This window comes from Poromitra crassiceps (assembly GCF_964638095.1).
Source record: "Poromitra crassiceps genome assembly, chromosome: 13".
Classification (NCBI taxonomy): Eukaryota; Metazoa; Chordata; class Actinopteri; order Beryciformes; family Melamphaidae; genus Poromitra; species Poromitra crassiceps.
The window spans coordinates 17818582-17889115 of NC_139644.1; the positions used below are offsets into that span (position 1 = coordinate 17818582).

At 44.4% G+C, this 70534-nt stretch overlaps 6 protein-coding genes across 7 annotated transcripts; 3 read left to right on the forward strand and 3 right to left on the reverse strand.

Annotated features, from left to right (window-relative positions):
- Positions 1-494: 494 nt before the first annotated feature.
- Positions 495-5044, reverse strand: eif3g (eukaryotic translation initiation factor 3, subunit G). The gene is made up of 10 exons (XM_083648694.1): positions 4977-5044; positions 4843-4889; positions 4042-4130; positions 3382-3441; positions 2527-2631; positions 2191-2386; positions 1936-2052; positions 1650-1786; positions 687-793; positions 495-598 (listed from the first exon to the last, which is right to left on the reverse strand). Exons 1-10 carry the CDS (start codon positions 4997-4999, stop codon positions 583-585), a joined length of 897 nt encoding a protein of 298 aa, XP_083504820.1. The 5' UTR covers positions 5000-5044; the 3' UTR covers positions 495-582.
- Positions 5045-6437: 1393 nt separating this feature from the next.
- On the reverse strand, positions 6438-8856 carry p2ry11 (purinergic receptor P2Y11). Its single transcript, XM_083649164.1, has 2 exons — positions 8803-8856; positions 6438-7562 (listed from the first exon to the last, which is right to left on the reverse strand). The coding sequence occupies exon 2, from the start codon at positions 7521-7523 to the stop codon at positions 6552-6554; it is 972 nt and encodes a 323-aa protein (XP_083505290.1). The 5' UTR covers positions 7524-7562; positions 8803-8856; the 3' UTR covers positions 6438-6551.
- A 2734-nt stretch (positions 8857-11590) lies between these two features.
- Positions 11591-16435, reverse strand: ppan (peter pan homolog). Its single transcript, XM_083648585.1, has 12 exons — positions 16269-16435; positions 15881-16051; positions 15529-15630; positions 15058-15108; positions 14423-14593; positions 14127-14203; positions 13823-13930; positions 13523-13646; positions 13356-13434; positions 13046-13175; positions 12792-12952; positions 11591-12702 (listed from the first exon to the last, which is right to left on the reverse strand). Exons 1-12 carry the CDS (start codon positions 16281-16283, stop codon positions 12128-12130), a joined length of 1764 nt encoding a protein of 587 aa, XP_083504711.1. The 5' UTR covers positions 16284-16435; the 3' UTR covers positions 11591-12127.
- A 2530-nt stretch (positions 16436-18965) lies between these two features.
- angptl6 (angiopoietin-like 6) lies at positions 18966-22506 on the forward strand (the record flags this gene model as incomplete). The annotated part of the gene is made up of 6 exons (XM_083649476.1): positions 18966-19436; positions 19570-19707; positions 19797-20004; positions 21289-21482; positions 21948-22218; positions 22322-22506. The coding sequence occupies 6 exons, from the start codon at positions 18966-18968 to the stop codon at positions 22504-22506; spliced, it is 1467 nt and encodes a 488-aa protein (XP_083505602.1).
- Positions 22507-23121: 615 nt separating this feature from the next.
- Positions 23122-32570, forward strand: LOC310787422 (hemicentin-1). Its single transcript, XM_083648834.1, has 15 exons — positions 23122-23330; positions 25907-26197; positions 26281-26595; positions 26772-27011; positions 27129-27446; positions 27618-27881; positions 28145-28468; positions 28556-28789; positions 28929-29246; positions 29419-29676; positions 29940-30263; positions 30380-30613; positions 30759-30989; positions 31146-31409; positions 31566-32570. Exons 1-15 carry the CDS (start codon positions 23294-23296, stop codon positions 31718-31720), a joined length of 3807 nt encoding a protein of 1268 aa, XP_083504960.1. The 5' UTR covers positions 23122-23293; the 3' UTR covers positions 31721-32570.
- Positions 32571-34217: 1647 nt separating this feature from the next.
- Positions 34218-59495, forward strand: trip10a (thyroid hormone receptor interactor 10a). Of its 2 annotated transcripts, none has more exons than XM_083649194.1 (15): positions 34218-34412; positions 45261-45376; positions 46306-46362; positions 46903-47050; positions 47552-47614; positions 48125-48229; positions 48337-48465; positions 49125-49271; positions 51881-52069; positions 54684-54851; positions 55978-56087; positions 56537-56669; positions 56934-57022; positions 57138-57271; positions 57896-59495. In XM_083649194.1, the coding sequence occupies exons 1-15, from the start codon at positions 34389-34391 to the stop codon at positions 58045-58047; spliced, it is 1764 nt and encodes a 587-aa protein (XP_083505320.1). In that variant the 5' UTR covers positions 34218-34388; the 3' UTR covers positions 58048-59495. The 2 variants fall into 2 exon arrangements, with proteins under 2 accessions (XP_083505320.1, XP_083505321.1); XM_083649195.1 differs by lacking the exon at positions 54684-54851 and adding an exon at positions 55180-55203.
- The last annotated feature ends 11039 nt before the right edge of the window (positions 59496-70534 follow it).

Genomic DNA, 70534 nt, shown 5'->3' on the forward strand with positions numbered 1-70534 from the left:
GAAACCATTATTCCATAGTGAAAGTACTCTGTAATAAGGGCAATGTAAACTAATAACAGGTCTAATAAAGATTGTATGTTAGCAGTTCTAAATTAAGAACTAATTACCTACTAAATGAGGTTGCATGAAAATGCAGTTTCTTTCAGGTTTAGTCTACATCAGTGGGCCTCAATGCGGGGTCCTTGAGTGGGTTCCCAGCAAATTCATGAATTGCTAAACTTCGCTATTGCAAGAAGTTAACAATTTGAGAATGTAGATTGATTGTAGAAGAATGACTATTTTGATCAAAGTTTCACTGTTATCTCTCTACCTGCAATATGTGTAATGGAATTCTGGACAAAATTATAACAATTAAAAAAATATATCAGATTTGGGTCAGAGAATTAGGGTTCTGTGGCCCTAATGTGGACTAAACTAGGGGTCCTTGATATGAAAATGGGTGAGAATCACTGGTCTACACAATAGTGACAAGCAACAATCAGGAACAATGACAATCTCGTTCTCATAACTTTATTTAGGTAACAGCCATATTTTACAACAATAAAACCTGGCATCCTTGTGGAATATTCTGGTCAACGTCCCTCAGTTGTTTGATGGTCTGCAAATAAAATGGATTTAAACAAGTAAGTTACAGCAAGGATAATTACCATGCAAACATGTCCTGTCTTACACAATGCACTACTTACTTGGCCCATTCAACATTGAGAATAAGATGATCATATCCAAATCCTGACACTCCTGCGATGGCTCTGGCTGCATCCTCCCGGCGGTGGAAACTGATGAAAGCAAAGCCCTGGAGGAAACAAAGTCGATTGGTTTTACTGTGATCACTTCGCATATGGGACAAATTGGCTGTGCCGTGGGAGTTTTTCGAGTTTAATTGTTTGACATTGACGTAGTTGTGAAACAAAGCACATTACTTTATAAACAACTGTCAGAAAATTCAGTTAAAGGAACACTCCGTCCATTTTCAACCAGCTTTGTATCATTAGAACATCAGTAGTACGGTATATCAGAAAACTGTAAACGGTTTTGAAGTCTGTCATTTAATTTGACAGTTATTGAGTGTTAAAGTGTGGACCAGTGACATCACTGGTCCACACTAACTCAAATTAATAACTCATTAACTCAAATCAACTCTCAATAACTGTCAAACTATTCATCATTCATCTAGTTTGACAGTTATTGAGAGTTGATTTGAGTTAATGAGTTATAATTTGAGTTAGTGTGGACCAGTGATGTCACTGGTCCACACTTTAACACTCAATAACTGTCAAATTAAATGACAGACTTCAAAAAAGTTTACAGTTTTCTGATATACTACTGATGTTCTAATGATACAAAGCTGGTTGAAAATGGGCAGAGTGTTCCTTTAAGGAAGCTAGGGGCTGAACAATTTTGAACAAATGTGTAATTGCAATTATTTTGACTGATTATTGCTATTACAATATGATTTGCAATATTTGAGGGAATGATCATTTTTACATTTAGCTCTCTGATTTATGTTTGCCATTTTCAAAACTCTACCAATCAGTGTGTAGGCTTCTCTGTTGTCCAATGTGGGATTCTTCTGAAGCTATTCAGCAGTAGAAACACTTACATCCCACACTTTACAATAACACATGAGCATTCTTGAGAGGAGCACTGACCTTCGACTGTCCGGTGTTCTTGTCCTTGGCCAGGTAGATCCTAGAGATGGAGCCAAAAGGCCTGAAGAGCTCCTGCAAGTCTGTCTCTCGGGTGTCCTCAGACAGATTGGTCACACGGATGGTGGCGTTGTCATCAGCTGGTTGGGGGGGCATACATACACTGTTACGTACATTATAAATATCTCAAAGCAACATCCATGCTGCTTAAGAAGACAATGAATAAAACAACAAAATGACTGAATGACTGAATGAATGAGTGCAAAAAAGAAAGGAATACTTTACTGACATGCACCTCTCCGGTTCGGCTGCATGGACTCTCCTCTCCGCGTGCTTCCGTCCCTCAGGCTGGGGGGCACATACTTCCCAGTCTTGCTCTGTGCTGGCTGAGCAGGCTCAGGCTCCGCTGGTGATGGAAAAGACAAGCAGAATCCACCTGTCAGTGTCACATCAACTTTCACAACAAAAACCATCACCAAGTGCAACAGCAGGTCATGAAAAAACAGTAACTCCATCCATGCTGTGAACCGTGTGCTGACGGTACCTGAGCCTGCAGGCTTGTCCTTGTCTCCGGTGGAGAGGCCGAGCTGTTCAGCCAGCTCCTTCTGCATGGGGCCCAGAGTGTCCTTGTAAGGGCAGCGGGTGGTCCAATGATCCCCTTTGCAAATACGACAAGACACAATCTTCTGTCCTTTCAGTTTGTTCATGGGATCTTCATCCTGGTCTTGGGCGTTCAGGTCCTGGAAGAGGATAAGAGGAGATACTGACAAATTAACAGCTTGAACTGAATTAACAACAGACCATCAACACAGTAAAAGCATATTTGCAGGTATTGTGTGTTGTGATCCTGCTGTTATACATGAGTATCCTGGATACTCACCTCTTTGCTGGAGATGAAGGTCATGAAGACATCATCGCTGACTGTGGTGGTGGTGGCATTAGGACCTTGTGCGTCATACTCCGAGGTACCAAACTTCTTCCAGTTCTGAAATGTGATGAAAAGCAGTGTGTTATAGCCATTGCAATCATCTGGCAGGCGCTCTGTCACTTGAGACAGAGAGAGAGGTATATTTCTCCTGGATGAAATTGCGAAAATAAATCAAATGTTTTCTCAATCTTATTACATTCACTGCTGTGCTGCAGTGCTTAGGAGTATTGTAAAACAATGGAGTCAGAGCCCAGTCTGCACTATACTGTATGTCAGTGGTTCTCAAATGGGGGTCCGGGGACCCCCAGGGGTCTGTGGCACTTTGCCAGGGGGTCCGGGAAAAGTTTTCCGGAAAATATAAATAACCCCTTTTTTAGCGAAAGCTTCATAGTTCAACGAATATAGATAGATAGATTTATTTGATGATCCATTTAAAAAAAATGCCATACATTAAATGTACATGCAATTCCAAAAAGGCATCAAGGATACCACAAAAAGTAGATAAAAACTTAATTCCGTTGTGGTCCTTGGTCTTAGACATACAGTACATTAAATATACAGACATTGCACCACACATACTGTAGTTTCATAATAAAATCTGGCTATCTAGTACTAAAACATTACAGCATAAATGTTGCACTTGTATTTGAGGCAGTCGCGCACATCCAAACAAACGTAAAGCAGGTGCAGGAACCAAAAAACAGTACAGTATGAAAAAAGGAAGGTCCGCACACTGAAGCTCCAAATCTTGCACTTGTCCATTTTCAAACTGAATGTGACGGTGACTAATTTTAACTTAAAGCTGACCTTTCTCCTGGCAACAGCTTTTGAAGCTTTTCTGGTCTCAATCTTGAAGGTCCGCACAATCTAGAACAGAAAAGGCAGTGTACGCAATCAAATAAGGTTTAATTTTACAGACACAAAAATGTTAACACTATTGTGGTATGGTTTAACATTTATAAATTACATTTCATTAGCACAACAGTCTGTGCAAGCCTCAATTGAGTGCTGTTGCTGCTGCATCCTCAGGCTGTTTTACCAGTAAAATGAACCAGTCAACGCACTGCAAGGGGGCAGAGCAAACGTATAATGTATAGATTAAAATAATGACTATATCCGTTCATGTTACTGGTATAAAAGCCAACAGCAGAGCTTTTGCACACCACATACCCACACACACACATGGTGTCTGTAGGTAGACAAAGAAAGAAAAGGCCCCAGCACACCTGCTGAACTTTGATTTTAGAGCATCTTCATTATCTTTGAAAGACAACCAGGAGAAGGTCTCAGTAGCGATACTTTGTTATTGATGTGCTAACAGCAGAGTTAGTTCAGTACAGTGTACAGGATCCTTGTGTGTCTTTACTGGTACAAAAGCGATCACAGCAGCTGGAGTCAATGAGCAGTGTACAAACATGGTAAAGAACCACTAAACCATAAAAAGAAGAGGAAGAAAAATCGAATTACCTTGAACTTCTTCCCATCTTCATCTATTTTATATTCTGTAATGGTTTTGATGTTTCCTTTGATAGTTTCTTTGGGAGATGGTAGTGTACCTGCAAAAGGAGGATTAGTTTTAGCCAGACAATTGAGAGATGTCAATGAGGAAAAGAGACTCTCCTACCTACTAACGTATGTCTTTAATTTGTTTTGGTCTGGATAAGACTGTTTCACAGACTGTTGCTAGGGAACAGTTTGAAACCTAGCGTTAGCTCATTTCCTGCCAGCAATTGTATTCACAAACACTGCAACAGAAAATGTTGGGTAAATGTTGAATGTTTACATGTTTGTCAAGATGAAACGGCCTCGTGGGAAATGAATGACAAAGATGGTAAAAGTGACTGACAGCACTTTCCAGTAAGGGCGGATTTTGTGTTTTTTAGTACCAAAGGCTATCATGCAAAGGAGTTAATTTGGCTAGCCATAAAAACAAAATGAACTATTGTGTGTGGGTGTGACCGTTATCTGTGACCAAAATCAGGCTTGCCAAATTACGTTAGCTAACAACGTTGCTAGTGAATGACGCCGCCTTGTCACTGTCGACAGCCCAAAGCATATGTCTGAGGGTTGCAGCTAGGAACGATATACCAATCACACGTAATGATTCATAATCATGGTTTGAGTTAGAGAGCGAAATGAGAACACAAAATATATTCATTGAAAAGCCTACAGCCACGTGGAAATGGATGCTGCCCAGCTGGCCTCCTCAACCGGGCACCAAACTAGAAGAGATGTGCTAACATTAGCTAGCTAACGTTAGCTCTTTACCTTCATCTCCTTCCTCCTCGACTTGGTCGGCCCAGCTGGGCTTGGAGCTGCAGGATAGATTGATAAGACATGTTAGATGGTTAAAAGGCCTACAGTATGAGCATTAACCATTAAATGTTTGTAGGAAGACTCACTCGTCGTATTCAATCGACGGCATCCTCTCGACTAGCTTAGCTCCAGGATTGCAAAAGAGCGCAGTAAGTGACGTGACGGCAACTGGAGCCAGGAGCGCAGGCGCCACCAAACACACTTCCGGCCGGACCGGGTAAATTATCTCTTCTGTCTCGTTTATCTTCAAAATAAAAGTCTCTTTCTGTATACTGTTTTTGTTGAATGAATGAATGAAAGAAAGAAAGAAAGAAAGAAAGAAAGAAAGAAAGAAAGAAAGAAAGAAAGACGTTAAGTATCAGGCGGTTCAGGGAGAGTCGAAGGGAGGAAGGCAGCCTTGCATGCATGACATTCCTCTGTCTTCCTTATGGTAGAGTTGAGAGAGTGAATGAATGAGCCTGCTAGGGAGCAGGGCTGAGGGCGGAGCAGGGCTGACCAGATGAGGCAGGAAACAGTGACCCTGGAGTCAGAACAGGCAGGACTTGCTGGTCCCTGCCCTGCCCTGACCCCCATCTTCTTCACCACAGTGAGAATGGCCTGATGTTAGTTGACCCTACGTAAGAATAGCCATGCCATGCCACACTGTGTGCCCCTCAGTGCAGACCTGAACCACATGGTGCTGCCTCCTCACACTGTGGGTACTCAGATACTCCCCTGCATGGCACTCCACGTCACCTTGCCCCTCCCCAGCCTCCACCCACACACCTGCCTGTCATTGAAAAAAGTAATAGAAAAAAGAATAAAATGAAAAAAATATCTGAAGATAGTCATTGAAAAACACTACATGCAAATAAATGTGTGTGTGTGTGTGTGTGTGTGTGTGTGTGTGTGTGTGTGTGTGTGTGTGTGTGTGTGTGTGTGTGTGTGTGTGTGTGTGTGTGTGTGTGTGTGTGCGTGCACGCACACACACACACACACACACACACACACACACACACACACACACACACACACACACACACACACACAAATGAAATAAAATATTTTGTAATGTCTGTTTTGTTTTTGAGTTAAACCTTTTTCAGTACCAACAGCTACTTGTTTCAGTGCCAATACAACTACAATACAAGTGTTTCAATGCAAATGTTTCCGGTTTCCTTTTTCAGGGTATGTTTTCAAAGCCAAATTTGACTTTTGATACCAAAACCTAATACTGCCCCCCTACTGGTGCAGGGGAGGGGGAATGAGCAGAGGCCAGGATCGGATGGGAGTGGAGGATAATTCCCATCTCAGCATATTGTGGTATTATCTGGATACACGGGGTTTCCCATCAATAACTCCCAAACTGGGGACCAGGGACTTCTATCATTTCAACTGCCTCTATAGACCTATAAAATAAAAAATAAGGTTGGCTACAATGTATGAATGAGGAGTCCTTTATTACAGATCTGTATAAGCGCAGGTGTTAATGGTACAGAACAATAATACAATGTAGAAAATAGATCACTTTTGGGAAATAAGACAACGTTCCTCAGCAGAATCAAACTACTTGAATTTTCACACCATCCTGCTAATGAGGCCTCATCACTCCATTTTCTCTCTTTATCTAGCAAAAATAAACGATGCACTTTAATCTACAGAAAAGCAGTCAAACAGGAGTCCTAATTCTTTAGTTCTCCACTTCTGTTGTCCTCGGGGCTCTTCCCACAGCAAGCTATCCGGATACTGTCAAACACAGCCATGTAGAGGAGTGGGTGCATGCACATGTTCAGAACTGCCAGACACTTGGACACTTGGTAAAAATTGGAGACCAAACAGACAGGCATATTATTAAGTCTCAGGTAGTAGTAATAGTTCTTAAAGACATGGTAAGGCCCAAAGGAAACTATATAAAGCACCAGAACTGATGCGACCATTAGGGCGACCTTGCGTTTCTCCAATGTGCTTATATTTGTATTCTTCCAAACCACCCAAATCACCACAAAATACGAAGTGAAAGTAACCAAGAACGGGACCAGACACCCAAACACGGCAAGGAACAAACTATAATGGAAGTGAGATTTTGCTTGGTTCTGTTCGCAATATGATACACAGTTAGTCTTTTTCATGTCGTCCTTGGCATTGCAAATGGAGGCAAATGTGAAGACAGGAGTGGAAATGACTATGACAAGGGTCCAGATGATGACGCTGACAGCCTTGGCGTGAACGGGCCGCACGTGGTTTCGAGAGAAGAAGGGCCAGGCGAGGGCCACGCAGCGGTTCACGCTGATCCCCATGATGAAGAAGATGCTGGCGTATAAGTTGCAATTGAAGAGAAACCTCTCTATTTTACACACCGCGTCACCAAATACCCAGTGTTTGTCCCATGCGTAGTAGACGATGAGCAGAGGCAGAGTCAGGACATACAGCAGGTCGCTGATAGCCAGGTTACAGGACAGGACCACACCGGTGTGCCAGTTCCTCCTCTCCCTGGCCACCAGCAGCCACAGGGCCAGCAGGTTACCGGCCAGAGCCACGCAGAACTCAAGCCCATATACCGAGGGCAGCAGGAATGTCTGGATCTTCATACAGTCAAGCTCAGCGGTGATGTTGTCCATCATCAAGTGTGGTGTTATCAGCTGGAGGAGCTGCATTCACACAGCGTACAAAATCCAAAAATAGTTTGACATTATCTGTAAAAGGAAGTAAAATATAAAATAATTTCAATCAGGTATTTGTGAAGTCACATTACAATATCATTATGTTACAACAGAGTTAGGCTACAGACAGGGATCAAAAATGGATATCTGAAAAGGACTTTCAATCAGCCAAATTAGAATAGGCCTAATTATATTACATTTGGAGTTAATGCAGGACAAAGTAAATGGAAATGGGTAGCCTGATTATGGCTAAACAATTACATCTTTAAAAAAGCAATGCAGCATTTGTATCTAATCAGGAAATTGGATACATACAGTACATAATAAGCAAAGCTATTCTGGAGACGGTCTACATGAGTCTTATTGAAAGTATTTTGACCTTTGACATGTGCACATGGTATGAGAATCTAGGAGTTAAGAACAGAAATAGACTGTCCCGAATTACAAACATGGCGAGTAAAGTTATTGGGAAAGAGCAGGAATAACTGGGATGTATCTATAAAACACGGGTGGCACGAAAAGCCAGACAAATTGCGTCTGACCCTATAGATCCTCTTTTTACAGAGTTCACAAAAACTGCCCTCGGGAAGACAGCAGACGCTACAGAGTTCCTGCAGCAACCAAGAACATCTACAAAAAATCGTTCATACCAAACGCAATAAATCTGCTAAATTCATAAACGTCATCCACATCAGAACCATGTCCGTTATCGCTGCCTGTATTGTGCATCTTGTTCTATGTTGTATTATGTATCCTGTCATTTCCTGTGCTATGTGCTGTGTATTCTGGTGGTTGTATCATGTATCCTGTCGTTTCCTGTGCTGTGTAGGCTACTGTATTTTCTGGTGTTTGTTACATAACTGTGCCTTTCAGGTGGGCAAGCAAACCTATGAAGCCAAAGACACATTTTTCCACATTGTAGACAATAAACTGAATTGAATTGAATTGAAACAATTTATCCACAGATGCAGATTTACTAATGCCAGACCACTGTTCTTAATCTTCTTCATGAATGTGTTAATATTTCAATTTTTAATTTAATTTATATTTTGTTTTTCCTTTTTTGACTGTTTTGTTATATTTTACTGGTCAAAACGTTGACCAGTAAAACCAGTTGGCCAACTTCCTGGCTGCTTTTGATTCAAAATTTTCTAGTAAAGTTACAATATACTGTTAATGTATCAAATCTTTTTAGACAGAGAAACTAAGGATTCATTGCTGTAAAGGAGTTACAAAATGAAAACATCTGTATTGAAAACCAAGATTGACTTACTCAGAAGGCAGATTTGCTGTGCACTGAAGTTTACTAGCTGACCGCCTGTGTAAGTGTAGGCTACCACATTTCCTGAATGAAGCGTAGCTTAACAGCTCCTTTACCAGAGAATCAGTTGAGAATCTGCACAAACATCCGATAACCGTCATCAGAGCTCATACTTCCTCACATCAACTTTGTAGTTTGAGGAAGTTTAATTCTCCATGACCTGAATGTTTGCAACAGCCAATATACGCTTGTTATTAGTCATCGTGGAATTGATGAGCATGTCATCATTTAGAAAGTCAAGTACTAAAGGTTACTAAAGGGGGGGGGGGGGGTGCGGGGGGGTAGATTTGGAAAAATAAATGAATAAAGGCTAGTATACCGGTATATACACACATATATATATATAATTATTATTTTCAGAAGCTCACACAGTAAGTTTTATATTTTGATTACAGGGTTTTTGATCTATATATCAAGTTTAAGAATTTAGTCAGGGGCAAAGGCAAAAACACCCCAAGGGGCAGAAATTGCCCCCAAGATTTCCATTCAATTAATTTCCATCTCTGACTTGCACTCAGCACCTGTAAGCTAGCCTGGGTAAACCCAGCCCCCAGTGACCTGCTCTCAGGCTCACCCTGCTTACAGTCACAAGCTAGTGACTGGGAACTGAGAGAGCAGGTCACGTGGGGGCTGGGTTTACCTAGGCTACCTGTAAGCTGGTTGCCACAAGACGAAGAACAGCATTGTTGTTCACACTATATACGTTTTAGCAACTTTATGCAGTAAGTACTATATTTTAAATGCCCCAATTTATTAGACAGTGGGGGGGGGGGTTCACCCGAAAATATTTTTTAAATGTCCTATACTGATAGCCTATATAATGAACATGACATGCATGTGTCAACAGCCTCAGCTAATGTCCCATAACACTGCCAGATACTAAGATAATGTCAAGAATCCCATTTAAATGTCTGCAACGGCACCTTTTAACACATAGAGCACCCACAAAGTGGCCAAACCTAATTTATTGGGCAAAGGACATTTTAATTATTAATTATCAAATTAAATAAATTTTGTACTTTTGATGTTTTGTCCCTCTGCTGACTTTCATCAATAAACATGTCTTTCCACAAACGACCACCACTCAAGTCTTGGCCTCCATAGTGATGGATCAACACTGCCATCTGGTGTCCCATCATGGCAGTGCATTCAATGTCTTGGTCTAGAAAGAAGGGGCAAGTGCTCAGCCTTTGCCCTTCCTGTATGAAGCCTTGCTTTGCTCCGGCACCTGGACCCTTCTTTTTCATTTATATTTTGTTTTGACTGTTTTGTTATATTTTACTAGTACATTTAAAATCAAAAGCCTTCAGCAGCGTGTTGCACAACTTCCTGGCTGCTTTTTATTTAAACAATTTCTAGTAAAGAAGTTACAATATACATGTATCACATCTTTTTAGACAGAGAAACTAATGATTCATTGCTACTCAGAAGGCAGATTTGCTGTGCACTGTTTACTAGCTGACCGCCTGTGTAATTGTAGGCTACCACATTTCCTGACAGCTCCTTTACCAGGGAATCAGTTGAGAATCTGCACAAACATACGATGACCGTCATCAGAGCGCATACTTACTCACTTCAACTTCGCAGTTTGAGGAAGTTTAATTCCCCATGACCTGCATGTTTGCAACAGCAAATACACGCTTGTGAATACTCAGTGTAATTGAATGAGCATTTCATAACTTAGAAATTCAAGTAAAGGTTACTCCGGGAGGCTGTGGGTTAAATTTGGATAAATAAATAAAGGGTAGTATATTTATATATATCAAGTGTAGTAATTTAGCCAGGGGCAAGGGCAAAAACACCCCAAGTGGCAGAAACTGCCCCCAAGATTTCCATTCAATTTCAATCTCTGACTCGCACTCAGCACCTGCAAGCTGGTTGCCACAAGAAGAACACTCACACAACAGCACTGTTGTTCACACTATATACGTTTTAGCAACTTTATGCAGTAATTACGTAAGGGATAATGTATATTGAGGCGGTGATTAGGGGGAAATAATGACCAACAGGTGGATTGAGCCCGACGCGCCAGCGGAGGGCTTAATCGTTCACCTGAAGGTCATTATTTCCCAGTAATCACCGCCTCAATATACATTATCCCGCTTAGAACACGGCCTACAACTAAATCATTCAATAATCTGACAAAAATAATTATTCAAATAGATTTTTTAATAGCGTTTTCAACGACAAAGCGGTTTCATTCGTAATTGGCACACAAGACACCACAGCTGCAACTGGTTGGCCTAATTAGTAGTGTCTGCAGACAAAATGCTCTTATCAACTGATTAATCCAGGTGTGGCAGAGCAGCGGTCGGTTGTCGAGAAATAATGACCGGTGAATATTGTTGATTGACCAATCAGAATCGAGTATTCAAGAGAGCCGTGTTCTAAGTAAGGGATAATGTATATTGAGGCGGTGATTACGGGGGAAATAATGACCGACAGGTGGATTGAGCCCGACGCGTAGCGGAGGGCTTAATCGTTCACCTGAAGGTCATTATTTCCCAGTAATCACCGCCTCAATATACATTATCCCGCTTAGAACACGGCCTACAACTAAATCATTCAATAATCTGACAAAAATAATTATTCAAATATATTTTTTAATAGCGTTTTCAACGACAAAGCGGTTTCATTCGTAATTGGCACACAAGACACCACAGCTGCAACTGGTTGGCCTAATTAGTAGTGGCTTGCTGACAAAAGGCTCTTATCAACTGATTAATCCAGGTGTGGCAGAGCAGCGGTCGGTTGTCGAGAAATAATGACCGGTGAATATTGTTGATTGACCAATCAGAATAGAGTATTCAAGAGAGCCGTGTTCTAATATATTTTAAATGCCTCCATTTATTAGACAGTGGGAGGGGAGTTCACCCAAAAATATTTTAAAAATTTCCTATACTGATATATAATGAATAGGGCATGCGTCAAGAGGTCAAGAGCCTCAGCTAATGTCCCATAAGATAAGGCCAAGAATCCCATTTAAATGTCTGCAATGGCACATATTAACACACAGAACACCCACAAAATGGCCAAACCTATCTCTTAAAGCAATTTATTGGGCAAAGTACATTTTAATTATTCATTACAGTATATATAAAATAAATCTAGTACTTTTGATGTTTTGTCCCTCTGCAATAAACATGTCTTTCCACAAACCACCACCACTCAAGTCTTCACAGGCAGAGGCCTCCATGGTGATGGATCAACACTGCCATCTGGTGTCCCATCATGGCAGTGCATTCAATGTCTTGGTCCAGAAAGAAGGGGCAAGTGCTCAGCTTTTGCCCTTCCTCGGTTTGAAGCCTTGCTTTGCTCCAGCACCTGGACCCTTCTTCTTGAAGCCAGGCTTGCCTTTCTGACCCTTGGATTTGAATCCCCCCTGCATATTTTTATTCCCACTAAATGTGCCATTCCCCTCAAATGTCTTCTTTCCACCAAACCTCCTTTGCCCATCGCCAGATTTCTTAGCTCCAAATGACTTGCCTCCAGGCCCGGGTTTCCTTCCAAACGCTTTCTGCCCGTCCCCAAATCTATTCCCTCCTTTACTTTGTCGATCTCCTGGGGTTTTCCTTCCAAACGCTTTCTGACGATCCCCAAATTTATTCCCTCCTTTACTTTGACGATCTCCTGGGGTTTTCCTTCCAAATGCTTTCTGCCCGTCCCCAAATCTATTCCCTCCTTTTCTTTGTCGATCTCCTTTGTCTCTGTGCTGTCCTCCTGGGCCGTGTCTATTTGGTGACTTGGCATCTCTGTCTTTCCCTGATGATTTACCAGGGGACGGTTTCCTCTTCTTGAAGGGCCCTGAGGAATCTCCTGGGCCCCGCCTCCTCTTGGCAGCAGGGAACATGTCTGGGGGAGACGGGGGGAGACTTAATCGTCAACAGATCCCAAACGCAAGACCTGATATCTTACAGTTTGTATATACGAGTCATAATTACCTTCATCTGGCTCCTGCCCTACAGCCTGTCTGTAGTATTCCACCTCATCGTCAGATTCAACAGCAGCTGGCCGATCATCCTGCATCCCAGGATCCTCCACTTCACTGTCCTCCTCTTCAGCCTCCTGGTGCTTCCTCTTGATGCCTGCCAGGCTCTTTTTCCTGATAGGGCGCAAACACACACACACAGCGTTAAAACTAAACCAAAAGAAAGGCTACAGCAAGAGAGTCAAATTATCCTGAGGGCAGACTTACTTGTTCTCCTCTTGTTTGTCTTTCTTCTGGGCAACATTCTGCTCCTGCTTTTTCCGGCGCTGCGCTTTCTCCTTCAGCTGGGCCTCTTTTCTGTTCAGGATCTCCTGAAGCTCTTCTTCCGTCTTGGCGACTGCAAACATAGTGTATAGGAAATCAAATTTAAAGACGGACTATCAAATCATCCACATGAACCCAAGTACAGTAGCCTCTCAATGTAAGACGACTTTGGAGGAATCATGGAATTCATACTCATCTTTTCATCATGTACATCTGAAGGGCACGCAAATTAGAAAAATAAATAAGCACTCACTGACGGCATGATAGAGGACACTCCCATCTCCCATGCCTTCATGTATCTTAATGAGCTGCAGTGTCATGCGAGGACCAATCTGAGGGCGGCACAGCAGCACATGTCAGCTGTCATCCCAACATCCCTGACATATGGATCCATATATTACACTCCTTAAGCATAATTACCTCAGTCAAGCGGACGGCACTCTGTTGGGACGCCATGTTGCCACGGCCAGAATAGACCTGCGGCAGTTCAGTTATGTTGTGCTCCCCGTCTTGCTCCGCTTCACTCTCTGAAAGGTTAGCTCCCCTGGAAGTAGTTAGGGAAGAGACCGGACTATTTAGATCGAGCCCGAGTTCTTCAAATGCTACACCAGATTATTCATTTTAGAGAGGTTACAAAAATTGCTACAAAGACTAGACTCGCTGTGATACTAAGCACCGGTTTTGCCTCCGCTCTGAATGACACCTTCACAAGAATCTTACTTCATCAGCAGCTCACTGATGTCCTCAAACTTGCTCATGTTGGGGAACCTCTCCTGCATCAGCTTCTTGACCCCTCGGCTCATGCCCACGGGGACCACCTTCAGGCTGCTGCAGGGTTGGGAACACGGCGGTGGAGGTGAGTGTGGTGCTCAGTCAATAGATAATGAAGGTTTGGTTGTTTGTGTGGAGGCCCATCAGTGCGTTTACTTTGAATATGCATCACTGAACAGTCAATTCACAATCTGTCATCATCCGAGCCCATTACGTCTGTGTAATATATTATTTGTGATAAATGTATACTTACTAATGTCGAAATTCAATTTCCTGGGACGCTGCGTCATAATTCAGGAGAACACACCTCTTAATATTATTGAGGCTCACCTACAAAAAAAAAAAAAATCTAATCAGACTTAATCAAAACTATATATAATTTTGTTTTCGAATGCTGGAAGAAATCAAGGATTCAGAGGTCAGATAGCGTTTACTTTTGAAGAATCGTCAGAGGTGATCTCAGAAGACTATACTTTCATCATGCCAGGTCCAGAACCCTCAATTCTCTCAAAGTGACTATAATGCTACAGTTTGATTGGCAAAACCTACCTTGTGCACATTGATGGAAGGAAACATGTTTTGAAACATGGTGGCCATCAGTTTGACGTGCATGCCGTCAGACCCAAAGTTATTGAGGACAAGTAACGGATGATGCGTGAACTGCTGCTCATGCATCCTGTGCCTCTTCAGAGACGAAATCACATCTTTGATAAGAGAGTACTGGGGGAGGAAAAAGTACTTATATAAATAAACAGCCCAAAGAGAAATGTCAAAATAGATTTAATGCAGCGGGGCAGGACTATGTTCATTTGAAACAATATAATAAATATTAATATTAACATATTTTATTAAACATTGTTATTTGCCGAATGTCTGTGGACCCGTTTCAGTTCAGCTCAGTGTTGGGGTATCTACTGCATTCTGCTAGTTTCTCTTCTCTGTGCTTCATGAATGGCAGACAAGACAGAGAAGTGAGCTGAAGGCAGCAACATGCATACTACATAGGTGGACACACATCCAATAGTTCTGTTGACCATCTCAGCATTTTAATTTCATCATTTCTTCTTGTGCCCCCCTTGCCATCAGCCCCCCATCCCAGCCGACCCCCCAAAGCAGCAAACCTAAGGCAAACACTGCATCTACTGTATATTATTCATGTTTGCTTGTATTCATATATTATGTACCTTGGTCACTCTGAAATGAAGCGTGGGACCTTTGGGAAGTCGGGCCAGCCTCTGAAAAGAGACAAAACATATCTGGTTGGATCTGACCTGACACAGGTTTGTTATGAGACTATCATAAAGCAATTTACTTAAAAACTTTGTGTTCATACATCAGTCATTTAACATTAGCTAGTACCGTAATCACTGTTGACATTCATGCCCTAACTGAAAACAGGCAAAAGCTGAAACATTTAACAGAGTAAAATCACGACATGCTGCATAGGGCATCAAACATGTGGTTGACTGTTTGTGGAACTGAGAAGAATGGAGGGGTCCGAAGTATAGGCAATTAAGAGATTTAATTTCCAGGCAATATCAAATTGACTTCAGCATTCATCTACATGGACGCTGATAGTGTATTCAGTCATCCATCAGCGGCTTAGGATCTCCTGGGAACTGTTTTCTAATGGTCTGATTTGCCAATGATCTCACCAAGTTGAGGCTGCTAGGTGTCTTGCTGAAGATCATGAAGTGTGTCACTCCCAGTGGCCCTGCTATTGTCACAAAATCTTTCAGCACATTCTTTTTCGTGATCTGTCAGGGAAAAACATACAGAATACTGTAACAAAATCCAAAAAGGCAACAAATATTACAAATAACTGAGATTTTGTTGAAAGGCTACAAATAAAATCCCACATCATGCAAAATCCATGCAATTGTAATATATTCTAGGACACTTTAATGACTTTCCAAAACTAACTTTTTCATAAAAAAAAAAAAATGCAATTTGGGCCACTTCCAACAGAGTCTACATGCCAACAGGTTATATAAAAAATAGACGGACCTTCAATGACTCTGCAGTGAAAGGCTCCATGACTCGCCGCATGTCCTGGACGAGCTGGCCCACGTTTTTTCCAATCTGACCCCGATGAAACACGAAAGAGTGGGGGACAGTCCCGTAGCCCTCCTCGGCCACATGGTTGGCACTAGCTCTGGATTTCTTCTGATTCTTGGTCTGAAAGCACAAGATCATTATCCAGCTGAGCTAACAACGTTATTTACATCTCACTCAAACTATCTCTGTGCTAACTGGATATTACATGTTATAAATTATAGATAGATACTACCGTGTGTGCATTTATTCCGATTTAGTTTATGTCACGTTTGCTCACATCAGCTAGTTATGAAATGGCTAACGTTAGCATAGGTAGGCGAACAAAGTCCTTGCTTACCTTCGATTTCCCCATTATTCATCAGCAAGATGTAAACCTGGTAAATTAATTCAATAAAGCACGACCAACTAAGTTATTCTATAGGCACTGCTATACATAATTATTAGCAATCATAATTTCCATTCCAGAACAGACTCAACTACGCAGCAAGCAGGAGCCACGCTACTCCGCATGGCACGCTTGTGAGTGTGTTACATCCTAATATGTCCGTGTTTGTTTCTCATATGTCATTAAAATAGTTCCTAGCCTAACCTCGCGTCACCAGGCTCTTCTCGGCGAGTATTCCTAGCCACGAAGGAGTCTTCATGCTCCTCGGTCATTATGGTAATTTGGCCAGGGGAATAAAAAATAATCAGTTGCTGGTGTTGCTGGGTGTGCCATTTGAATCTAAAAATTGTTTTAAGGACCAGAAAAAGAAGGATTGTTCGATCTTGTTTTATTCAGCTGAGAAATAGATAGGCTACAGTAGTTTCGTTTTATAAAAAATAGATGGCAGGCCACAGCTAATCGGCAAATAAATGCGAAGTTTATTTGTTCAATTTATTCACATGTGAAATGTGAATAAATACATGTACAGTTATTAGAAACAGTTAATTTCCATAATGGAACTAACTAAGTTGCAACTAAATTAGATTATTGTAACTAATTTTATTCCAGACTCAGTCGGCTGTAGATGGTAGGCTACAATGCTGTTAGCCTACAAGTTCCAGTTTTACGATTTAATATTTCATTGATAACTCCTTCTAACGCCAACTGGTCCCTCCCCTGCATGTGGTGGCTGGTACCGAGGTCCAGGTTGGTCACAAAGGAGGATGGCCTGGAGCCTAGCTCAGCATACATTGGGCAGAAGGCAGGGACACAACCTGTCCATCACAGGGCTAAGACAGATGGCAAAACTGGTAGACACCCACACAAACACAAAGAGAACATGCAAACTCCACGAGAGCTTCTTGTGAGGTTGAGCCACCATATGAATCCTCTCCTTATTATACTAGTGAGATAATATTTGATTGCAATAGCAATTTTCTAGATACTCAAAGTGCTTCACATAGCGGGGGCCGGGGGGGACTCAACTCACCCTCCACTGATGCGATGTGTAGCACCCACCTGGGCGATAGTGGACAATTGAGAACCGAATGTGCCATTTAAGTAACAGGGATGATTAGCTGGCCATGATAGAAGGAAGGCCTGTCTGGGAATTTAGCCAGGGCAGGTTACACCCCTACTGTTGCAAAGTGCTGATGGGATCTTTAATGACCACTGAGAAGTTTCATCCGAAGGACAGTGCTCACTCAGAGGACAGTGTCCTTGTCTCTGCCCTGGGGAATTGGGGGAGATTATGAGACCAGAGGGGAAGAGCGCATCCTAATCCTCCCAATTTCTCTTCTCTTCTTCTCTTCTCTTCTCTTCTCTTCTCTTCTCTTCTCTTCTCTTCTCTTCTCTTCTCTTCTCTTCTCTTCTATTCTATTCTCTTCTCTTCTCTTCTCCTCTCTTCTCTTCTCTTCTGAGCTGACCTTTTTGCCATATGGAGGGGAGTGTAGCCTATAGCAGGTTGGTGGCAGAGGGAGGAGACAGTGCAGGGTTCCTCCACTGAGATCCAAACTAGAGAATATGGCATTGGGAGGCGGTGTCATTGGCCTTTGTAATTATGTGTCTCCTTTAGAGAGCATGTGGCAGAGATCAAGTTAGGGGCGTGGTCTAGCTGCTGACAAAACGTGTGTGTCCGCATCATTTTGTGTCTGCTGGAGTTTTCTCTGTGGCCCGAGTCTCCTCGTGTTCTTCGGCCCTTAAGACTTTCAGGGGCCTGGTTCATACGGCTGTGTGCAACACCACAGAGGACCTTTCAGGACCTTTTTCAGAAGAAGCTCATTTTTGTGACCCTTAATGATCTTTGAACATGTGATTTCAAAATGTTTTAGTCACATCTTTACATCCTTGAGTCCAGGGATCGGCAGTTCCACGGGATCAGAGCACAGAGATCCAGAATTCTTCTCAGCTGCTACGGTGAGTTATGAGCCATGACTTGTCTCAAATTATGTGGGAAGAGACAGAATCCACTTTCAAGTATAGGCTAGACTGGAATGTATTGGCACCTAGATATCAGCAAACTCAAACTGGGTTTAGCATCCAAAGCTGCACATGCCTGGTTGAATTAGTGGTACAATTAGTTAACTCATATTATATTTTTTAAATAAACTGTCAGAACATCTCTGTCTATATCATACATGAACAGGATGATTCTTCGATGTATGGACAATGAGAAAATGATACAGCCGACTTCTGTGTGAGATGTCAATGTTGATGTTTTATGGTGTTGACTATGGCTGTTTTGGTGAGATGTGGAGCTAACTGTGAAAGGATTCTGTTGACCATGGGATGGAGGTGTGTTGATTCTGGCTGGTCTGTGTTGACTGTCGTCCCTTCAGTGTTGACCCGCTAATAAATTCCTGGGAGGGCGAAAGACTCGGATCTTGTGTACTTTCACCTGGCAAGGGAACATCTGGTGAACATTCAAGACCCAGAAGACTGTGTGGTCTTTTTCTTGAATAGGTGATTGTAGTTGAGGGACAGACATTTTGGTAAATGATTAGGTTTCACTCAAAGGTTATCAGGTGTTATGTGATGTTATTGCTTAGGAAAATCTAATCTTGTTCTCTCCTCCATTACCAGGGGTGTCTTTAGAAGTTTAACAGATACATGGAGAAGACACTGACAATATGTCTGACTCTTTTCCTAACACTCTGCCTGGGCATACCAGAAGCTGGGGGACGAAAGGAGGGTTCTCATGGGGAGGACACTCATAAACGCCCGTCACGTTCTTCAGAGACAAAAGCAGGTCGTTGCTCGTACACCTTCATTGTTCCACAGCAGAAACTGACGGGGGCGCTGTGTGTGAACACGGAGCCAGCTCCTGCCAACCAGTCTGAGGTGGCCGCGCTGCGGGCAGAGCTGAGACGGCAGCAGGAACAGATGGAGAAGCTGCAGGGTCAGCTGGAGCAGGAGGGGGCCCTTGCCATGGAGGTAAGGGCCCTCCGCAAGGAGAGCAACAGCATGAATACCCGCATTACCCAGCTCTACGCCCAGCTGCTACATGAAGTTATCCACAAAAAAGACCAGGCTGTGGAGCAGCGGAGGGTTGAGAATCTTCTACTAAATGCTACTACACAGGTGGGCAGTGTGAATGGGTCTTTGTGATAGTGGATTTCATGGTGTAGCAAAGCTACTTCAGAAACAACCTTCAGCATCTTACCATAATCATATGTTAACCTTCATGTCTGTTGTTGTTGGTGGAACATCTCAGGCACTGCAGGTGTCCACTAATTACAGGGAGCTGGAGAAGAAATATGGAGCCCTCACCTCCACGATGAGCTCCCAGAGCCAGTTTATTGCCCGTCTGGAGAAGCAGTGCCAGTGCAAGGACTCCACCCCACCTTTACTGGTATAGTATGGTCTGCATCTTACACATCTATAGTGGTTTGGTTACACGAACTGAGGATGATCTGGGTTTTTCTGTGTTGATCTTGACAGGTTACCACTGACCCACCAAGAACCCAGTCTAATGTGCAACCTAATTACAGCTCTGAGGCCAACGAAATGACCAATGACGTGCAGAGGGACCAGAGTGCTCCTCCACCACAACAGGAAAAAACAATGGGAGTAAAAGCCCTCCCCACCACCACAGCCAACACGCCTACAGACCCCCCTTTCATTAGTTTCCCTGTCACCACGGCGCCAGGTAGGCCTACATTCATTCCTGCAACACATAGTGGATCTGGAGGGACACAAGGCTGCGCATCTAAAACATCATGTGACACAGTCCCCAACCCCCTCCCCACACACACACACACACACACACACACACACACACACACACACACACACACACACACACACACACACACACACACACACACAGACACAGACACAGACACACACACACACACACACACACACCTACACACACACACACACACACACACACACACACACACACACACACACACACACAGCTCATACCATTATTGTGTGCATTGATTCTATTTCTTTTGCACTGCCTCACCAATGACAAGTAAATAATATATTCTTTGATTAGACTTCAACCTTGGTTTGATTTTTAGCAACAGGAGCAAGTGTACGAGTGTCTTGAGTGTTTTGTCAGAGTTATTCAACTGCCTCCTCTAGATAAGCAGCCGAAGCTGAAGGAGTCAGTGACCTGCTGGTAGGAGCACTATCTCTGTGGGAATGCCTAAACAATGTCAAATAACTGCTGCTAGCAGCCCTCAACAGAGCAGAGGAGGGCTTCTCATAATGAAGCACACGCACGCACACACACACGCACGCACACGCACACACACACACACACACACACACACACACACACACACACACACACACACACACACACACACACACACACACACACACACACACACACACACACACACACACACACAATAGTGTTTGTTGGAGTCTTAAATGAGTGGGCTATATACTTCTGCTGCACTTGCACAACCGGAATGTGTGAAATTACAAAGTGAGGCATTTTAATGGACATGCTCCTTCCAGCGAGACAGCACAGCAGAACCTTCCAGAGAGACAGCACAGCAGAACCAAAGTGACTCCAAATCCCTCACACAGCTTCCAGCTATGGGTGACTCACCCCATGGTCTGATGAAAGACCATGCATTGCTCCATCCACTCTGTGTGAGCATGATTGAACTGGGCCTTTGAGTTTGAATACTAATGCTTATCTGCCATTAGCGTTGGGTGCGGGAGACTTTCCTCTATGTATACATTTTCTCTGTCCAACGTCTTATCAGCGTGACATGAGACACTGAACATGCGTTGGGAAAGAATTCCCCGCTGCTAAACAGAGAAGCAGCTGCTGTGTATATGTGACCTTATTGACATTAAAGCAAACACGAGTCCACACAACACCCCTCACTTGGTACACTGTTCTCTCACACGCCTCCTACAGTAGCAGCCTTTGAAGACCTCTAATGTGTGTTTTGTAACTCAGGGCCATGGCGGGACTGCCAGCATGTGCTAGATTCAGGTGAGACCACCAGCGGGATCTACCTGCTCCGGCCGCAGAGCGCCAACCGACTCCTGCAGGCCTGGTGTGAGCAGAGCCGGGCCGAGGGAGGCTGGACGGTCATCCAGAGGAGACAGGATGGATCGGTCAACTTCTTCAGGACCTGGGAGCAGTACAAGGTGACCTACGACCAGATGTGTTGGAAATATGTGACATTTGTTTTCAATTCATCGTTCTTCAAAGCTGCTGTAACCTACAATATAGTTTTGTTAAAATAAGCATTAAATAGCTCTATGTTCTGACAGCAATCACTGATATATAGTGTTTAGTCAGTAAACATGGGTCTCCCATGCAGTCCCTCTGCTTGCCGGGTAGACAGAAGAAGATAAACTTTTCTGGTATGCCATCCAACTTTATCCAATCAGGAGAGAGAACTCCATAAAGGGGATTCTGGATCGAACTACCAACCCAACGCATCAGTATTTGACTACTTTGGAATGAGAACGATGTTGACTCAATCCTTCCTCCAGAAACACATACGCTGTCATTCCTTTAAAACTCACAGACAGAGCAGCTCATGCACAAAACAACACAAAACTATTACCTTTCACCCAGATCAAACCATTGTTGTTCCTCCATTGCAGCAAGGCTTTGGGAACCTAGATGGAGAGTACTGGCTTGGCCTGGAGCACCTCTACTGGCTGACCAAGCAGGCCCACTATAAGTTACGGGTAGCCCTGGAGGACTGGCAGGGCCGGCAGGTGTTTGCCGAGTATGCCAGTTTCCACCTGGAGCCAGAGAGCGACTGGTACCGTCTGCGGTTAGGGGAATACCATGGCAACGCTGGGGACTCCTTGTCATGGCACAACAACAAGGCCTTCACGACTCTGGATCGAGACAAGGACAGCTACTCAGGTGAACTCTCCCTCCGGGCCTCTATAAGTTAGCTCTCTGGTGCTACTGACACCGGTTCTGTTCTGTTCTGTTCATAAGCCTGTTATTCTCATTGCCTCATCAGGTAACTGCGCTCATTACCAGAAGGGAGGCTGGTGGTACCACATGTGTGCCCACTCCAACTTGAACGGTGTGTGGTATCGAGGTGGACACTACCGCAGCCGCTACCAAGATGGGGTGTACTGGGCGGAGTTCCACGGAGGGTCCTACTCTCTGAAGCGAGTGTCCATGATGATCAAGCCTACATAACATACTTGGACTGCGGATGTCAGTAGAATACTGATAAAAAACTGACATGGTTGATTTTCAGATGCTATAGGGCCTAAAATAATATGTTTTAATGTAATCCATGTACAGTCTTGAGCCATTGACTCAGCATTTAATACAAATTGAATAGATATCATAATTAGAGACCAGCCAATGGAAGGTGTCAAGAATGTCAGGATGTGTTATGATGACTGAGATGCTATGATTAATTGTTTTCTGGAGTCATTGCAACACAATTGGATGATGATCAATCATGTCTTATGAATTGTGTTTAATGGTGTGTTGTTGTTGTTGTTGTTTTTTACCAAGTTGGCAAGTCTCTCATTTCTGACATTTCCTGACAAGACTCTTGTCACAAGAGTGGATCTTTTCCAAACTGCAATGTTCTTTTCAATAAATAAAAAAGTCAAATCAAATGTGTGTGACACTTAACAAAGTAACAGAGATGCAGTGTATGATTATTACACAAGGTGTGGGAGGAGTCTATTATCCCCGCTCTCTGACAGAATTGTGGTTTTGATTACATATTTCCGTTGACAGTTTCCTGTGTGAACAAGGGCGTTGAATTTCCTCTTAGACTCTCTTTTGCACATTGATGCCATTGTGTTCTCTGCTTACGTTCCCCTAACTGGCGGCAGCAGGCCACCATCAGGACCAACACTGAGCCAGCTAGGATCCAACCCATCCAGAGCCAGAAGGAGAGACCTCCTCTGAAACATCCTCTCCTACCCCCCGCCTCCTATTGCATCCAGCATCAGGCCTCTTTAGGATGTTGGGCCTCCTCCTACTTTTGCTTTTCTATTATGGTGAGTGATGATGCTGCTCTACAGTGGCTGCATTTGTCTCAAATTTAATGTGTCCTGTTAAGATGACGGGGATGGGGATAATATTGCTATTAAGATTATGATGTAATTTCTTGCTCTCTTCTGATTACCAGTGATACTCAACCCGAGGCTCTCTAGAGCCACATGCGGCTCCTTTATGGGTAGCTCTTTTAAGTCCTACTTAAAATACATAAATAAATACAAATCTAAAAAAATATATATATAACAATAAAGGGAGTAAAGGGAATTTTTGGGGATTGTGGCTCTTTCAAAGATTTTTTGTGTGTGAATGTGGCTCCTGAGTAGGGCAAGGTTGCGTGCCACCTGTTGATGTGATGTCAATCAGAAAACTATGAAAGTATGAAAACATGCTATTGAATGAACCAGTTCACTTTCCAATGAAGGATTTGATCAAGTATTTAAATCCACTCTCTGAGATAGGGTCAACTATCAGCTATTCTCTGGAAAAGAAAAGAAAAGAAAAGAAAAGAAAAGAAAAGAAAAGAAAAGAAAAGAAAAGAAAAGAAAAGAAAAGAAAAGAAAAGAAAAGAAAAGAAAAGAAAATGTCTGCAGGGATATCCAGACTTAAAGAAATACAAAAGAGATTAAAAATGGCATCTTTCATGTAGCCCTAGCTATTTTACAATGATAAAATCTTTTAGTACACCAATCAAACTGGCAGTTGTGTTGTTTCAAATATACCATGTGGTTTTAAGCAGGAGGGGCAGGTGTTAAAAGTTCTGTGGTTTAAAAAAAAACATGTACGTTTCATGACACATAGGCAGAATGTACTGGCTGCATGCGGGATATTTTTGCAGTTGGTGGGTTGGCCCAGATTAACACAGTGTGGTGCCATCGGGTGATGTCATTGAAGTGCCCCTGTCCATCCATTTGCAAAAAAATAAAATAATAATTGACACGCACACTCACTCACTCACTCACTCACTCACTCATTTCCATTGTGCCAGTTGGCGCATAGGGCAGCAACAAAGTCCTTCCACTTCTTTCTGTCTAGGCCTTTTTACCACGTGCGCAGCGAGTGAGTGAGTCATTCAGTCAGTCATTCAGTTATAATGAGACCGAATAACTTCTGCTTCTTTCGGTGTCACTTTGTCAGATGCCCTCTCGTTTCCGGACGGGGTGGTGTTTGAATCGTGCTGCTTGACCTGCTATTACAGCCTATTAGAAATGATGGCTGTTATAAACATCGCAACCCGCACATCCAGTTTAAGAGGAAACCTTTCCACAAGCATCAACTCTTCCAGTGCATTTTTCACCCTTTTGTGAAAAACATCTCAGCCTTACAGTAACAGGGTGAGAGATCTTTAGCTGTGAAAAAGATCTCAAGCAGTAACAGGGTTAAGAAAAGCCTGATGGCTGCAAACACACTGTAAGGTGAGAGACAGTCTCACAGTCTCAGACTTATCTCCACACTTAATTTAGTGCTGTGAGAAATGCCTGACAAACACACTTGAGAAAGTAGTTTTCAGCATATCTTTTCTCAACCGGGTAAGAAAACGTCAATTTTGGCCCCCAGGGTATAAAGAAAATATGACAAAACTTGTAAAGGCAGTTTGAATGTCTGGTGTGTTTTTTCTGTGGTAAAAAACAACAACAACTTCCTGTGCTTTCCATTACAATGTATATGGGCAGACTGCACTAGCTGCCTATAGGTCTATTTTGGTCATTGGTGGGTGTGTGGTGGGTGGTGGTTCCATGTTCCATAGAACAATTGAGCAGATCCACCATATACATTTTCGGGTTTTCACAGGCATTTCATAGCTTTTTAATAACATAATTATATGGAAATCATGTAGCTTGGGGGGAAAAAATAATTTGAAAAACAGCTACTGTTCAGTGGAGGCAGAACACATGATCACAGCTACCTTTTAATATTTGAAATGTTCATTTTCTAAAAACACCTGATGGAGTAATTTCTCAGTTATTAGGAGCCACATCCATAAAGTGTCAATAAAAGTACTAGTCTGTGTTTGTAATGGACAATGGTACTTGACATGTTAATGTGACCAGACCATTTTTTCTTTCTTAACGAGAGTGGGTAGAGTTTTTTTTTTCTTTTTCTGATTTCCCCCCATTTTCTTCCCAATTATACTTGGCCAATTTATCTAGCCTGGGTAAACCCAGCCTCCACGTGACCTCTATGTGCTATCAGTCACGAAGTAGCACGTGGGAGGATCACGCTATTCTCACCAGTTACCCTTCCACCCAGAACAGGCGCCCCGACCGACCAGAGGAGGCGCTAGTGCAGCGAACAGGACACATACCCCCAATCCGGCTTCCCACCCTCAGGCACAGCCAATCGTGCCTGTATGGATGCTTGACCAAGCCGGAGGTAACACGTGAATACGAACCTGCGACCCTCGTGTTTGTAGGCAGGGAATCTACCGCTACACTACCCGGACGCCCAGTGGGTAGAGTTTTTGATGCTTAGCCTACTGTGTAGAGAGACAAGCAAGTAGGTGTAGAGAGTGTGTGATATGCATGTTAGCAAATGGATCCATAGTCCAGTAAAAGCATCACCGTTTATGTGTCAACAGATGCAGACAGCGTCTGCCCCCCTGATTCCAACCCTCTCACCCTAGCTCCTCCTGAGATCATGGTAGAACATGGACAATCATTCACCGTCAACTGCAGTAGCACCCATCCTGATCCTGGAGGCATATCCTGGAGTGATGAAAATGGAATTATTGAGGAGGGAGTGGAGCAGTATGGGTATTATAGCCTCTTGGAGGTGGCTAATGTGTCAGACTGGGGTGTACAGCGCCAGTGTAAAATCAAGTTAAATGAAACTCACGAATGCAGCAAAGACCTCCTACTCACTGTATACGGTAAGTGCCATTTTGCATGAATGGTGTGAATGGGAAATAAGAGTGAACATAATAAAGTAACTCTATATCTACCATATTGACAGAGCATCCAGAGGGTGTCGACATGTTCCGTATCAACTATGATCATCCTGGTGTGGAGGGGACACCGTACGAGCTCCAGTGTGATGTGATCAGTGTTGCTCCTGTACAAAACCTCACTGTAAGGTGGTACAGGGGCAATGAAAGCATCCGTAACGACCGTTTCTCCAACACCACCAAAAACGCAATAAGTGAGTCTTCCATTCTGACGCTCAACCTCAGCAGAGAGGACCATGGAGCCCAGTTCAGATGTGAGGCACAACTGGACTTCGGAGCACAAGAACCTGTTTCATCTAAAACAGAAACTCTTTCTGTGCAGTGTGAGTAGACCAACAATCTAAAAGACCAAGTATTTTGCCTGTAAAATGTAACCATGGTTTCTGTTTTCTTTATTGTGTGGAAATATTTGTGTCATCTGTTGCTATGTTTATGTATCCAAGAGTCTCGTAATGCAGCTTGTGACATTGTGACTAATCACCCCTTTCCCTGCTTGCAGATAAGCCGGTAGTTGAGTGTCAACGCAACTTCACTGGTATCGAACGTAATTTCAGCCTGAGCATGGTGCCCTGCCAAGCGGATGGGAACCCTCCCGCTTCTGTTCAGTGGTACCATCAAGGACGAGGACGACCAATCAATGCCTCGCAGCTCTTGACCAGGATGGATTCAGGAGAGATTGAATTCACAGCCGCCAATAAGATCGGCACAGCTGATGCCACTGTTGTTGTCACGGTGGAATGTGAGTATAGCTGAGGATGTTGAGCACTTTAACTTTTTAAGATTTGATTTCAACATACCCTGGACTGCAGTTCAGTGTAAATATCTGAATGATCAAAAAGCCTATTTGCCTCCTCAGATGCTCCTGAGTTCCACCAGCCGGGGGATGGCCTTGTCGTTGTGGTTGAGGGCGGTGATGTCTCACTGGGCTGTGAAGCTGATGGGAACCCTCCTCCTGAGATCCATTGGGCCAATGATGCAGCAGGACATGATAAAGTGAATACTGCTTGGAACCAGAGAAATCTGAATATTACAGGAGTGACCAATGACACAACCTACTACTGCATAGCCACCAATAAACTGGGCGTTATAAGTAAACCAATCTTTGTTCAAGTGGAAACGATCTCTACAAGAGCAAATCCAGTAGACATGGCCCCTCCAGGACCTACGCCAAGAGGTACATCCCTGTGTTTTACATTAAATTATTGTGTTCTGGACGAGCTCTAATTTGTGCCACTAAAATACAAAGTGACCGTTGTCTGTTGTTGATGGATTTCTCTTTGATTGTGCATCAAAATTAGGCTTCGGTTTGACTGAATGTATTTCTTCTTTTGCTTCTGGGTGCTAGCCTGCCCACTTGAGTTGATGCCTGCCAGACCAGTGGTGAGATACAATGATCCAGTCTCAGTCAACTGCACCACGTCAGCCACAGTTCATAATGGAATGGGCTGGGAGGCCGCAGAGGGAGGCACAGGGCATCAAGAAGATGTGTCCTTCGTCACTTGGACAGTAGAACACCTGACAGACTGGACCATGTCACCTAAATGCTACATTAACATTACTGAACCTGATGATCACCAATGCTTAAAGATGCCTTTCATTACTCTTTATAGTAAGTAGAAGTCTACAGTGCCACTTCATATAGCCTACATGTAGCCTAAATACACAAGAAATACGGAAGAGACGGTTCAGAGAATATCACAGCAGGCAATATCACAGATCCAAATGTGGTCATTTTACATGGAAATGAAATGAAAGGTTAAAATCTACCCATACAATACACATAGCCTACATAATACATTTCTTATTCATAATTATAGTTCTAATTTCAATTGTCTAACTGTCTGCATTTCTTCGCATCTCTTTTGTTTACAGAGACTCCAGACAGGATGTCAGTCTCTGTGGAGGGTCACGCTGGGCCGATGATGGAGGGGACAGAGTACCGTCTACAGTGTGACATCGTCAACGTGGCTCCCATGCAGAACCTCACAGTGCGGTGGTACCGAGGCAATAAAACCGTGAAGACAGAATTGACCAATGACCCCAGAAAGGGCCCGGGAGATGTGTCGACTGGTTTCAATGTCAGTGCCACCACCGATGACAACGGGGCAACGTTCAGATGCGAGGCTCAGCTGTACCTCGGATCAGACGGACCTACTGTGACCTCGTCCTCAGTGCCTTACAACGCCTCCGTGCTCTGTGAGTTTTCCAGTCATCTATTTGTTCCAAGAGTCTCGTAATGCAGCTTGTGACATTGTGACTAATCACCCCTTTCCCTGCTTGCAGATAAGCCGGTAGTTGAGTGTCAACGCAACTTCACTGGTATCGAACGTAATTTCAGCCTGAGCATGGTGCCCTGCCAAGCGGATGGGAACCCTGCCGCTTCTGTTCAGTGGTACCATCAAGGACGACCAATCAATGCCTCGCAGCTCTTGACCAGGATGGATTCAGGAGAGATTGAATTCACAGCCGCCAATAAGATCGGCACAGCTGATGCCACTGTTGTTGTCACGGTGGAATGTGAGTATAGCTGAGGATGTTGAACACTTTAACTTTCTAAGATTTGATTTCAACTTCTTGTCAGATTACAATTTCTAGTCAAATGCCGGCAGTTCAGTGTAAATATCTGAATGATCAAAAAGCCTATTTGCCTCCTCAGATGCTCCTGAGTTCCACCAGCCGGGGGATGGCCTTGTCGTTGTGGCTGAGGGCAGTGATGTCTCACTGGGCTGTGAAGCTAATGGGAACCCTCCTCCTGAGATCCATTGGGCCTATGATGCAGCAGGACATGATAAAGTGAATACTACTCGGAACCAGAGAAATCTGAATATTACAGGAGTGACCAATGACACAACCTACTACTGCATAGCCACCAATAAACTGGGCGTTATAAGTAAACCAATCTTTGTTCAAGTGGAAACGATCTCTACAAGAGCAAATCCAGTAGACATGGCCCCTCCAGGACCTACGCCAAGAGGTACATCCCTGTGTTTTACATTCAATTATTGTGTTCTGGACGAGCTCTAATTTGTGCCACTAAAATACAAAATGACCGTTGTCTGTTGTTGATGGATTTCTCTTTGATTGTGCATCAAAATTAGGCTTCGGTTTGACTAAAATGTATTTCTTCTTTTGCTTCTGGGTGCTAGCCTGCCCACTTGAGTTGATGCCTGCCAGACCAGTGGTGAGATACAATGATCCAGTCTCAGTCAACTGCACCACGTCAGCCACAGATCATGATGGAATGGGCTGGGAGGCCGCAGAGGGAGGCACAGGGCATCAAGAAGATGTGTCCTTCGTCACTTGGACAGTAGAACACCTGACAGACTGGACCATGTCACCTAAATGCTACATTACTGAACATGATGAGCACCAATGCTTAAAGATGCCTTTCATTACTCTTTATAGTAAGTAGAAGTCTACAGTGCCACTTCATATAGCCTACATGTAGCCTAAATACACAAGAAATACGGAAGAGACGGTTCAGAGAATACCACAGCAGGCAATATCACAGATCCAAATGTGGTCATTTTACATGGAAATGAAATGAAAGGTTAAAATCTACCCATACAATACACATAGCCTACATAATACATTTCTTATTCATAATTATAGTTCTAATTTAAATAGTCTAACTGTCTGTATTTCTTCGCATCTCTTTTGTTTACAGAGACTCCAGACAGGATGTCAGTCTCTGTGGAGGGTCACGCTGGGCCGATGATGGAGGGGACAGAGTACCGTCTACAGTGTGACATCGTCAACGTGGCTCCCATGCAGAACCTCATAGTGCGGTGGTACCGAGGCAATAAAACCGTGAAGACAGAATTGACCAATGACCCCAGAAAGGGCCCGGGAGATGTGTCGACTAGTTTCAATGTCAGTGCCACCGCCGATGACAACGGGGCAACGTTCAGATGCGAGGCTCAGCTGTACCTCGGATCAGACGGACCTACTGTGACCTCGTCCTCAGTGCCTTACAATGCCTCCGTGCTCTGTGAGTTTTCCAGTCATCTATTTGTTACTGTATGATTTTTCACTCCATTTAGTCTCAATTTAGAAGTTGTAATGAACTGATGATGAGATGAAGTCTTACTACTCGTTCCCTTGCAGATAAACCATTGATCAAAGATTGTCAAAGCCTAGAAATTGTGGAGAACAGTTCCACTCTGACAATGCTTCCCTGTCAAGCTGATGGGAACCCTCCTGCTTCTGTCAAATGGTACCATCAGGGGAGGCTGGTCGATGAATCTGAGCTGCTCACCAGGATGCACTCAGGAATGTATATGTTTGAAGCCAACAATACTATGGGCAGGACCAATACCTCCATTGACATCACGGTGGAATGTGAGTGTATCAGAACTGCTGCATTTTATACCATGTTTCATTATCGGATGCAGTCATGATGCCCAAATATGAAAGCTTTGATAAGTTGCTACATTGTCTCTTGCCATAATATATTCTGATGGGTATTTTGATGCAATCTTCACAGATGGCCCTGCATTTACCTGTGATAAACGCTATGAGGTCAGAGAGAATGCTGAGAACCAAATTCAGTGTAAAGCGGAGGGAAGACCTGAGCCTCTCATCACCTGGCAAAAAGATGGAAAAAGGTTCTCTCCCCCAGTGCGTTGGACAAAGCACGATAGTGGGGAATACTCACTTACAGCAAACAACAAACATGGAACAGCTCCACCACACCTGCTATATGTTGATGTTTTGTGTAAGTTGTAACATTTGGAAATTACAAAGCAATTGTCAACAACATTGCTGTTTAGTGGACAGACAATGAGATTTGTGACTAGGATAGATTTAACAGCATATTAGTTCACACAACTGATGTGCTGACCTGATCTCAATCTCATCTTTCCCACCGCAGATGCCCCTGAGTTCCAGCAAGGAAACGACACTAGGGAAGTGAGCCAGGGCAGTAGTTTCTCTCTGGGCTGCAGTGCTGAGGGCAACCCCCCTCCAAAGCTCGACTGGATCTACAACTCTGCACCAAATGTGGGTGAGACCACTGGGGGGCGACAGAGGAACATCACCATCAAAGGAGCCACGTCTACCAACACTGGGATTTACGTCTGTGTTGCCACAAATAAAGTCGGGACTGTGACAAGATCCACCACACTGATTATGAAAGGTATTTTATTATTGACTCAGAACACATTATGGAAACATTATAGACACTGAAGCAGTGTTGCCATATATTACACATAAGTTGCAGTAAAAAATCATGACATCAACCATTGAGAAAATTAATTTTGCTCTAATTTGCTCTCTCTTGTTTGCTTTACAGATCACACCATTGCAATCATTTCCGTGACAGTGGCAATTCTATTGATCATTATCGCTCTTCTGATAATTTTTTGCTACTGCAGAAAAAAACACGGGCAGTATAATTTTCTCCCTCAAGGAGAAACTATCCTTATGACTCCACATTCTGCCAATTAACTAACTGCCTGGTAGTTAATTGCTGAATAGGGAAGAAGAAAATTTGCCTTGGGATTGAGGATTCATAGTTTACATTCATCTTCAACACGGATGTACATGGTCTGTAACCATAATCAGTACTGTATTTTTTTTTATTTAACTTGACTCAACTGTTTCAAAGTTTACACCACAAAAGACAAAGACTATGCTGCCTTTTTGCACAAAAGTGTTATCTAGTGCTCGGAGCGGGGGAAATCTTGTAGAATGTACAGTATATCATGATGAAAAGTGTTTTGTGTTCCAGCAGCATAAAAATAGGTAAAGAGAACTGGTACGAGATTGTTGAACTGTTTTATAGTTTCATGCATATTGGATGTTAATATGTTTAGTCAATGACCTGTATTAGGCTTTTGCTCTTAATCAATCAATGAGGCCATTCACACCTGACACTACTGGACACTGGAACCACATATTAATAGGTGTAAATGAAATCAGGTTAAAATCAGGTTAATGTGGTCAAGCACTATCGGATTGCAATCTGATCACAGAAAACGCATGTTAGTGCAGGTGTAAATGGCCTCAATATGGGCTTCATAAATTAAGCGATGTTATTGTATAATCTTAAATGTAGGCCTAATTAATTGTAAAAAGGATCTGCATTTTTGGCCATTCAGTCTTTGCTTATGTAAATATCCATTCTACCATACATTTTTATGGAAATTCTCAGTCATCTTTTCTGCTCTCTCAATGTAGCCTTGTATTATAATTGCTAAACTTTGCATTCTGTTAAATGAGTAGGATGTTTGGTAGGAGATGCCACACAGTAGTTCAGCCTGCATTAGTGAAATAAAACAAATGTTTGTCCCTAGTACCTACATCTAATTTATGATAATAAATTAAATTAATCAATTGGGGAAAGGTGGCCAAGGATGACTGTGAGTGTGACAGTATCCTGGATTATTTTCTGTGGGGACAGTTTTTTTCGTTCAGATCTACAATGATCTCCTACTAGTTTGGACGTAGAAATTCAGACAAACTATGACTTAACATAACTCATTCTCACATTCATTGTAACTGGAGCAGCTCCAGGCTGAGTCTTAGTTCTGTGGTTTGGGGGAAGAGTTATTCATATTCACAAATGCTAATTGAATTGTGAAAAGGGTATATGAATAACAGTATGTGAATTCTCAATTTGGGCAACATCCTTAAGCACAGGTGTCAGTGTGTTCGTATCTGAACGTATCTGTAATGAACAAGGCATCTCGCATGCTATTCGTGCTTGATTCCTAGGCTCGCCCACCACACGGGGGCGCTATCGCCTGCCCTGCAGCTCGCCAAGCTGGCCCTGCACCTCGCATTCGCAGCTCGGCCACTGTGCGGCCTAGTCCGCCCTGCGGCCGAGCTGCGCCCTGTAGCTTGACCGCTGTGCGGGCTCAGTTGACACTTGCTCCCTCGCCCGCCCTGCATGACATCACTGATGATGTCACAACTTTGCACCACTGATGACATCACAATTAGTCTTACAACACCACTGATGTTATGTCACAATGCCTATGACATCATCAGTGATGTCACAATGCACAATTGCTCAAGTGACATCACTGATGACATCACTTCCGGGACTTGATGACATCACTGATGACATCATCAGTGATGTCACAATGCCGGGACTTTATGATATCACTGACGGCATCATCAGTGGGCCAAAAATTGAAACAAACAGAGAAAGAGATGCTCAAGTGACATCACTGATGACATCACTTCCTGGACTTTATGACATCACTGATGACATCATCAGTGGGACAAAAAAGAAAACAGAGAAACAGAAACATTGCCCACATGCTCCCTTAGATATATACAGTGTATATATATAGATAGATAGATAGATAGATAGATAGATAGATAGATAGATAGATAGATAGATAGATAGATAGATAGATAGATAGATAGATAGATACAGTAGATGGATAGGTAGATAGATAGATGTGACGCTGATGTGATATGACATACATACAATGTAGCCTAGTAAAATACAAAAAAAAGTATGTTACATATCACATCACTTTCTTCATCCCAGTGGAGAAATTCTGTTGTCACTTAACCCCTTCATCAGGGAGGTCAGAGGTCAGGGTCAGCTGCAGCTCAGAGCCTCTGGAGCTGGTGGTGCCCATGGTGGTGCCTTGCTCAAGGGCACTTCAGTAGGGCACCTGACTGCCTGGATTAGGTGCTCGAACCAAGCGATACAGTAGCAATACTGAATTAAAGAAAACTTTAAAACAACAAAAGAATGTAGTAACATACCGGAAGTTATGTTTTGTTGCTGCCAGTGCCAGTGCAGTGCCAGCTGTAGTGTTCCTCTGCATGCATTCCTTGGTGCACTGTCCCTTTAAGAATTAGGATTTGGGAGTGACGCGGATATGAAAGCTAGTTTATCCCTCTTTCCTTCGGTATGAAAAATATTTAGACAAACTAGACTAACGGCTGCCAGCCCAATTTAATTAACTAATTATGATGCTACTTTGCATTATCTCTTAAAGAAACCAAAGGCAGAGGGGCGTACTGGTTTACGAATTATTTATCATCCCGGGATTAACCGTCCGTCCTCCCGAGTTGTTGGGATAACTTTGAAGAAGTTCTTTGTATTCTGGATAGACAGACAGACAGCTCGGGCTAACGTTACGAGCTGAACATGGACTGGGGCACGGAGCTTTGGGTGAGTCCACCAACTGGCTAGCTTAGCAATAATGCCGTTTCTTCAGCGGTGTTTGCTGAGAAAATGGGGGGAATACCTCTTTGGCTTTGCGGGATACATGCGATGCACGTCTCTGCAGCAGTGAAAAGCTAGCTGCCCGCTTGTGTCACGAATGTTTTGAAAGGCAGCAGGCAGCTAATGAAAACGCGTCCATTATCGGACAGCACCTCAATTTGAAACCGTTAGCAAAAGCCCTCTTACAGACTTGTTGCATTGTGGACAGTGATTCAAAGTTGATCTTAACCGGCTGGGCTCAAATACATTGCTTCATGTCTCTTTGCTGTTGCATGCTTCCCCAGATCCTCCACTCCACCGTCAGTAGATGTATTTATAGATACAGGCAGGCAGTGGTGTACTGTAGCTATGACCTGCTTCACTAGTACTGTATGCAAGCAACCATTACAGCAAAATCATTTGCAGTCTACTCTACAATAAACACACATTTATTTTATATATTTTGAAAGAACCTCATGTGGTTAGTTTGCATTCGGTTGATACTGTTTGCTGTGATTTATGTCATGCTCAAAAGCTGGCTGTAGGCTACCCAATCATATAAGTCATTTCCATACAGTAGGGTGCTTTACTGTTGACAGTTTTGGCTAACGCCCCCTGCTTCCATGGAGACGAATCCAGACGCTGCCTTGATACGGGCTTCATCATGAAGTTTGAAGCCTTTTACCTGTCTGTCCACCTGGAGTGGACAGGTAAGAGGTCTCCATCCTGTAATGAAACGTGACCAGATTATATGTTGGATCTATTTGAAATGTAATTGAAATTCTACAAATAATATTAACAGTCCAGGTCCTGGACTGTTAATGTTATATTTGTAGAATTTCAATGTGATTCCTGGACTCCAGGACAAGGTTTCTTTCTCAAACTGATTTGTCATTTTCTAGTGATAAGAATTAATTGCGTCAACTCTGTTGACATGTAAAGTGAGGGACTATCTACTATTATGTGATACAGCGAAAACACAAGGCTATTTCATTTGGTAATAAATCAACGAGTTTTAAACTGTTGAGTAGCAGACTGCAAGCCATATCTATGTGGGTTTGGCTTTGGGGGGCGTATGCAATGTTAAAGCTGAGTTACACTTATGTGGAGAGCAGGCTTCTAGTGAGACTAGCCCATATCTCTGAACAAACAAAAGCAAAGTAGCCTTCTTATTACCTTGATCACTACAGTTGATATGACAGTACAGTGCTGATGTATTGTACACACACATGGAACCGGACTATGTAAATGGAGCATTGCAAAGAGGAGGACGGGGAGGTTCTGACCTCATTACAGAGGCTCCCCCTAGGCCTCTTCCCCCTGTCCCCTTTCCATCCAACGTGCCAGTGCAACAGCCTAATTAGTTTTGCCCTAATTTGATGCAGTCAGAAAAACATCCATACTCCAGGATTAATTTCAAACGTCTTCAAATTTAGGAATCTTTTGTGCTCACTTCAGAGCTGGTCTTCTCAATTGTTTTCAGAGGTAGTAGCCCTTTAGGCCGAGCCAGCACTCTGTCTTCACTCTGGAGTCACACCAAAATTAGTTCATTCTAAATTTCTTGGCAAGGTTTTTGCACAATAAGAGTTTTTCCTTGTCTATATTTAGCCTCTCCTCCTCTCCTGTCTCTAGAAGTTCTGGGCTAGTCAAGGCCCAGGCCCAGCTAGTGTAATTGTTTCACGGCCCAGGCCCAGCTAGCGATGCATAATTGTTTATTTATTTATTTTATTTTTTAGCTGTGACCAGCAGCTCTATAGGTGGCTCTGTCGGTTGGTCGGCACTCGGTCAGCCCACAAAAAGTTCACCACCCTTTGACTGCCTCAGCTAGCCCTAGGAGGCTGAAATTTGACATGGAGGTCAAGTGTGTGTGTGTGTGTGTGTGTGTGTGTGTGTGTGTGTGTGTGTGTGTGTGTGCGCGCGCGCACGTGTGTAAAGGGTGTGTGTCGGCTAAAAGGGGGTGGGAGGGAATTTCGAAATGCAGGGTGGCAGAGTAGGGTGGGCTGCCCCTGCCATCCTGCATTTCAAAAGTTTGCATATGTGGACTCGCAGCTATTGCAAATTCATGCTTGTTGTTTGGTGATGTTTGGCTAGGGAGACCTCCCGTGTGGCCAAAGTCTGCTCTGCTCTATGGCATCTGTCCCTTGCTCTCCTTGCCGGTAATCCAATGGCTATTTTAAGCCACGTTTTCAGTGTGCAAGATCAGTGCCTCGGCAATAGCTCTGATAGTGAGTGTTACTAGGCCAATCTTTTTCATCACTCTAAACCTGAGAACTGTAGTGTGACTGCTCTGGCTTGGCCAGGCCAGGCCCCTAAGGGTGACTCAGGGCAGAAACATCCAGCCAGACCTTGTAGGTTAGTGACTTCTCAGGGTGACTCCTGTAGAAGTTATTTGGTATTCAGAAGATGCCAGTTTTCTCTCTGGTATTACTGGAAGTGTTGGAAGATGACGGGTAGAGGACGCAACAGATGTAGCCAGATTTGGACAAGGCCGGCATCAGGACTACAGTGTTGCTGAGGCAGGGCAGTGGGTTTGAGAGTCTTGGATTACGCCACCTACTGTTACTGTTACTGTATATCTATGCCCTCAAGAATAACTCATCTCCTCCTTGTTTTGAAGGTTTATATGCTAATTCACTCACAGGACTGAACTCAAATTTGTAGCTTACCAATTAAAAATGGAGGAGAGTAAGACGCATGGGATTTTCATGGCAGGTTCGATGCTGTCCCACCTCTCACCCAAATAGTAATGGAATAGCCGGAGTACAAGCTGTTGTTTCAAGCAGAAATTAGCCTCTTTTTTTTTTTAAATAAAAATCACAACCAGTGACCAGTGTTTGCTATTCAGATCCCCTTTCTCTCATTGTCTCTTTGTAGCATCCTCCCTCATGTTTGATTGTCTTGCCATTATCTTGCTTCAAACAAGAATGTGTTGCTGCTGGAGAGAGCACACAATCTTAGACCAACCATTTATAAACAAGCACGAATTTGCAATAGCTGTGTGACCACATATACACATTTCCCTTTTAGCCAATTGGTATGAACACAACACACACCTTTACACACACATGCACACACACGCGCAAGCGCACACACACACACACACACACACACACACACACACACACACACACACACACACACACACACACACACACACACACACACACACACACACTTGAAGTACACCTCCATGCCAAATTTCAGCATCCTAGGGTGAAAGTGAAAAGTGAAAACTGCGCCCGCTAAAGGGTGGTGAACTTCTTGTGGACCAACCGACCCACAGAGTGACTCATAGAGCTGCTGGTTGCAGCTAAAAAGACAGTTAGGGACAAACCCAGTTGACGGGTCTTTAACGATGATTTTGTCTGTGGCTGCTACGGTAAATTAAATTCTAGTGGTCTGGCAGCCGTCAGTGCTTGTCTGGTCCTAACCAGACTCTCGTCAAGTCTGGAAACCGTGACAACGTTTAAGCCATTAATAAGGAAGTTGGCTGTTTGTTCAGATGGGGACATCCTTTTTTGAAACAAGCAGTCACAATTCATATTTGAGATGCACCAATGAATGCTGCTACTTTCCAGCGCTTCTACTGATAAATAGTACAGAATTTGAATGTATGCCAGTATCGAGTATCACATTTGTATAGAGATTAAGCGTTAATCTCTTTTTACTACAGATTTGTTAATACAGTTGCCAATAATCCACTTGTATAATACAGTATGCACTTTGCTATAGGGTTCATTTCTAATTGTATCCAATACTGCGCTCAAGCTGAGAAACATTTACATACATACATGGACACAGGAAGCACTGGACATACATACACACAATGTGTGTGTGAAAGAGAAGAGCAAAATGCAAATTTATTTACATGAAAGTGTTTTCTATAGAGTGCCAAAGTCACACCCTCTTCCAGGTTAGGCATACGAACCAAGGGAGTTCATCCACCATTTATTTTTCCATAGACATCATCATCAGTCATCAGCCATCATCATCATCATCATCATCATAAATGGGAGCTAGTTCTCTGTCTGTTTCTCTGTTTCTCTGTCCCACTGTGATGTCATAAATCACACTGTGACATCATCAGTGATGTCATATTAAATCCCACTGTGACATCATCAGTGATGTCATAAACCCCACTGTGACATCATCAGTGATGTCATCAGTGATGCTGGTCTCATTGGCCATACAGCAGCCGAGCTGCGAATGCGAGCTGCAGGGCCAGCTCGGCGAGCGAGCTTAGGAATCGAGCACTAGTTTTGTAAAACACTGATGACACGTGACACACAATTGCTCAAGTGACATCACTGATGACATCATCAGTGATTTATGACATAGGAATCATCAGGGATTTATGACATAAGAAAAAAATTTAAACAGAACAGAGAAACATTGCCAAATGTATAGATAAAGATAGATAGATAGATAGATAGATAGATAGATAGATAGATAGATAGATAGATAGATAGATAGATACAGTAGATAGACAGATGCTTATAAAAATAGTTTTACTTGGACAAACCAAGCGATCCCGCTATAGAATCAGGGGAGATGAGGCATAAAACATTTCACTCGAACCAAAACGTTTTTTCTTTATAAGTTTTATGAAATGTTTATGGAAAAATAAATGATGGATGAAACCCTTGGCATATGCCTAACCCGGAAGAGGGTGTGACTTTGGCTCTCTATTATTACTTTTAACACATTCACTGCCAACAACGTGTAAACACGTTTTCAGAATCCAGCTGTTGACTGCCAACAACGTGTTTACACGTTTTTGGCATCGATTTTTTTTTTTTGACGGTGGGTTGTGCATCTAACCCTTTTACATCTCTTATATAATTATTGGAGCCACCGAACGTTTACAACCCATTCCACTGACCCACTAAGTGGCAACAATGCTCTCCTGGCTAGAGGAAGGAAAGCATTTTTTTTAACTTGTCACGCCATTCTCACCCCAGCCATTCTCATGAAAATTGATGGGGGAAAACGCTTTATTTTTCGCGCTGATTGCTGGCGATGCGGGATTGCAAATTTACATAATAGATTACAGTTGGAACACACTTTGAAACACGCAGCATAAATATGACCAGAATCGCAAAAGCTTCTCTCAACCAAAACTCCAAGAAGCGAGCAAGTCCATGCCGACTTCCTCAAACAGCGGCCGTGCAGACAGGCACAGGCAGCAGCAAAGCACTTAGACTGTGACGGCCGCTGCAGCCAAGAAGAGGGAGGAGTTGAAGCAACTCTCCATCTCGCTCTCTCCCTCTCTCTCTCTCTCTCTCTCGCTCTCTCTCTCTCCCTCCCTCCCTCTCTCTCTCTCTCTCTCTCTCTCCCTCTCCCCCTCTCACTAGGATTAAACCTAGTGCGTCTCCCTCCCGAGAGGGAGGGAGAGAGAGAGAGAGGGAGGGAGAGCGAGAGGGAGGGAGAGAGAGAGAGAGAGAGAGAGAGGGAGGGAGAGCGAGGGGAAGGGAGAGAGAGAGAGAGAGAGAGAGAGCGAGAGGGGGAGGGAGAGAGAGAGAGAGAGAGAGCCAAAAATGAATGGTTAAAGTGACAGTTCTATCGAATTTCACAAAAAGCCGTTTATCTCTGAATATTTTTTCTGATGCTAAAACCATGCTGTATTCAACTGCTAATGCTTACATAACTACTAACTCTACAAACTAACTCTTTTAGACAGAGAAAGTACACATTCTATTAGTACTTTTGAGATATTGTATGTTCACAAACTCCAAGCAGAAAATAATCCTCGGCTCTTGTAAAATGAGCCACAATCCTCAAAAAACGGCTTGGCAGAAGCTACCTACAGCAAGAAAAAAACGGCTGGCAGTCAATGTGTTAAGAGTGAGGACCTGGGTAGAAACCTGAGTTGGATGCTGGGATAAAGGGGATGTCTGCTGTTTGAGCTTATCTGAGTTTCCTCCTGTCATACGCTTCATCTGTGGCCTGGTGCAGCGGCCTGTAAAGTCAACAGCCCGCTGAGTGCTGGACCACAACACCACAGGGCTGCTCTTAAGCTGCTGTTTACTATCTCTGCTTTCTACAGTATGTGTCTGCTCACATTTCACAATCTGATCTCCAACTTCCCCTAGCTTTCCTATCTGAACTTTTCATACACATAGGACTGGGCAATATGATTTAAATCAATATGATAATCATAAGAATGAATACCGGTATATTATATCACAATATAGCATTAGCTAGCTTATGCATTCAAAATCATGTTACATTTCAAATTGATACTCACTGCATTGAAGAACTGCATAATAATCAGTTAGTGTGATGTCAAACAAAACAAAATATCAAATAATATTCCTTGGTCATCAAGTCTCTTGCACATCTGAATAGTCTTTTTGAGAGGTGCATTGGTGGAGTATACGTACTATGAAGAAGAAGGGACACCCGCACACTCTTCACTTGCTCAATAAAGATAATTTAATATACAAGTTAAAATACTTGAATTTGTCAGTTTGGAAATCAAATTAGGTCGTTAACGTCAATTTAGACAACAGAATTGTGTATCAAAGATTTCAAAATGTCTTCATATCATGATGATATTATGATTCCACTGAAAGACGATAAGATGATATTATGTTATTATTGCCCAGGCCAGCCGTACTTACACAGTTAATACAGTAGGCTAATTCTTTCCTGTTGTTCGCCTTCGTGTACAAAGCTAATTTCGGTACTCCCACTTGCTGCTGCCTTCAACACTTGGCTATTTCTGACTTGTGTTATCAGTAAACACTTTGGTTGCTGCAGAAAACAAAAGTCTTTGCCTCTAGTCTGCACTGCCTGAGGTCTTTTGGTGGCGGCAGTTCATCATACGTTTCTCCAATAACGACTCTAATCCTGATCTAGTTATTTTAAACTGCTGCTGTTGGCATTGAGCTTGTTTACCAACCGGTTAGTTGTACATTTCTAGCTGTAAGCAGGATATGTGTGTGAGCAAAGTGATGCAAGGGAGGTCTTGCTTGCAGCTTATTTCAGTCTAGGCTTTTGTCACCATTTCTATTTGCAAGTCAAATGTGGGGGAGGGTCATTCTTCATTCCAACAGGAAATCTATCTTTCACAAAACAACCAAAGAAAAGTGGGAAATCTTCAGTGGTAGGTAGGTAGGTACAGTAGGTAGGCTGTATTGACCAATATTAGCTCTGCTCCATAATTGACAGGGAATTCAAACCTGAACACTTTGCATCGGTTAGGCCAGTGGTTCTCCCACTGTCCTGGCCCTGTCTTGCAGGAGCTTTGGTGTTGGGGTCATTAGGATCATTGGGTGCACCTGGGCCCGGTGCACTCATTGGGCTTAAGAAGACCGCTAGACCAGGGGTGTCCAAACTTTTTTGAATGGGGGCCAGATTAGATAATGTGAAAATAACGGGGGGCCGGCAGCCAGCTGCTTCTCGCTTATGGGGTAGGTTATAGAAAATATATAAAAAATCACAAAGAATAGAATTGTACTCTAAGGATTTTGTTTACCATCTGAAAACATTAGTTCTGGCTGTGTTGTTCCTACTTGGTGCTTGTCTACAAACTGTATGATAGTGTTGTCATTGTTAGGTGAAAGTAAAAAATGCTAATTGAACTTGTTTGATTAACCAATACTGTGTAGAGGGCCACATATAGTATATTTTGAGGGACAAGTTGAGGGCCACTTAAAATCGGTCCGCGGGCCGGACTTTAGGCATGCCTGCGCTAGACCATTCAGCCGCTCTCCCTCCTCACTGATGCAACTTTTACTCTGTTGGTTTGGTTTGTGTAATGTAGTTTGTGTTGTCTAGTTGTTCTCCCCTAGTTTTAGTTAAATAATTAGGCTATTGTGTTCAACTTTTACTTTGGTGTGTGACTCCCCTCATATGTTACAACCCGGCTCACGGAAGTAACAAATGAGGGGAGCCATACACCAAAGTAGATGATCAAAAAAGTATTCTTAATAAGTAAAATTAAGGGAAAATAGCTAGACAACACAAACTACATTAAACAAAAGACCAGAACAAAAGGTGCATTTGTGAGGAGGAAGAGTGACTGAATGGTCTGAAGGTCTTCTTATGCCCAATGAGTGCACTGCCAATCAGCCTAGACCCCAACACCAGACTCCTGCAAGGCAGGGCCAGGAGAGTGGGAGGGTCGTCACAATAAAAGCTCAAATCCTATCAGATGGGGACCCACCCTGGGACAAAATCTGATTAAGGGCCCTTTACACGAGGACAGTTTCTGAAAGAAACGACACAATAGCGTTTCCTTCACACCTTTTCCTTCAGGGTCCGTAGTCTAATTTGTGTCCGTTTAGGGGTCCTTGACGTGAAAGAGTTTGAGAAGCGCTGGGTTAGGCCTTATTGCACAGATAAATTGCAGGCGTTTTGAATGTGGTCTGTAATTAAGCTCAGGCTTGTGTCATTCATTTACCTTTTGTCTCTGTCTGTCTTGCTTTTACCTGAAGGCTAAAGAACAGCATGGCCCAACTTGTCAGGAATGTTTTTCAGACATGGCCCCCTCCTCAGTCCTCAGTACTATAAAGTCAACACCACCACAGAGAGCGTGGAGGAGGAGCTGTGACCTCCTCAATACTATAAAGTCAACACCACACAGAGAGTGTGGAGGAGGTGCTGTGACCTCCTCAGTACTATAAAGTCAACACCACAGAGAGAGCGTGGAGGAGGTGCTGTGACCTCCTCAGTACTATAAAGTCAACACCACAGAGAGAGCGTGGAGGAGGTGCTGGGACCTCCTCAGTACTATAAAGTCAACACCACAGAGAGAGCGTGGAGGAGGTGCTGGGACCTCCTCAGTACTATAAAGTCAACACCACAGAGAGAGCGTGGAGGAGGTGCTGTGACCTCCTCAGTACTATAAAGTCAACACCACAGAGAGCTTGGAGGAGGTGCTGTGACCTCCTCAGTACTATAAAGTCAACACCACAGAGAGAGCGTGGAGGAGGTGCTGGGACCTCCTCAGTACTATAAAGTCAACACCACAGAGAGCGTGGAGGAGGTGCTGGGACCTCCTCAGTACTATAAAGTCAACACCACAGAGAGCTTGGAGGAGGTGCTGGGACCTCCTCAGTACTATAAAGTCAACACCACAGAGAGAGCGTGGAGGAGGTGCTGGGACCTCCTCAGTACTATAAAGTCAACACCACAGAGAGCGTGGAGGAGGTGCTGGGACCTCCTCAGTACTATAAAGTCAACACCACACAGAGAGCGTGGAGGAGGTGCTGGGACCTCCTCAGTACTATAAAGTCAACACCACAGAGAGCTTGGAGGAGGTGCTGGGACCTCCTCAGTACTATAAAGTCAACACCACAGAGAGCTTGGAGGAGGTGCTGTGACCTCCTCAGTACTGTAAACTCAACCCCACAGAGAGAGCGTGGAGGAGGTGCTGTGACCTCCTCAGTACTATAAAGTCAACACCACACAGAGAACGTGGAGGAGGTGCTGTGAGGGAGGATTGGCTCAGATATCATCTCTCACACTCTCAACAGGCTTGTCTCAGCACGAAGGTGTCATGAAGTACTCAGCCTGGGTCAAATCAGGAACAAGAAAGAACACACCTCCTCCTTAACAAGAAAGAACACACCTCCTCCTTAGCATAGAAAAAGTATGTGGACGTCAGCTAATTCTGCGATTGTGTTCTGCCAGCGGTTTATGATTTGGAAGCTAGGCCTGAAAAACACACGGTACTGCAGGATATGAGGAGGACCTCCTGTTTCCTGCCTGAGAGGTGTGACCCCGGCCGTGACCTTGTGTCCTCTGCCTGTCCTCTCCCTCTCCCCCTCTCCAGCACCAGGGCTGCCTGTCCTCTCCCTCTCCCCCTCTCCAGCACCAGGGCTGCCTGTCCTCTCCCTCTCCCCCTCTCCAGCACCAGGGCTGCCTGTCCTCTCCCTCTCCCCCTCTCCCCCTCTCCAGCACCAGGGCTGCCTGTCCTCTCCCTCTCCCCCTCTCCAGCACCAGGGCTGCCTGTCCTCTCCCTCTCCCCCTCTCCCCCTCTCCAGCACCAGGGCTGCCTGTCCTCTCCCTCTCCCCCTCTCCAGCACCAGGGCTGCCTGTCCTCTCCCTCTCCCCCTCTCCAGCACCAGGGCTGCCTGTCCTCTCCCTCTCTCCCTCTCCCCCTCTCCCCCTCTCTCCCTCTCCTCCTCTCCAGCACCAGGGCTGCCTGTCCTCTCCCCCTTTCCCCCTCTCCAGCACCAGGGCTGCCTGTCCTCTCCCTCTCCCCCTCTCCTCCTCTCCAGCACCAGGGTGCCTCATGATTTAATGCTGGGAGGAAATTGAGAGAAAGCGGTGAAGGTCACGGAGGTGTGCACACGCAGAGAGCATTCATGGAATGCAAAGACGCAGGACCAAATGAGACCTCAGTGTGTTTACTTTATTACCATCATGCATTCAGGATCTTCTTACAAGCAGTGGTTCTCAAATCTTTTCACGCCAAGGAACTGACACAAATTAGACCACAGACCCCCCATTTTGATAAGGTTTGTGTTTGTCCCAGGGCCTCCAATCTGATAGGATTTTGGTTTTACAGAAAGTATGGGACCAACATAGTCCTACATTGTGTCATTGTGTTACTTATGGATGGTACAGTATTATAGTGAAAATAAATTATCCCCCTTTTTTGCTGGGGAGTGGAGACCCCATGATGGAACCCCCTCAAGGACCCCTGAGGGTCTGTATTAAATTAGATAACCTCAGACTCAGCCAGAGTAGCATGCCCATTTATTATCTAGCTAAGTAGTTAACATGATGTTCTGTATCTAACTTAGCATCATAGATCCTAACATACTTTCCTTGTTTGTCTCTCTTGAACTCCTTCCCCTCCAGGACCAGTATGACATCATTGACAAGCACACACAGTCTGGCCTGGAGCTGGTGGAGAAGTATGTGAAGTTTGTGAAGGAGAGGACAGAGATAGAGCAAAACTATGCCAAGCAACTGAGGTAGGTCTCATTCCAGTCATGGTTGTCCTGTATAAACTCTATCAAATGCTTTCGTGTGTGTGTGTGTGTGTGTGTGTGTGTGTGTGTGTGTGTGTGTGTGTGTGTGTGTGTGTGTGTGTGTGTGTGTGTGTGTGTGTGTGTGTGTGTGTGTGTGTGTGTGTGTGTGTGTGTGTGTGTGTGTGTACATGTTAAAATGCTATTTATGAAATGTGAGGGTCTTATGACTACTTTGGGACAGAATTGAACTTGTCTCAGAGACACTGGCCTCATTCTCCAGCTGCAGCTCTCTCCCTCCCTCTCTCTCTCTCTGTCTCTGTCTCCCTCCCTCGCTCTCTCCCTCCCTCTCTTTTTCTGTCTCTGTCTCTCGCTCTCTCCCTCTCTCTCTCTCTCTCTCTCTCTCCCTCCCTCTCTCTGTCTCTGTCTCCCTCCCCCCTCTCCCTCCCTCTCTCTCTCTCTGTCTCCCTCCCTCGCTCTCTCCCTCCCTCTCTCTCTCTGTCTCTCTCTCTCCCTCTCTCTCTCTCTCTCTCTCTCTCCCTCTCTGTCTCTGTCTCCCTCCCCCCTCTCCCTCTCCCTCTCTCTCTCTCTCTCTCTGTCTCTCCCCCCTCTCCCTCTCTCTCCCACATCTGTTTAGCGCTGAGCTTTGCTGAAGAGGAAGTGGGAGTAGACTGGCACATGATAGACAGGATGTGGTCAGAGGGAGAGTGACAGGAGGAGGAGGACCAGGAGAAGAGGAGCTATTTTAATAATGACCATGCTGGACTGTTTTGCTTTGAGTCCCATCCTATAAAAAAGCCGGCGGTTGCATGAGAATGGTTTTGTGAGCCGCCTTCATCTGTCATCCATCTTGACTCGCTCATGTCCCGCAGAGTGTTACCAACATATCTATCTGTCTACGTGTCCATCTGATGATCCTCTTTCATTGTCCACAGGAACCTGTCAAAGAAGTATAACCTAAAACGAGGCAACAAAGATGAGCCCGAGTGCAGGTGAGCCATTGTGGGCTTGAGGGCAAACATTCCTCCTGGCAACATTGAGAAGGCCGGAGCTATTTTTAAGCTTCCAGTAGTAACTGCATTTTTGCTTCTAGGAAATATATTCCGCTGCGCAGCAGCAATGTCAGCCAAAATCCTGCTTTTTGGACCAAATTGTGTTTGTTTCCTGGCACCATTAACTTGTTGAACAATCTATCAGGCTTTGCTGACTTCAGTGGGTCTGTCTGCGTTCCACACTATGGAGGTATAAAGGAGGGAACAAGACCTGGACTGACTTAAATAGAACATTTGGAATGGTGTCATTATTGGTGTCATCCATGCCGGAGTGTGGGGCCGCAGTGGGAGCCATGTAAATGCCCCTAGAAGGAAGCAGGAAACAGGAAGTCACGAGCTTCTTATCAGTGTTTGGTCCAACGCTGACTCCTCTCTGAGCCTGTGTATGGAAGCTCTTATCAGTTGCCCCATCCATTGTGCCTCTCATGCCCGCGCCCTCTCCTGTCCCCTCCCCTCCCCTCCCCTCCTCTTCTGAACTAGGTTCTCCAGCTTCCAGTCTTTCTTGGACATCCTGAACGAGATGAACGACTACGCAGGCCAGAGGGAGCTGATCGCCGAGAACATGATGATGAACATCTGCATCGACCTCACCAAGTACCTGCAGGAGCTCAAGCAGGAACGCAAGACGGTGAGCCGGGTCGAGAGAGGGGAGGGGAACCGGGGCCAGGGCGGGCCAAGTCCGTCTAGAAGACGGCACACAATGCTGAGGGGGGGGGGGGGGGGGGGGGGGAGTGTCACGGGTGGGAGGAGTGGCGATGCGGAGATCCCACTGTTGTGGGCAGGAAGGACGCCTCCCTCCGACTCTCGGGGGAGGCATGGTCACAGTAGTGGTGTGTCATTTCTCTGTGAGGAATGCTTTGGAATGCGGAACGCTGCAGCCGCTGCGTACCGACCCTCACTGCAGACGTGATGTCTCAAACAGACACAGCGCTATTTGTTTTCTTGTCTATTTTGTTTTGTGGCCTATGGAGGTCATTGTTTATTCTGTCCCCCCTCCCCCCCATTGACTGCCTGACTTAAGAAGTGTTTGCCACTAGGCAGCGCTGTCTTTCTCTGTCATCTGACCCCCCCCCCCACCCCACCACTACCTCCTCCTCCTTATTGTCTTTATGTTTATGCCTGTCTGCAGTATCTGTCGGAGGCCAAGAAAGCCCAGCAGAGTTTGGAGAGCACGTATAAGCAGCTTGACAACGTAAGTTTAGTCTATATTTAGGTTTGAACGATTCTCCTAAAAATGTTAAAAGTACCATAAATACATTTTCTCTTGCAATAACGAAAGCTATCGTTTATTTGTCGTGTCCCTGTCTGCCCTTAGTTTGGGTGCATCGTTAATGAGTAGAAAGGATTCACTGTCAGTGAATGTCAGTGTGTTTGGTCAGGCGGCTGTATATTTTGTCTATAGTAAAAACAGATGGGAGTGGTAACGCGGAAAAGAGAACCAACCCTGCTGTACACTTCCCCACTTTAGCCTCATAAATCCAAGTCATGTTTAGTGACGATTACACCTCTTTGTCCCAAGGCCCCAAACCCCATCCATCCTTTTACGAAGACAGTGAAGAACGTTGTGCTGAAAATAGTAGAACCTCTTCATATTTCATTCAGACAACGGCCTCAGAGCGCAGTACAGCTCGTGAACATGGTCTCTCTCTCTCTCTCTCTCTCTCTCTCTCTCTCTCTCTCTCTCTCTCTCTCTGCAAACCAGAGTAAAAAGCGCTTTGAGAGGGAATGGCGAGAAGCAGAGCGTGCAGCACAGTATGCTGAGAGAACCGATCAAGACATCAATGCCACGAAGGCAGATGTTGAGAAGGTAACACTCAAAATCAATATTACAAACACTTTTCTGTTTGACTCCCTCAGCAGTAGCATCAGGTCCACCTGCTTAAGCTGTATTTGCTGTGTTATGTGCATCTCTAGGCCAAACAGCAGGCTCACATGAGGGCGCACGTGGCGGAGGACTGTAAGAACGACTACGCCGCACAGCTCCAGAAGTACAACAAGGAGCAGAGCCAGTTCTATTTTAACGATATGCCACTCATTTTCAACGTAAGTGAAATGGACCTTATTCGCTAACCCCGGACAGCGCCATATTGTTGACATACCATCCTGCAGCTGACAACTATAGTAACGGCCTTATTGTCGTTTCTGTTCCATTACAAAATAGCGATAGTGATGACAGCAATAAAAACCCTCAGAGTTGTTGTTTGTATGCTGCCGTTAATGCCTGTAATAATAAACAAAAGAAAAAACGAGGTGAACAGACTTTGCTGTGAGGAGCTGTCAGAAAGTTTCACCTGTCTCTCCTAACTATCCACACATCTCCTGTGCTGCTGACGTATCCCCAGTCTCGCTCCCTTCACGTCTGTGGACGGTAGAGACAAACCACGGGGACTTTATTGCTGTCATTACTACAGCCATGCCTAACGCAAGTCACCATCCGAACACAATTGGAACGATACAGGTAACGCTAACGGCGGCTAGCTTCCTATAAACGCTGCTCTTACATAGGCTGTCACTTAAGAGCTGCTGCGCTATGTCGAGAACATGGCGGGTGTGGGCGTGCCCGTACGTGAGTGACGTCAATGGAATAAGGTCTATACCTGCATCTTGGTGTTCTCCCTCCCCGCATAGAGGAGCTTTGAGTTGTGGCACTGTGATCGCTGTAGCAATGTGTGTGAGCGCTTGCTGCTGTGTGTGTTCTCCAGAACCTGCAGGACATGGAGGAGAAGCGAGTCAGGAAGTTGGCAGAGGGCTACGTCTTGTTCTCAGACACGGAGAAGCACGTGATGCCCATCATCGGCAAGTGCCTGGAGGGCATCACCAAAGCCGGCACCAATGTTAATGAAAGGGATGTGAGTTGGTCCAAACAAATGCTACACAACATGGATGTATGAATGTATGTACTTATGTGTGTACATTTGTGTATATGTATGTATACTACTGTATATTCTAGCTTTTATGTGTATTATTTTATTAAAGTCCCTGGAAACCAAAATCCACAAAAACGTTCTAACTATGTTATTTAGGGTCTTATGTGAGTAATTGTGTGGCTCAGAAAGAATGAGCCATTACTTTCAACCCAAAGCCTTAAAATCGCCACTTTTCTACAAGGTCTGGATTTCCATTTCCTCATTGAAGAGAGCGGTGCGCGCGGTGCTAAAATGCATGATCTTATCACGTCATAAGATTTAATCGAATCACACACGCATGCACGCACGCGCGCGCACACACACACTGACACACACAGTAGCGCTGTGCACTCGCAGCGCAGAGATCTCTTCCTCTCTGTAAACCCTCTCTGTCTGTGCTATGCGTCGAGCAACGTGCGAACACACACACACACTCCATCTCTCTTTCCTTCTCTCTCTCTCTCCTTCTCTCTCTCTCTCCGTTAACAGTCCGCAGGAGAAAATACACTCTAAAATCTAATTGATTCTCATGACTGTTGCCATGACTGTCAAACCTAAATTGATATACTTTGCGACGTTCATCATCGTTCAAATTTGGCTGGTGGCTTATTAACACATTGAGTGCCACAGCGCTTCAGTAAAATTGTCTGGAGCCTGTGCCAGATTCACTTCCATTCAGTTGAAAACAGCTATAGAATTTTTTCTATTAGGGCTGGACTCTAATGACTGGACTCTAATGAAACATTGGACACTCCTGCTTCTTTCAAAGAAGAAATTTTGTTTCTAGACAGTTCCATTATGAAATGACAGCCTCTGAAAGAAGAGCACTTTCAAGGGTTTTCTGCTGTCTTTTTTTACTTTTCAAGATAAAGTCACTTTTATGAATACTTTTTGCACTCTAATTTCGGGCACATTCGCTGACTCTGGCTGGTATTTTCTGATGTGGTGACATGGTGTAGTTCTGTGCAGCCTGCGTGCCCCACCCCCCCCTCCCCCCCTCTCCACCCCTGAGCTGCGGGCTCCTCCCCACACGCACACAGTCTTTCTGTCAGTCATTTTTGCTGCCTCCGTTTTTTCCCCGGGCGGATCCCAGCGCGACGAGGAAGTGGCAAACGGGACTGCGGGAGGGGGTTTGGCCGTTCGGCTTCGAGTGCTGCCTTTCTGGCGGGTGGTCGTGTGGAGAGACTATGTGCAGGCGGATAGACAGAGGTGGAGGAGCTCAGTTGTGGGCGCGGATCGTAGCCAACTGTCGGCTGCGGACAGAGCAATCTGTGTGGCTCTGGCTGCAGCATGCATCGGTGTCTCGTCTTTGATCACGGCTTTTCCGCTTTCTCCTGCACAAAGTAAAGGATCTGAGGTGGGTGGCGCAGCTCCCGTGTCGATTTTTAAGGTGGCGCCGTGTGATCCCTTGAAGGGATTCATGCTCACTGGCTGGGTACGACCTTAAACAGCAGAATTATGGAATAATATGAATTAGGGGTGGGGGAAAAAATCGATTCACCTAAGTATCGCGATTTTTAATGTCACGATTTTTTGGATCGATCTTTTATTCCAGAATCGATAATCGCAAAAAAAAAAAAAAAAAATTTTTTTTTTTTTTTTTTTTGTGCTTGCAGTCAGGCCACTCACTGAACAGCAGGCCAGGCGCCGCCTACTGGTTTACTAGTGGTTTTATTACTTTATTAGTTAGTCTGAAGTAATAATTACACTTCAGGGTTAAAGTGGGTGCATCTCATTGTAAAATTGGACTTCAAACGGCCCAAATCTGGCTTCAAACGGCCCAAATTTCACACGCGTTGGCCCATATCGGCCTGGCCTGCTTGGTATCTAATGCCCGGCCTGAATTATGATCCCAGTCCGCCCCTGTTTTTAACTATATCGCCCAGCCCTACTCATGATATATAATATACAGTCTCTAGTGTATGATTCAACTTTTCCCATGTTCTAATCTAGTGTAAAAAAGCAAACAAACTGAAAAAAGAAAAGAAAAAAATAAACAAAAATCGCAATAAATCGTAATATCGAATCGCAATAATCGTAGAATCGCAATACTTAAGAATCGCAATATAAATCGAATCGGCACCCAAGAATCGTGATAGTATCGAATCGGGAGATAAGTGAATCGCCACAGCCCTAATATGAATTATGATTTTAGGACGTCCACAGACGTCCTTGGCACTCCTCGTTATTTTTTTTTAGGACGTCCACAGACGTCCTTGGCACTCAATGTGTTAACATAGGTTCCTGTGATGTGATGAACTCAAAATGCTAACTAATAAAAAAATATTTCTGGTTTCCAGGGACTTTAAATCATTTTTGTTTTTGTTTTTTTGTTGTTGTTCTGTTGTTTTGTTCTGACCCTGTACATTGAAGAGTGACACATAGATAAAATCTATCTATCTATCTATCTATCTATCTATCTATCTATCTATCTATCTATCTATCTATCTATCTATCTATCTATCTATTTGTTTTAGATGTAAATATCTCGGTCCAATGAAGATACTTTGTAACTGTTTCGTTGCTCTTATCCATGTTTCCATCTAATGCAGGACTCCATGGTTCTAATAGAACAGAACAAGTCGGGCTTTGAGCGTCCCGCGGACCTGGACTTTGAGGACTACAGTCAGGGCATCAACCGGGCCTCCTCTGACAGCAGCCTGGGCACCCCCAAAGGCCCCATGGACCTTCTGGGCAAGGGCAGGAACAAGAACTTCTGGCTGTTCAGCAAGAGGAGTAAGGTAGGGCCCCCCTCCACCACGGCAGCAGAGCACCACAGGCTAGTTTAGTCATCTGATTTGGCCTCGCACTGACTTGAGGAGACGTTTGAGTTGCGATCGCGCAAATTGTACAACAAATGCCTAAGCAAGCCCTCCATCAAAGGTAGACAAGAGCCCATGTGAAGATCGATGAGCAGTCGAGTCGGATTAGCACCCGACTCCGTGCGGGGTGATGCCAGTGAGTTGTGACTCCGTGCGGGGCGATGCCAGTGAGTTTGAGTTGTGACTCCGTGCGGGGCGATGCCAGTGAGTTGTGACTCCGCGCGGGGCGATGCCAGTGAGTTGTGACTCCGTGCGGGGCGATGCCAGTGAGTTGTGACTCCGCGCGGGGCGATGCCAGTGAGTTGTGACTCCGTGCGGGGCGATGCCAGTGAGTTGTGAGTGAGGCAGACTGTCTGAGCTAAGGAGGAGCCAGCAGTCAGGAAACCCCCCCTCTACTGAGAGCCTCCATGATGGACTTGTGGCTGTGGCTACACACACACACACACACACACACACACACACACACACACACATGCCTTCTCATCTCTAAAGCTCAGTGTAATGCATGCGGTGTAGTGCACACACACACACACACACACACACACACACACACACACACAGGAACACACTTCTAGAACAGGTCAATTGCATGACTCTGTCCCTGGCTGTGAGTGAATAAGCCCCCCCCCCCCCCCCCCCTCTCTCTCTCTCTCTCTCTCTGCAGTGTGGTTTCCAATAGGTCAACTGGCAGTCAGCATTCTGCTGTGCTTGTGCTTTCATCAGCACGGGGCACAAACAACATTGAGTTTCCCTCTCCAGGCATCCAACAAACACACTGCCTCCATTATGCCGTCCAGAACCTGCTATTATATCTCGCATCACAATCACAATCTTTGTGCCAACTCTGGGGGGATGACACCAGGTTTTGACGGGTCAGAAAAACTGGCCCGGGGCCAATCCAATTAGACCTTCATCTTGTCGATGTTATCGTCGCCTCGGCTCCGTTCGCTTCGTGAGCGAAGCCCCCGCTTGGCTCGAGAGTTTCGCCAACGTTGGGAGGTTTTTGTGGATCGTATCGCAAAGGGACGTTATCTCGCGATATGAGTGGCTGACCACTAACCAGCTGACCACTAACCAGCTGACTGCCTCCCCCCCCTCATCCCCCACCCCACCCCGCCCCCAGCACTAAGTGATCCCCTCTGTCTTCGCTGCAGTGTCCCCTTGTTTCAGCGCCTCCCCTGTTTCTGCATGTCTTCCTGGCTGTGCTCTCTCCTCTCCCGTGTGTGTGTGTGTGTGTGTGTGTGTGTGTGTGTGTGTGTGTGTGTGTGTGTGTGTGTGTGTGTGTGTGTGTGTGTGTGTGTGTGTGTGTGTGTGTGTGTGTGTGTGTGTGTGTGTGTGTGTGTGTGTGTGTGTGGCGCACTGCTCTGTGTCATCGTCATGCTCTCCCAATTAGGCTTGTAGCTGTAGGAGGAGGCGGGGCTGAATATGGGGAGCTGTGTCCTGCATCGGCCCGAGTGAACTCTTGGTTTACGTTGGCCCCCGACGATCTGCTCTCCTATACTTAGAGCCCCATAACTCCAAAGAAAAGTAGAACCTTCCCAGTAGATGACGTGCACATAATGATAGTCCTCCTGGTACTTCCAACCCCTGAGTTCTGACACAAGGGAACTTGTTGTAGGGCGGCTTCAGACTGCCGTAGTTACCTAGAGGCTCGAAGGTATCGTCTGTCTGTGTAATTTAGCTAATAGCTCCCACCCCTCCCTCTCCATGTAGTCGTTCAGCTGACACTGATGGATTAGCCAACCAGAACACAGTCGTTCACTGCGGCACGTTTTTAATTTAACCTCCTTATGAGAGGTCACACAGGGCATACATTTCCTCCAGCCCGTAAAATGTGTGCGCGCAGTGCCACTGCAGTAATTGAACGAGGCTATTTATAATAACCTACATTACTCCTGCCAATTTAATTGTTATTGATATTGTATTGATATAGGTCAGGCTGCAGGGGAAGTGTCGGGTCAGGGTCTGTGAAACAACTCTAAACTATGGACATGATTCTTCACGGGGCGTGTTAATGATTCAGGTGGCTCACTGAGGCTCACTCTAGCCTTCATCCTGGCTTGTGTTGGGCTGCTGTGGCACTGGTGTGGGAACTCTGGTCTGCTGCTGTGTTTCGTTTGCGTGTGTGTTTGCTCATGGGCGTGTGAGTGTGTGTGTGTGTGTGTGTGTGTGTGTGTGTGTGTGCCCGCGTGCGTGTGTATGTGTGTATTTTTGTCATGCTCTCAGGGCTCCTCCTGTGCTGGGTTTGTTCCAGTGTTGTCTTCCTTGCTATGTGGTGTGCTTTAAGGTGTTGACGGTGTCTTTTTCTTTCCCTTGTCACCTTGTCTTTGTCCCCCCCCCCCTCCCCCTCCCCTGCCCTGTTTCCCCTCTGTCCCCCTCCTGTCCTCTCTCCCCCTCCTGTCCTCTCTCCCCCTCCTGTCCTCTCTCCCCCTCCTGTCCTCTCTCCCCCTCCTGCCCCTCTCGCCACCCCACCCCTGCACACCTCGATCCTTGGGTGGCGGTACCCGGTTTCGCCCCGTCCTCCCCACCCCAGCTCTCTCCCTCCACGCTCCTCCCTCCTTTCTCGACACCCCCCGCCCCCTCGCCTGCTAACGGACCCTCTTCCCCCAAGTTTGGCCGGGACCCCCTGTCGTACTGTTTGAAGGAGATCAATAAGACAGTCAAACCCAGAATCTCCTCCTTCCGGACCCTCCGGAGATCGGTGAGTCATCAAGGTCAGAGGTGATGGGCGCGATGCCCGGGAGACCCTCCGCCCCATCCTGGGGTGGCGCATCATCCTGTTTTTCTTCCCTCTGCAGGAATGACTGAGTTCTTCAAATGAATGACAGTATGAATTCTCACGTGTGCAATGTAGATTTCACAGCTCAGAACCCCTCTTATCACGACTTCAAATGTTTATAGAATGCACTGTTTTTGGTTTTGACATTGCATCATGTTCTAAACATAATGCACACTGTTTTAGGGTGGAAACCATCAACCATTTCTAAGGATATTTTACTGTACACACATACTGTCTCTTTCTCCCTCAGAGGTTTACTGCAGAGAGGACCACGGTAATATTGGGGGGTGTTAAGGGGGGTGTCACACATAAATGGCCACCTTTCCTTTACTTCAGGTAGCGAAGTCTCCGTATCATCAGCTCACTGCTGTGTTGGTGTTTCTGTGCTCTACTTCTGCTAACCAACATGCAGCATCCAGCTCCATGCTATCTGGCAGAAGGTCTGTCCCCCTGAGTTAGTATTGAAGAGGTGGCCACCTGGTGGTGGAATGCTTGATGGCACCCCAGGAAATGTAGAACCCAATTTTGAATTGATTGTCATCATCATTTCTACTTTCTTGGGGAAACGTCGGCACTATTTCCATCAGAGACTTCACTTCTTGAACTGTCTGAAATTTTCTGTCTGAAATTCGGACTGGAAAATGATTGGGGTGTGCTAAATTACGTGGTACTTGCCGGGTTCACGGGTGAAAAACTACTGGTTTTGTGTTCAGCTCACAGTTGAATCGCCATCATTGCATTAATTTAAGCACAACCAATGTGTCATAAGGATATGAAACTTGATACTTTGTCAGTTGTCCGTTGTGAGCTGAACCCAAACCACAGGCTTCGATTTCCTCTTGAGGTGCGTGCGTGTGTGTGTGTGTGTGTGTGTTGTGTTGTGTTGTGTGTGTGTGTGTGTGTGTGTGTGTGTGTGTGTGTGTGTGTGTGCGTGTGTGTGTTTGCGTGTGTGTTTTGCTGCCATGGTTACTGGTGACATGAAACTGGTGTACTTTACTGTGAGGGCGAGTTTAGTGTTAACCCTCCCTTCCTGTGTGAACTCTCACAGCCCACAGTCACGGAGGACTTTGCTCACCTGCCCCCAGAACAGCGCAGGAAGAGGCTACAACAGAAACTAGAAGAAATTGGCAAAGAGCTGCAGAAGGAAGTGGATCAAAGGTGTGTGCGCTTTGTGGGGGGCACCACTTGTTTTGCGTATTAATAACCATCTGTGTTAACAACCACCCTGCTGGGAGTGTGGATGTAATATTCATGCAGGGCACATCAGTGTGTGTACAACTCGGCAGCGTCTGTGGGCAAGCGTTTGAATTGTTTACCCAGCAGCCCTGGGCTCTGCAGGGAACCCATTTCTACCAAGACTCTCATTCTCCCTCTCTCACTCTGCTCCCCTCCCTCCTCTCTCACTCTGCACCCCTCCCTCCTCTCTCACTCTGCCCCCCCTCCCTCCTCTCTCACTCTGCCCCCCCTCCCTCCTCTCTCACTCTGCCCCCCCCGCCCCTCCCTCCTCTCTCACTCTGCACCCCCCCGCCCCTCCCTCCTCTCTCACTCTGCCCCCCCGCCCCTCCCTCCTCTCTCACTCTGCACCCCCTCCTCCCCTCTCTCTCTAGTGAGGCCCTGGGGAAGATGAAGGATGTTTATGAGAAAAACCCTCAAATGGGAGACCCTGCCAGTCTGGCCTCTCAGATCAACCAGACGTCCCAGAACATGGAGCGGCTCAGGGGAGAGCTCAGCAAGTATGAGGTCAGGACCTCTTTTTGTTTGACCCCACATCATTATGAGGGAATGTTTGTTCCTGCTAGCATATTATGAGGTCATAATAAGGCCCCCCTGTTGTTCCAACTCAAATATTGTGAGGTATTCAGGCCCTCCAATGTTCACCCTAACCTATTATGGGGTCTTCAGGACCACCATTGTTTGATCCAACATATTTATGTACAGTGAACTCGGAACAAACGGCGATACAGATGTTAAACTCTTCCTCTCGTCTCTTTGCTTTTCTCATAGACTTGGGTGTCTGAGGCAGGAGGTCGAGGAGATACGCTGCGATACAGATCTCACACGTTCAACAACAACGGCGCTCACGATGTATACAGGTAACTCTGAATGCCGCCGATGTGTAGTCGCCCTTGACTAAAAGGCATATGCGTCACGTTGAAGTGGCGTCTGATTTGTACGGGAAAACCACCTGACTAACCATATCCTCTCCAGCCCGGATGGAGCCCACTCCGACGAAAGCACTCCTGATGCCTCGCAAGCCATTTATGCCGAGTTTGACGATGACTTTGAGGAGGAAGAACTGACTGCTCCCATTGGCAAATGCACAGCCATGTACAACTTTCCTGGTAGGTCTTCAGTAGGCTCTGAAGTGTTCCTCTTCTCATTAAAACGTCTCATTCAGAAACTGGCATGGGGAAATTTACTACTATTTAGTCCTTCCTTTCCAGTGTTGGGGGTAATGCATTACAAAAGTAACATATTACATGTAATATATTACTTTTAGCAGTAACTCAATAATATAACTTATTACCAATATCATTTCAGTAATATACCAGTTACTTTGTCAAGTAACACGTTACAAATTTAGTTATTTCTTTTAAATCAAAGCACATACAGTATTTAAATAAAAAACAATCATTTCCTAATCAAATTGTCTGTTTTTATTCAAATAACCACTATAGCTGACAATAACAAAGGAAAACTATAACATTTAGAATTTTGGACGGTTTACACTGACTTCAAGACGGGTTGAAATTATTTTTCGGGATGTTCCGGGGCGGCGACGTCCCTCTGCTACTGCTGTTATTTTGGTGAAAGTAGTGCAAAGGTAGTGTAATAAGTAACAAGTTACTCTACACAGACAGTAATATTGTAAAGTAACTTAATACTTTCAAATGGAAGTAACTAGTAATATGTGGTACATTACATTTTGAAAGTACCTTGCCCAACACTGTTCCTTTCCCACCCAGGTGCCAGTGAAGGGACCATCGCCATGCAGGAGGGGGAGGTGCTGGCGGTGGTAGAGGAGGACAAAGGGGACGGTTGGACGCGCGTCCGCAGGGCCAACGGAGACGAAGGCTACATTCCCACCTCGTATGTCACCATCGCCCTCAACAAGTGACGGGAAGTAGACAAGAACGAGAACAGATGCTCACTTCAGAATGCTGCGCGCAGCTCTCCCCATGGGACCAATCATAAAGAAGCCACATCACTAAGGGCGGGACCACTGGTGTATCCAGGAGAGGATCCGGATGAAGTACTTTGATTTCTTCATAGAGATGTGCTCACGTTTTTTCCCCCGCAACCATTATGGGCAGAGCAATGGTGCTAACAGTATGTTCCTCATGGCTTACAAAGCAACAAGAGTCATTATAATCCCAGGTACCTAAGACACCTACACCACACGTTTGTATTACTTTTTCAATATCATATCACCGCACGTTTGTGGTTGTGGTTCATTAGAGTTGGAGGATTGTGGATGGATCTGAGGCGCCATCGTGGTCCAAGGGCTTGACTAAGGCGTTGGCTTCTGAATGTGAGAGGAGGAGACGGAGGACGAGGAAGAGTGCTGCTGCCAGCTCGACACTGGGGTTAATACCAGTAAAGGCTTAGGGGAAAGTTACCTCACCTGTTCACTTTTCTTCAAAACAACAAACTGACCTGCTCTGCCGCTCTGACCGCCATGGCGATCGAACACAGAATATTTGATCCAATGCAAGTCTCAGTTGTCTCAAGAGTGCCAACTTCCAGCTTTAACAAGGCGTTGGGCGTCCGATCTGTGGCACTGTCGCAGTCGCACTGCTCCTATTCGGAGCGAAAGGCCTTCAAGTGCTCAGTGACTTGTGAGTGTGGGAGAATGCCTGGTTCTGAAGGCCTTCAAGTGCTCAGTGGACTTGTGAGTGTGGGGAAATGCTTGGTTCTGAATTTTCAAGCCGTCTGTGAGGCCAAAGGTATTGACAGCACTACAATCATGGTAGGTCCCATACACACATAATAAGTCAAGACAATCACAGCCATATTGTCACCATAGTTCAACTTCAAAGCATTAACCATCGGCAAGGACATGGCTCTTGTTTTCTAATAGTTAATAATCTCACATTTGTACTGAGAAAATATAATTTATTAAGAACGTGTAAGTTGCTCTAAATAAGAATTTCAAGTTTAACAGAAGTTCTAGTTTGTTTTAAGGATGTTCTCACATTGTTTTCCCCCTTGCACACACAGTGGACTGTGTAGCCACAATAGGGAGTAAATAATACAGACATAAAATGTGCTACATTAAGACTATCGTATTTATGTAATAAATAATATATATTTTAGCTATCACAACACCACTATTGTCTTATTAGCCTTTTAACCATTCAAATAAAGATTGTTACGTTGTGAACAGAGAACTTAAAGTCTCTTAAAGTGATATGGTTTTCATTTTGTTTGGATTTATTATTTCACACCTCGTGTTGATCCACGTCTACGTTGTTTTTGAGCCAGACAGAAGGATTAGTCCTCATGTAACTGACTTGTGTGTCTTGGTGCCTTTCTGGTTAAAAGCATTGTGTATATACCATATTTCATATACAGTAAATCTTCTGTTTTCAAGACTAAATAAATGTAAAGCACATTTCAAACTTGGAATTTGGTTGTCTTATTCCTGAATAATGGGAATAACTACTGTTCACCTTTCAAGATCAAGATCACCTTTAAGTCTTGAACGTCTTTAGGAGTTTTAGAGGTCTTGAAATGTTATGGTTTCATTAAATCAGCCCAGTCAAACACAGTTACATTCATTTTAGTGGCGATCTTTTTTTCAGTTTTACATTCTTCTTGTAATTGGCAGTAGATTTTAAGGTTCTATTTTTAAGTCTCAGATTTAGCCAGAAGACCGGCAGGGAGTCGCCATGAAAACGTGACTGTAACCGCACATACAGCCCATCTTCAGTAGGTGGCAATGTTGCCTCATTTCTCGGTGAAGCCCTGCCATCCACTCTCTCTGCATAATTATGTTTTCAATATAGGCCATGCATTTGCATTCATTATTAAATTGCTTTGTTTATAATGACTAATTAAATAACCCCAACCCGCATTCGCCCCACTTTCCCCTCCCTATTCAACAGACCAGACAAGGTAAAAGAAAGACGATCAAACAGCTCTGGGCTGCAGACTGGTGCGGTCTGTCATTTCTCAAATGGAAAGGAAAATCAATTAGGGGGGGGCGGGGGGGCGGGGCGTGTATTGCCTCTGCACGCTGCTGTGCTCAGCTAAACGAGCACCCAGCAGTGTTGGGTTGTGATAGGTTGTGTTGTGGCATTGAGTGACTGGTCACTTGATTGAGGATCACCATTTGTATGCAAAGCCTTTAGTCCCAAGATACGTTAAAGGTCAGTCTTTCAATAAGAGTGCTGGATCTAACCAACATGCTGCCTGTGACTGGTGGGGGGGGGCAACACTGTTCCCATAAGTCCAGCCTGGTGGGGGGCATTATAAATAGTTATTGGAAATAGGCTAACCTCACTTCAGCTGTCACAGTTCACCATACCTGTTAACAAGATGTGTTATCTCTTAGCTCACGACAGGGACTAGAGTGGGCCTACCTGCTCCAGCGAGTTGGAAAGTACCGCCTTGGGAAAGATTGTGTAGCAAGAGGAGGTGCAGGCACCATGGTTATTGCTCAGCAACTACAAGATACCATCTCCACCTCTTACAATATCTCTTACCATCTCCTTTTAATTATTGTGTAATTACAGATTAATTTGGGGACAATGTCAATCAATCTGGGTTCCCCTCATCCCATTGGACTATACTACTCCATCTCTAGGCCAAATAACTAAGAAATCATTGAATTTTCTTCCTTTAACTTGATCTGAAACAGGAAAAAATAGATATAACCTACTCGTTACTTGATTTAAAACTTAAATAGTCTGTGGTAAAATTACTTCAAATTTTCAAACTACTTCATTTGAAACAAGAATTAGGGCTATGTATTAGGGATGTAGGTAATGGGTAATTTAGTAGTAGGCTACTTGCTTTCTCTAACAGATTCAACTTTCCCCCTGGCATCTGGGGGTTGGTTGATGGCTGAGATGATGGCTCTACATATAAGCGTTAGAATATATGTTGCTTTATATATATTCTGCTTTATGTTCCACACGTGTATTTTAAAACACCAACATATTTTTAACTTTTTGGACTGTGTGAGATAACACCAAGATTGGCTGTGTTGGCTTCTTCTTGTTATCATATGAGTGTAAACCACAGGTGTAAACACCCATGGTAGAGTAGACCAGAGCCATAGATCAAATCAGAGGTTTCAAAGTGGGAGGGGTGCCTCCCCAGGGGGTCTCCAAACAGTTTCAGGGGAGGCTCAGTGAATGGAAGTGAAAAAATATTCCATTAGTTATTCCATTCATTTTCAAAAGGAGATCACATGGAATAGCCTGAATATGCGTGACTCGCAGAGTCAGAAACAAATAAATGCCTTCAGACACACCTTTTTATGTATTTTATGTAGTCTATAGTCAAAAATCGATATAAGGCTATCTTGGCTCAATTACTTTTTGAAATCCCCTGCTTTAAATCACTCTGGAGTAGACATGACAGTTAACCAAGCTTTGCTGGGTGAGTTTACTGGTCTAATATCGCCGTCGTGTGGTCAGGAGGTGTAACGTTTTTCGTACAGTTTGAACACATGGGAATAATAGTTTTATGTACTTTAGTTTTTTTGTACTATGTAGGCAAATAAATAAAAAGTATGCATTTTGGCTTTGAGTTAGCTAAACAGGTTGTACATCACTTTTTTCAGAACGGTGGTAGTGAAAGTAATAGTAAAGTAACCAGTAACGTAACTAATTACTCTTGAAACCAAGTAATAAAGGAGTAATCAGTAATAAGTAAATAATTACACTTCCTGAGTAACTTGCCCCAAGCTGTTGGCCATTCGTGCAGAGTGTAAATTATACAATGACTTTCAGGAGGATCCTCCTATTTTTCAGTAAAAGCACAGACATGATCGGTGTGTGTGTGTGTGCTTCAGTAAACTGAAGAGCGACAGTGAATTATAGGCTACTAAGGTCTAAGTAGCTACTATAAACTTTCAGATGATGTACAGCAATAATAAGACACTAATTCCCTCATGTCAGGAATCTGTTTAGACACAAATCAATGCAGGCCTGAACACAGTGGCAGCCAAACAGTTTGCTTACACAGTCACGAAGCTACACAAAAGATCAAAAACGATGCTGCTCACATCAAAGCTGACTCACGACTGACAGACTGCCTCCACTACCTGCCTCCCCCCCCCCCCCACTGCCATCTTTTAGCCAATTAGCATGAACACAAAGACACCTTCACACACACACACACACACACACACACACACACACGCACACACACACACACACAAACTGTGGTGAAGTTTTTGTGGACCAACCGACCGACCGACCAACCAACCAACTGACCAACCGACTTGTAGAGCTGCTGATTTGACCAGGCTCTCTTACTACTTTCTCCATATTCTCTCTCCTCCATCATTCAGGGAAATAAGCCACTCTTCCTAATTCTGTAACTATGATCACTTAATTCACTTTGTGTATCGTTGCCTAGATAGAAGGGGTGGGTCCACCACATGTACCCGTTTATGTGATTGCTTACCTGGGTTGACCCAAACACATTTTTCTATCCCTTTTATATCTTTTGAAATTTAAAGTGTTAAACTAACTTTGCATTGTGGATTTCACTACAAACATGTGAGAGTTAAAAGTCGGCTTCTTCTATAACAGGGGTTTTCAAAGTCTGAGACTTTGGCCTCCCCTCAGACAAAGCTTGGAAACAGGAGCCCCCCCCCACTCAATTCCTGGATGCCTATGGGATCATGATTATGTTATTTGATCCCATAGACACTCAGCAATTGAGCCAAGATAGCCTCATATTGCTGTTTGAAATACTTCAGGCTACACCAAATACATAAAAGGTCTGTCTGAAGGCATTTATTTGTTTATGACACTGGGGAAAATTGGAAAAACTGTCAAATTCCCTAAAACGACTGTATCTCTCAACTATCTCTCTACTATCTCAGCCCCCCTGGGGAGGCTCGCCTCCCACTTTGAAAACCTCTGTTCTATAACAATATGGGAAAGGTGCCATAATATATTATGAAGTCATCAAGATGTTTTCTATGCATTAAATGTGCCTCTGACAGATGATCATAGGACATACACCTTTCTGATGAACCCCAGAGGTTGACCTGCGCATGGTTCCCATGGTTACGGAGAATGTTGTGTGATTTCGATGACATTTTTGTTCCGTGCAACACTCCCATTTTGGTGGAGCTAATGGACAAGGGCAGATCACCTTCTTCACGTTGCTGTCCTCATTACATTTCATAGCCCAGACTCATTCAGTTCTCACTGTGGCCGACCCCTGGTCTAATGAACAACCAGATGATCATTAGGAATCCTTGTAGGTCAGTTGAATAGCATGGTGATATTGACAAAAATGGCTCTAAGTGAAACAGCCGCTGGCACAAACTTCACTTGCCTTCTTTGTCAGTCACCATAAGACTGCTAATGATGTATCGTATTCCTTTTATTATTATGGCGGCTGCTACAAAATAACCAATTATTTCGCTGCTCCTGCAGCAGAGGTGATTAAAGATTTAAGAACTTGATCTTCAGTTGCTGTGGGGAAAACGGGGGTGGGGGGAGGATGGAGGGAAACCTTTAAGCTTTTCAATAGCTGTGTGGTCTAGGGCTGGGTATATTGGCAAGGACCTCACGATACGATGTGTATCACGATACAATGCGTATCACGAATATGATTGTATCGTGATACATATACGATACATATTGCTGACATTGTAAAAATAGAGCGGAAAAGTACAACGTGCTGTGTACCACCTGGGTAGTGTAATAATATGTCATCATCATATTATCTTACTATTGTTGCACAGTTAATCACAGCTGCTAGTTGTATCAGACCGGACCCATGCATGCACAGAGGCCACCTCAGTCATATCAATCTGCACAAAGGAGTCCAGATCACAGAATGGCAGCAAACAAGTGGTCTAATACAGAATTTGAAACTGTGTGATTATTTGATTGAGCATGGGATGTAAAACCCCAAATAGGCTCCACTCTTTATACAACAGTCAATTTTTACAAATGACAGCTGAGGTGATTTACTCACTAATTTGTGCTTTTCCCCATTACCAGCATTAAATCTACACCAGTGTGTGCTGTGCTGGCCTGGGTCTGGCACTATTTATTATACAGTCTATGTCTGGCACCTAGCCTACATGTAGTCTACTGCAACATTTTCCTGCTCCTCTGACACTTGGGTTTTTATTTAACTTGATCTGATCTGATTTATTAGACAATTAAATTAAGAAACCAGAGCATGGAGAACCATGTACAGTTTCCAGAAACTGTCAAGGATAACACAATAAAGCTGCTATAGGCGAAGCTTGTGTGTGTGTGTGTGTGTGTGTGTGTGTGTGTGTGTGTGTGTGTGTGTGTGTGTGTGTGTGTGTGTGTGTGTGTGTGTGTGTGTGTGTGTGTGTGTGTGTGTGTGTGTGTGTGTGTGGGGGGGGGGGGGGGGGGGGGGAGGGGGGCGGGGGGGTGGGGGGTCAAGAGGGTGTGGCTGCCGAAGAAAAATGCTGAGAAGAGCGCCCGCTACCGCCAAGATCGGGTCACCCATGGCAAGCGGGTTCTCAATTGATGCAGCAAACACCGCCAGCGGGGGCACTGTGGCCTGTTTGCATTGTCGTTGCACCCCTTCTTTAGTCGGGCCCCACCACCGGGAGTTTTAAAAGCTAGCAGCATGTCTGCTGTGTTTCTGTTGGGGGAAACGGGGAACAAGTGCAATTCGGGCGTAAGCAGCAAGAACAGGGGAAGAATAACTTCTTCTCACTCTTAACAACTCAACTCTCCATATATATCTGGCAGGGCCTGACTGCTCCTGCTGCTAGCTCCACAAGTTAGCCAAGCAAGTGAAAATGGAGCATGCAGCTAGCACTGTAAGCAACCATGATGATGATGTTGATGGTAGTGAGGATGATGAGATACATGATGAAGACACAGCTGTAGTTAGTTAGTGTTCAAACGTGTTGGAGTCTTTGGATTTTTGACATTTCGTGTAGTTAGGCTACAAAGGATTCCATGTGATTTTTGCTGGATTGGATTCAAATGGACAGAGCTGGATGAAAACATCATTGGTAAGTTGTTTCATAATTCATTATTTGTGATGATGAGATAGTGTAGACTTGTTTTGGCTGTCTACTCTAGCCTGTTAAAAAATCGCATTGTTTATTGCTGCAGTTGCTTGTGTTGTAGACCGCTGTGTCTGTTTGCTTATTGTATTAATGGCAGGCCACATTTGTAGTTTGTTGTTGTGTGTGGGTTGATTATGTGTGGCTTGATTGTGTTAGCTAACGCTATATGGCTGTGTGGCTGTGGGTATCCAACATGACTGAATGTCAAACTGTGTCTGGGTTTGAGCAAATTAGAGCAGCAGCACGCCGCAGACAGGCTGTCGCTGTCTGTGTGTGTGTCGGCGGTGGTGATGAAGCCCTCATCAATCGATGCTGTCCTTGGTGCTGAAACATGAACGCAACCTGTCTTCTTCTTTTCTCGTTTTCTTTTTTTGGTCTTCAGAACAGGCTTGTCTGACAAAGGGGCTTCAATGTATGCTTTCTTAGACAACTTGCTGTTTAAGGATATGGCAGGATATATCAGCTATTTTACAGTTGTGCATTTTAAAATGACTTTATCAGAACTAAGGGCCCGTCGAGAATGCTCCGCCCCTTCTGTGCTGAGAGTCTAGCTCCACCCCTGCCCCCCCTGGGGCTCTTAATGTAAGATACAGTTTACGGTGAACTGACTTCATCAATGGCTGCAACCTCCGCCCTGTCTGCAAGTGTGCTATTCAGTTTTAGGGATTGATTAAAGGTCCTATTTTATGCTATTTTTAGCTGTTTAAAACATATCTCAAGGGTCTTTAAAACAAGGTTATGAATTCTGTTACAAAAAATAAACTTAAATTAAGACCTGGGTCTGAGCTCAGCCATAGATAGCAGTACGCCAGGAATTTCACTGGTCACACCTCCTTTTCACACTGGCACACCCACGAGTGCAGATGGGGGCACAAACCACACGGCCTCAAATTGGCACGTGGAAGATAGCAAATGACAGCCAGGGCAGACGCAAACACATTTTGCCCCGCCATTGCGCAGGCATGTGTTTTGAGACTTCCATGATGTTTATATAGCATGTCTAAGTCCTTATAATCAAAGAGGCAAGGGAAATCATGTTTGACATCAAATGGGACCTTTAAACAAAAGACATTTGCAAATTCAGAATCAGAACACAATTCAAATTCAGCCTGGTGGCACAAATCTCACCTCACACCAGTTCCCCTGTAGAAAAGCAGAAGAATATGGGTCAGGTGAGACGGAAACTCTAAAACAATGCAGTATTTCTATGAACTTGCACAGTTCTGTCAATATTTGTCAACAGGAACAATTATCTCCCCAAATTAGAATCCAGTGAGCCAAGACTGTCTGAGGCAAGACTAATCGATGGTACCATCTAGGAGATTAAATAACAATTAAGATTACGGTTAGAGATTACAATTAAGGGCAGGGGAAATTAAACATTTCCCCCTCTACTCTCTTGCTTACATTACGGAACCAGAAATTGTCCCTGTATTGGCAGAAAGAAAGAAAGAAAAAAACACACCAGTCTTATCTTTTTGTTTGTGGCTTTGGGAGATACTTATTTATAGTAGTCTATCCAAGAAGGAGTAATATGTGAATTCTGTTGATAAATTTCAGTTTTACACAATACTCCTGCCCTCGAATATTCATCATATTGTGTTAAAAATGTCTTTTGTTAGTTGACCTAAAAAACAACAGCACACTGCTCTGACAAAGAGCGCTGAAGGAAGTAAAATCAAATCAGTCGTTAGTTTATTTGATGCTTTGGTAAAACGCATTACTGTATCATTGACTTTGTAGTTATTTAATCTTTAATCTTTTGTTGATACTATGACACTGTACAGCAGAGTTATATATACACAGAGTGGTGTGACGCACTGTAAGTCTCTCAATTGAGTTACAGGACAGTAGGGGGGTCATTCAATTGCACATATTTATGTAACTCAGGTGATTCAATTTGAAATGCAGTCAAATTGCCAGGTACCTAATGGGTAAGTGGACATGTGTGCAGAGTTCAGATTTTGCATGCACATAGAGTAGGAGTGATTAGCTCAAGGAGGCAATTTGGCTGCTTTAGGCCTCAGAAAGTGTAATTATATTATATACATACACTGAATGACACTTCTGCACACACGTAAAGAGGGCAGTTAACCTTTAAAGGATCATTCCAGTTATTTTCAGGCTGGGCCTTATCATTAAAATAGCAGGGAATCCACTGGTGTTGGCAAGCAGGCCAAGATGAGGGTCAAAATGATCAGTTTTATTCACACTAGTATCAGGGTAAAAAGCGAGCAGCATAATCTCATTTATCATTGATTTCAAATTCATGATTTTGGGAGGGTGGGGGTGCTCCAATGAGTAAAACACGTTAAAGCTTGTTCCTCAATTTCTTCTGCTGACCACAGCAGAAAACTGGCAGCCAGCAGAGGTAGTGTGTGGGCAGTGCAAAAAAAAAAGTCTCAAATGGACTATTGTAAGTGAAATGTCATGTGTTAATTGTTCAAACACAGCTATTTAAAGACGTGTAACTGCAGCATGAGTGCTATTGTGTTGAAAGGGCACATTTTTAACTTTTGGATATTACATTTACCCTCTTTGGCCATTTGGCCCTTGTATTGGAGAGCAGTGTTTCTGGCAAACTGGAAGTACAGTATGTGAAGCTCTACATGTTTGTACACATTTTGATCATGACGATTGATTGTCATGATCGAAAAAACAACAATTAGGAAAATAAACCCCACGTTGAAAATAACCGTAAAATACAGGCGGCAAGGTCGGGTTTGGTCAGATGAAGCCTATGCGGAAGTGAGAAAAAAAGTAGTTCCTCGAATGGCCACTTGAGGCTGGCTCCAAAAGGGAGTCGTTCCCCATTCAGCCCCATGTTAAAATGCCCAACTTTACAACAGGATTAAACATGTTTACAGCATGGTAAAAAAAGAAAATGGTTTTGGTCTATATAGCCAATTTCACCTTTGATGACAACTGTACAGGGGGTGTACCCCTCTGGTAGGAGGCTACGCAGCATCAAAGCCAGAACCACCAGGCTCAAGAATAGCTTCTTTCCGGTGGCTGTGCGAATTATGAACAATGCATAACCACTCTAACGTTACATACTTTAGTTTTCACGTATCTAATTATATACATATATATTACTATCTTTTATATATAGTACATAGCATGTATTATATCTATATATGTATATATCAAAATGCTGCTCGTGCAATATACTGCTGCTGCTACTTCTTATAACGTTTTACTTTTTTTTTTTACGTATCTAATTATATACATATATATTATTTTTTATATATAGTACATAGTATGTATTATATCTATATATGTATATATTTAAAATCTGCTGCTCCTGAAATGAACTGCTGCCACACTCCTCGCACTTTAATGCCGCCAGCTGTGAGCGAAACAAAATGAACTTTAAGTGGCTCCCTGTTGAGCGAACACATGCACCTTAAATTGTTTTCCTTGCTCTTACATCAGGTATTATGTTGTTTTTATGATGTCTCTAATTTATATGTTTTTATATTGTTCTCCTTTCTTAGTACTCAGTTGGTTTTATGACATTTTATGATTTATGATATCCTAGTTGATCTATCCACCAGGACCTTGAGTTCATATTTCGCTCCCTTCCATGTTTCATGTTTTGGAATGACAATAAATATCCTTGAACTTGAACCTTGAACTTTTTTATAATTTACCCATTTATAGTAAAATAGATGATAAAAAAGACAGTTTTGGCCATGATTGACAGGTCGGCTGTCCAGTGATAACAGGCCAATAGCAGGCGGAACTGCTAATGGGGGACATTGCAGTGACTCCCTCCATTTTTTTTTAATACTTTACACAGCCACATATAAACTAAAATCGCCTTGTTTTTGTTGCTAATGTAGAGCATATCTGGGGAAAAGAAACCATTTATTTGATTTGACTTCCTCCTAGTGTGCTCCATGTGAAAAGTCAGGTCAACCTCTGATGTTATGTACGCGGGCAACATAATGTATTTTCATGTTCGCTATTGTGTCTGCAAACATGCCCCACCCGCCCTTTCAAAAGTGCGTGTGTGTGTTACACGCACGCACGCACGCACACACACACACACACACACGCACACACACACACGCACGCACGCATACACGCACGCAAGCACACACACACACACACACACACACACACACACACACACACACACACACACACACACACAGCATCCCCCCACTTTGATGTGATCGTCTTTTATCCCGTAATTGTGACAGCTGTGTAGCCTGCGAGAGAAAACCGCAATGCTGAAGGGGCGGGTTGGAAAAAAGGTAAACCAGAGCAAAGATCTGCAGTTTATCTTTGTGCCGTCAGTGTGCTCCCCCCCGCCAAGGGGGATAAATGTGCTTCTTTAAATAGCTCTGATTAATTATAGGTTTTAATTGGAAAGGTGTTGGTGGCAGCAGCTCTCTCCTCTCTCTCTCTCTCTCTCTCTCTCTCTCTCTCTCTCTCTCCTCTCCAGTTACTGAGGGGAGTGGTGCCCATGTTAAAAAGGGTACCTGGCACTGGCTCACTCAATCCCATCAGCCTTTCTGCTCAGACTGCTGTCATTAGACAAGACAAAGACCTAGCCACCTAGCTACTGTGTCCTCTTTAGGTCCTGTAGGCGTCAGTGTCAGACTCAGGCAATAGCCCCTTTTCCTTCCTTTCCCTCCCGTTATTGCTCTTTCACCCCTGTTGCATCACCTCTCTGTAACGTGTGTGATTTACACCGCCCCTCCAGCTCTCTCAGGTCTCTCTCCTTGCATTGCTTTGCATCACCGTGGGCCAGAGATGGTCACAAGTCATTTGTCCAAGTCAAGTCTCAACTCTTTGAGGGGCAAGTCGCAAGTCAATTCTCAGGTCTTTGAGCTAGAGTCCAAGTCAAGTCTCAACTCTTTGAGGGGCAAGTCGCAAGTCAATTCTCAGGTCTTTGAGCTAGAGTCCAAGTCAAGTCTCAACTCTTTGAGGGGCAAGGCCCAAGTCAATTCTCAGGTCTTTGAGCTAGAGTCCAAGTCAAGTCTCAACTCTTTGAGGGGCAAGGCCCAAGTCAATTCTCAAGTCTTTGAGCTAGAGTCCAAGTCAAGTCTCAACTCTTTGAGGGGCAAGGCCCAAGTCAATTCTCAGGTCTTTGAGCTAGAGTCCAAGTCAAGTCTCAACTCTTTGAGGGGCAAGGCCCAAGTCAATTCTCAAGTCTTTGAGCTAGAGTCCAAGTCAAGTCTCAACTCTTTGAGGGGCAAGGCCCAAGTCAATTCTCAAGTCTTTGCCATCACAAGTCCAAGTCAAGGGGGTTCCATCCGGTCTGCTTAGAAGAACACTGTATAGCTAAAACTAAGGAATTCAAAGCATGTACTGCATTAATCCTCCTTTATCTGTT

Excerpts from the sequence above, each read along its gene's own strand:
- eif3g (XM_083648694.1), bottom strand. The coding sequence starts at position 4,999 with ATGCCGTCGATTGAATACGACGA. Across the intron at positions 3,442-4,041 it reads AAGATGGGAAGAAGTTCAAG|ATTGTGCGGACCTTCAAGAT; the intron begins GTAATTCGATTT and ends TTTCTGTTCTAG. Across the intron at positions 2,632-3,381 it reads AAGCTGTTGCCAGGAGAAAG|AACTGGAAGAAGTTTGGTAC; the intron begins GTCAGCTTTAAG and ends ATCACATTTCAG.
- p2ry11 (XM_083649164.1), bottom strand. The coding sequence starts at position 7,523 with ATGCAGCTCCTCCAGCTGATAACACCACACTTGATGATGGACAACATC.
- ppan (XM_083648585.1), bottom strand. Across the intron at positions 15,631-15,880 it reads TCACTGCAGAGTCATTGAAG|ATCACGAAAAAGAATGTGCT; the intron begins GTCCGTCTATTT and ends TTTCCCTGACAG. Across the intron at positions 13,931-14,126 it reads GAAATTGAATTTCGACATTA|CAGCCTGAAGGTGGTCCCCG; the intron begins GTAAGTATACAT and ends CCAACCCTGCAG.
- LOC310787422 (XM_083648834.1), top strand. The coding sequence starts at position 23,294 with ATGTTGGGCCTCCTCCTACTTTTGCTTTTCTATTATG. Across the intron at positions 23,331-25,906 it reads ACTTTTGCTTTTCTATTATG|ATGCAGACAGCGTCTGCCCC; the intron begins GTGAGTGATGAT and ends ATGTGTCAACAG. Across the intron at positions 27,882-28,144 it reads GCCTTTCATTACTCTTTATA|AGACTCCAGACAGGATGTCA; the intron begins GTAAGTAGAAGT and ends TTTTGTTTACAG.
- trip10a (XM_083649194.1), top strand. The coding sequence starts at position 34,389 with ATGGACTGGGGCACGGAGCTTTGG. Across the intron at positions 34,413-45,260 it reads ACTGGGGCACGGAGCTTTGG|GACCAGTATGACATCATTGA; the intron begins GTGAGTCCACCA and ends CTTCCCCTCCAG. Across the intron at positions 47,051-47,551 it reads TCAAGCAGGAACGCAAGACG|TATCTGTCGGAGGCCAAGAA; the intron begins GTGAGCCGGGTC and ends GCCTGTCTGCAG.